Source organism: Bubalus kerabau, chromosome 14 (genome assembly GCF_029407905.1).
Source record: "Bubalus kerabau isolate K-KA32 ecotype Philippines breed swamp buffalo chromosome 14, PCC_UOA_SB_1v2, whole genome shotgun sequence".
Classification (NCBI taxonomy): Eukaryota; Metazoa; Chordata; class Mammalia; order Artiodactyla; family Bovidae; genus Bubalus; species Bubalus kerabau.
This window is the reverse complement of record NC_073637.1, coordinates 57857591-57929679: the sequence shown is the minus strand read 5'-3', so window position 1 is coordinate 57929679 and position 72089 is coordinate 57857591. Positions and strand designations below refer to the sequence as shown.

At 39.2% G+C, this 72089-nt stretch overlaps 1 protein-coding gene across 3 annotated transcripts; it reads right to left on the bottom strand.

The window, feature by feature from the left end:
• Positions 1 to 35007: 35007 nt before the first annotated feature.
• On the bottom strand, positions 35008 to 39159 carry TMEM74 (transmembrane protein 74). 3 transcript variants are annotated; one of them, XM_055546882.1, is made up of 2 exons: positions 38935 to 39021; positions 35008 to 36694 (listed from the first exon to the last, which is right to left on the bottom strand). In XM_055546882.1, the coding sequence occupies exon 2, from the start codon at positions 36653 to 36655 to the stop codon at positions 35738 to 35740; it is 918 nt and encodes a 305-aa protein (XP_055402857.1). In that variant the 5' UTR covers positions 36656 to 36694; positions 38935 to 39021; the 3' UTR covers positions 35008 to 35737. The 3 variants fall into 3 exon arrangements, 2 of the variants coding, with proteins under 2 accessions (XP_055402857.1, XP_055402856.1); XM_055546881.1 differs by lacking the exon at positions 38935 to 39021 and adding an exon at positions 39035 to 39159 and having other exon boundaries at positions 35011 to 36694; XR_008702522.1 differs by lacking the exons at positions 35008 to 36694; positions 38935 to 39021 and adding exons at positions 37949 to 38141; positions 39035 to 39137.
• Positions 39160 to 72089: the final 32930 nt, after the last annotated feature.

Here is a 72089-nt window from a genome sequence, read left to right as displayed (position 1 = left end):
AATTCAGACTACTGCAGGGTATGGGTTACCTTTTGCCACTATATCATCAGACCACTCTACAAACAAAGATGGAAGAGTTGTTTTAATTATCTATTGCTGTGGAATAAACTACTCCAATACCAAATGGTTCAAAACAGTAATTAATACTGCTGTGGTTCTTATGGGATGACTGGGCTCAGCTAGGCGATTTTCCTTAAGGGTCTTGCATGTAATTTCACGTCAGATAGTAAATGGGACTGGAGATACCTGACTGATGTACTGAGATACCTGATGTACCGACTGATCTGGACATCCAAGAAGGCTTTTCTCCTTACATGTCTGATGCTTTAGCTAGGTAACTGGGGACTGTGGATCTCTCTCTCCATGCAGCTTCTTCTCACAGCTAAATTGGACTTCCTCACAGCATGACTATCTCATGATTGTGCTTCTTACAGAGTTGTTGGCTATCCCCAGACTGAGTGTATGAGAGACCTAGCTCAAAGTTACTAGACTTCTTATAATCTACCCTTGGAAAGAATATAGCTTTGCTTCTGTCACACTCTACAGTCACTGTGAATTATAGGGCCAACCCTGATCCAAAAAGCGGGGACTACACAAGTTTGTGAATCCCAGGAAGCATGCTTCATAAGAGTTGGGGTTCTTTCTTTGGAGAATAAAAACCTGCTGAGAGAGTTGCTTTAGGCCTGTGTCCTAAAATCTAAATTGCATGCTGAATTTTGATACTGGAAGGTTGTTTTAAAAATTGTCCTTACATTCTAAACAAATTCCATGGCAGTGGCAACCTTGGCAAGAGCAAAGACTGACCCAAGCAACTTTTCTTGAGTCCTCTATCAAACACAGGTTTTGACTTTGAAGGAAAAGATGGGATTAATACTGTTGTCATCTAGAAAGAGGCTGTTTTAAATGTAAATTGCATAATCATGAAGACTCACCATATGTGCTGGTATGGAATGATGTCTAACATAGACTCACAAGTCAGGTAGTGATGTCCTGGTTTGCGTGGACAGTCATGGTTCATACCTGGGGTCCTAGTATAATTACTAATTATATCATTTTCACCCTTAAATTGGCCAATTGAAATGATAAATTATGTTTATCTTATTGTTAAATTACAAAACATAAGATACAGAATAGTGTTTATGTCAGTATGTATAATACGACCTATTCAAAACCACATAAATTTAAATTTAAAGAAAAGTTATGGCTAACATTTTAGCGAAAGGGAGAACTTGTGGAAACATAATACTTGTGGAATAGGATAGTTTATACATGATAACAGTGGATGCCTGTGGAGCAGGATCTGGAAACTTCCAGTCCTGTGGCTGGAAGACAAGGGTCAGAGACTTACTTTTCTCTGTAAACCCATGTGCCCTACTAGAATTCTGTGCCTTATCCATGTATTGCCTATTTGGAAGAGCAATTTAAAACAACAAAATTCATTTTCAATACAATGTGAGTCATGCCATGAGAGCTATTACCATATTAGCTTCCATTTATTGGGTTCTTATTCTGCCAAGCACAGGTCTAACCACTGTACAGACATTAGATTAATTAATTTTCACATCAAACCTAAGAGGTAAGTAGCACTACTATTAGCTGTGTGATTAAGAAAAGTTGCCTGATTTCTTCTATAAAACTCTTTATTTTATCCTATTTATACTGTTCTTATTCCTGCTGATTCCGTGATACTGCATGATAATGCTGAATGTTTGCTAAGTTAGTGGCTATAGTAGGAAGTGTTCTTTCTATATTTGAAGTCCTGAGCCCTTTCTCTTGGGTTTCCCAGGTGGCTCAGTGTAAAGAATCCTCCTGCCAATGCAGGAGATGCAGGAAATGAGGGTTTGATCCCTGGTTCAGGAAGATCCCCTAGATGAGGTAATGGCAACCCATTCCAGTATTCTTGCCTGGAAAATTCCATGGACAGAGGAGCCTGACAGGCTGCAGTCCACAGGGGTGCAAAAGAGTTGGACATAACCGCCCTTTTTCTTGCTCAGCTACTTACTACCTATGCAAACCTCAGTGAACCACTTTCTGAGAAAGGCTGGGTTTTCACCATAGAATGAAAACAAGGTGCCTTCTCATTTTAATGGCTTACTGTGAGGATCAAATAAAGGCATTCATATCAAAGTAGGTTAAGAACCAGAATGTAGCATAGGAATTTGAGTTACTATTATTATTAATGACCTAGTGTGACACTTCTGTCAGAAAGCCATAAATCAATAGAGATGTAACTGAAAACAATTTGAAGGCCATTTTCATTTTCAGCACAAGTGGCATTTCCTCATTGCTTGTTGCTTTATATAGTCAATAGTTTTATGCATAGCAACAGCCTTGGATCAGCAAGTACATAATGAACATACTTTAAGCAGGAAATGTTAAATGATCCATGTCTGTTGTTATGAGCTAAGCCTCGATTAATTCAGGAGGTGGTTTTCTCAGTTGAAAAGAAAGCAAATGACCTCATGTCATTTACTGTGCATAAATAAATGCAACATTTGATGATACAATGGTAAGATAAGTTAAATTTGTGGCGTTTTCTCTTAAGAAAGCCTTGGAAATATTGTACAGTATTTATTTAGCTTCACTCCCTTTTCTTTTGCCTAATTTGGGAGCAGACTTTATATTCTTCCTTCTCTTCCACCTCCCTCTCCTCCTCCTCCTTCTTGGTCTTCTTCTTTTCAGGAACAAAACAAGTATGTAAAATACTGCAAAATAATGACAAAAAGTCTTACTAGAAATCAAACAGAAAAAAAGTAAAATAATTTGATTTAATAAATAACATCTTTGAAAATATATGCAGAGTTTTCTAGAGGGTTTATCAAATTAAAAATCTTTCAAACTGTCATATATAAAAATGGAATTGTTAGAGAAATGAAAGGAAAGGTAAAATATATAGCTTAGTTGTTTTTGCAGCTTTGGAAAGTTACCTGGCAGACTCGCCTATGGTTTGGTTTATTTTAGCTTTTCTTGGCTCTTATAAATAGTCGAAATCCATAAAAATCTCATAGAGACCTTTATCTCATTGGTGATTTAAAAATTCATAACACCAGTAGGCCCCAACAGCTTAGTTTATTTTTGCATTGTAGTTTTATTTTTCTTTCAACAGCGTCCTGTGTCCCCCTCCCCCCACCTCCCTGATGGAACCCCTCATCCCTCTGCAGTGGCCCTCTGGTAAGCAGCTTTCTAAGGGGAGAAGGGATGTTTGAAATGTGGGGGAAGATGTGAACTACAACCCACAGGATAATCTTTATTTAGATAATTTTTATCTGGAGATTTTAAAAAATGCCGACCAAGGTACTCAGTCCTGTTTTCTTAACAGAAGAATAAAGCAAGAAGGTGGAAAATGCTTGGTGCACCTGCACCCTGGTTGGAATTCAACATTTCCTCTTATTTAGGGATTTATTATTTAACTATTATCTTCTATCCAGAACTCACAGAATCAGTAGGCAAAAGCTTTCTGGGAGGCAATTTCTGAGTGTGGGTTTGGAGTCAACCTGACCTCACTTCAGATGTCTTGAGTATTTTTAGGCCAGAGAGTTTAGCCACCTCAGCAGAAGGAACCAGAATTTTTACCCTATCCAAAAGAAACAAAACTAAGACAAAATTTCAGACAAAAATAGTAACAACAACTGAAGCAAAATGGCCAGAATGTATGTTTACTGTAATGGAAAGAGATTGCATGTGAGGTCAGGAATCTGCCTGTAATTGCCTTGAGTAAGTACTCACAGGAGATGTGATCTTAGACTCCTTGGCCTCTTTCTTCATTTGTTCAATTGTAGTGACTACTTTTCTTGGCTGGAGAATTCCATGGACAGAGGAGCCTGGTGGGTCCATGGGGTCACAAAGAGTCAGACATGACTGAACGACTAACACACACACACACAGTGACTACTTGCCTAACTTCTTGTACAGATTGAACAATGGTATATCTCGGAGATAAGCAAGATTTTTGGTAAAGAACCAGAGGGTAATTATTTTAGGTTTGTGGGGCATTATTGTCTATACTGCAACTGCTCAACTGAACTGTTACAGGGTAAAAGTAACCAGAGACAATACATTAAGGGATGTGTCTGTGTTCCCCAATATATATATATGAACACTAAAACTTGTATTTTGTAGAAGTTTGCTCTGATCTGCAGACACATGTAGACCGTGACTGGTCTCCAGATGCTATTAAGGGAGAAAGTGGTCACAATATTGTGGAACTGGTGCTGGATTAGTAACTGTATGTTTATGGAGAAAACAATGGCACCCTACTCCAGTACTCTTGCCTGGAAAATCCCATGGGCGGAAGAGCCTGGTAGGTTCCAGTCCATGGGGTCGCTAAGAGTCAGGCACAACTGAGCGACTTCACTTTCACTTTTCACTTTCATGCATTGGAGAAGGAAATGGCAACCCACTCCATTGTTCTTGCCTGGAGAATCCCAGGGACTGGGGAGCCTAGTGAGCTGCCGTCTATGGGGTTGCACAGAGTCGGACACAACTGAAGCGACTTAGCAGCAGCAGCAGCACTCTCTACCCTTGAAAGACTGAGTTCTGAAGTGAGAATTAGGCAAAATTTTGAAAAGCAGGCAAAGTTTATCTTGCCTTAAAAGGGAAGGCAGGGGGCTTCCCTGGTGGCTCAGTGATAAAGAATCCACCTGCCAATGCACGATACATGGGTTTGATTCCTGGTCCGGGAATATCCCACATGCCTCGGAGCAACTAAGCCCATGAGCCACAGCTACTGAGCTCTAGAGCCTGTGAGCCCAACTCCTGAGCCCACACACCTAGAGTTCACGCTCTGAAACAAGAGAAGCCACTGCAATGAGAAGCCCACGCGCTGCAACTAGAGAGCAGCCTCTGCTCACCGCAACTAGAGAAAGCCAAAGAGTGACAAAGCCCCAGCACAGCCAAAAAAAAAAAAAAAAAAAAAAAAAGACCCAGGGGGATAATTGTTTAGGGTTGAAACATTTTAGGCTTCACAATGGGCAGCACAGAGGAGAAGATATTTTTAGGGAGGGGCCCAGGATCAATGTTTCCTAGACCACACCATGCACATGCAAGCGAGTCCATATACTCTCAAATACAATTTGCAGCACTGTAGAAATGGCATAGAACTTGCAATCAGGAGATATAAATTTGAATCCTGGCTCTGTCACACATTCTTTCTGTCCTGAAGCAAAACAATGGCATGATTATATATTTAGAAAACAAAAAAGTATACTCAAAACTACTAGAAACTAGAGGAGAATTCAGCAGGTCATTGGTTACAAAATTTATATGTAGAAATCAATATTTACTATATACTGACAGTAAGTGGTTAGAAAATTTAGTGGGGAAAAAGTTTTTCTTTATTACAGCAGCAAAAAACAATAAATACAACACAAAATGTTCAGAACCAAAATTTAAAAATGAAAAATAAAACAAAAATCTTTCTATGAGGTATAGTAAAACAACAACAAAAACAACTAAATTGAATGAAATTTACTGGGGAATAAACACGGTAAATATGTTTATTTTCCCTAAATTCATGTCTACACATGATATACTGTGAATCACAGTCCTAACAGGATTTTGGAGAACATAACAAAGTGATTCTAAAATTAATTAGAATGAAGAAACATGTGAAAACAGCCAGAAAATTTTTGAAAACGAAGAGGAAAGAGGAAAATCTTTCCTTATCAGCTACTATTAGAAACCTTCACATGTTAGGCGAGAAAGGAGAAGCTCCATGGCTGCAGGCTTTTGTTTGTTGTGTTCACATCCACACCCAAAACACAGAACAGTGCCTGAGCAGTCAATGCTGTTGTTGGCTGAATGGATGAAAGAATGACTAAGCTTCTTTAGGTGCAAATGTAGATAACCCTTCATTTTCCAGTGATACAGAGGAAGGGACAATACAAAACAAAGTATCAGTGCTGAAGAAGCACTGATTCTGAAGTTGAACTTTCTGGGTTTGAATCCTAATTCCATTACTTGCCAGCTGAAAAGCCTTGCTTAAATTCCTTAACTTCTTGGTGCCTCAGTTTATCTCTAAACTAGGGATGACAGCTGTACTTACCTCCTGCTGCTGCTGCTGCTAAGTCGCTTCAGTCGTGCCTGACTCTGTGCGACCCCAGAGACGGCAGCCCACCAGGCTCCCTTGTCCCTGGGATTCTCCAGGCAAGATCACTGGAGTGGGTTGCCATTTCCTTCTCCAGTGCATGAAAGTGAAAAGTGAAAGTGAAGTCGCTCAGTCATGTCCGACTCTTAGCAACCCCATAGATTGCAGCCTAACAGTCTCCTCCATCCATGGGATTTTCCAAGCAAGAGTACTGGAGTGGGGTGCCATTGCCTTCTCTAACTTACCTCATACAGTTGAGAGTAATTCTATTATCCAATAAAGCCTGTGGAGGACACCTAGCACAGAATAGTTCTCAGGCAATTGTTAGGATAAAGAAATGAAGGATGAAAATTTTGGGTTTCCCAGGTGGCACTAGTTGTAAAGAACCCGCCTGCCAGTGCAGGAGATGTAAGAGATGTGGGTTTGATCCCTGGGTCGGGAAGATCCCCTGGAGGAGGGCATGGCAACCCACTCCAGTATTCTTGCCTAGAGAATCCCATGGACAGAGCAGCCTGACGGGCTAGAGTCCACTGGGTCTCAAAGAGTCAGACATGACTGAAGCAACTTAGCACACTCACACAGCTTTCTCAAAGGTCAGTGAAACAGCATCTTAAATCTAAACATCTGCTTTCATGTGAATGACCTAATATACTAGTCTCAGAGTTCTTTTACTGCCTTTTATTCCCCGGTGGCTCAGATGGTAAAGCGTCTGCCTGCAATACGGGAGACCCAGGTTTGATCCCTGGGTTGGGAAGAGCTTCTGGAGAAGGAAATGGCAACCTACTCCAGTATTCCTGCCTGGAGAATCCCAGGGATGGAGGAGCCTGGTAGGCTACAGTCCATGGGGTCGCAAAGAGTCGGACACGACTGAGCAACTTCACTTCACTTCACTTCATGCACCCATAAACCACTTTACCAACCTACTTACATGGTCTCAACCAAAACCTATTGTCACTTCAATTTAATTCTCTCTGGAACCTTATATAACAATCTCTGTCCACTCAGATGTATTAATTTCTGCCCATAACCTTATAGTCTTTCACCATGTTCACTCTTTTATACCCACTCCAACTGTTCCTTCACTTTTCCAAGCACCTTAAACCTCTCTCTTTCTTTCAGCCCCTCACTACCTCATGGATTTGCTTCTTCCTTATTGGACTTAGATACAACATCTTGTCAGTGTGGGTGTTTGTGCTCAGTCGCTCAGTCTGACTCTGCAACCCCATGGATTGCAGCAAACCAGGCTCCTCTGTCCATGGGATTTCCCAGGCAAGAAAACTGGAGTGAGTTGCCATTTCCCCCTCCAAAAGATCTTCCTGACCCAGGGATCAAACCCTCATCTCCTGGGTTTCCTGCTTTGGCAGGCGGATTCTTTATCACTGAGACTTTCCCACCTGGGAAAGTCTCCTGTCAGTGCAAAAATTTTATTTTCCTCTGTATTTCTCTTGCACTTGTCATGAAAATCCTATAACTGGACAGCTGAAGGGCAGAATTCCTAATGTCAGCACAGATTTATTGGGTCTCCAACCTCAATTTGCCTTTTGGTAGCACACGGTCATACCTTTAACACATCCTTCTCCAATCCCTGGCATGTTGCAGTTTGTGTTAAGTTTTCAGTTTGTGTTAAGTATTTTAAGCTTCTTCGTTTCTCAAATTTTCTTAGACATTTTGATTCATTTCTTAATTTGCTAGAGTTTGTTGTCAAGTATTTTCTTTAAGAAGGACTTAATGGCATTATATTTTCTGAATTATTTCATATTTGAGAATGTCTTCTTCTGCTTGAAAAGTATCTTGACTGTATATAATATTCTTAGGTTCTTGCCTTCAGAACTTAATGAATATAGCTTCATTGATTCTAGCATTGAATATTTGTTTACAGAAATTGATGCCAGCCTAATTTTTCTCCCTTGGACATTTTTGTTATTTGTGTGGATGCCTAAACTTACATAACTTCATGATATGCCTTGATGCTGAAAATCTGCCTTCAACTTCTCCTGCTATCCTTAGTGCTACATGTTTGGAATCAAAATTTCCTAGAACCAATGTGCCCTGTGAATGGCAATTTCAGGTGTTGCTTCATTTGGGGGGATTTTCTTGTATTTTTTTCTTTCATTTGTAGTGTTCCATTTTCAGGGGCACCAGTTGTGCTTACTGGAAACATTGCTTATCACAGCTCTCAGCTTTACTCTGACTGTCTAATCGCTTTGTCTTTTTCATCTATATTTTCAGAAGTGAGGTTACTCCAAAAGCTTTATTTATATCAGCACTTAAATTTTCAGACATATGTATTCTGTTTTATATTTCTTTTATGTATGAGTTTTTCATCATGGAATGTGTTCCCTCTGTTCTTTGTTCCTCCCTTTCTCTTTTACTGCATTCGTTCATGCTTATCAAGCATATTTTGGTATTCTACCTTATCTCCTCTACTGAGCTGTGTTTGTGGCTATACCTCATTGCATTATTTGTGTGTGTGTGTGTGTGTGTGTATTCTCTAACTTTAGAATCATGAAATTTGTCTGGAGAGCTTATTAAAACACATATTTCTGGTAGAAATTTCAGGGTTTTTTATTTAAAAAGTAGGAGATAAGAGCTGAGAATTTATATTTTCAACAAGTTCCAGGATAATATATCAAGAACCAGTTTTCTAGAGAGTATATTATGAGTCTTTAACTTATCACAATTTACTATCAAATGATCGACCTCATGAGCACTATAAAAAAACTGAAAAGTGCAAAATCCATTTTATCCTTTACTCCTCTTTTGCTGTTGTTGACATGTGTTTTACGTCTACGAATGCTAAAATTCCATTATATAGTGATTATTTTTGTTTTAAACTGTGAGCAGTTTTTAAAATTAATTTTAAAATATAGTACAGATAATAACAACATCTTTTATATTTACCAATGTGATAGACAGGCCCTGGGGTGCCCACCACCATGATTCCTGTATTTGGGTCTACATGCCCTTGAATAATCTGCTTTACATTAGAGTGGGCAGAAAGTCTGATCTGCTTCTAGCCAATAGAATATGGCAAATATGACAGGATGTCACACCCATGATTACATTGTATGAGACTCTGTCTTGTTAGCAGTCTTATTCTAGAGACTCCTTTGGTGGTTATGAAGTTACTGGCCATGTAGCAATTAACTGCAAGCTGCCTCTAAAAACTTCTGGTAGCCTCTCAGAACTGTGACCAATAGCCAGCAGGAAACCAGGGCTCTCAGTCTTACAACCTCAAGGAAATGAATTCTGCTAGCAACCTGAGTGATCCTGGAAGCATATTCCTCCCCAGTCAAATTTGTTGTTGTTCATTTGCTCAGTCATGTCAGACTCTTTGCAACCTCATGGACTGCAGCACTCCAGACTTCCCTGCCCTTCACTATCTCCTGGAGTTTGCTCAAACTCATGACCATTGAGTTGATGATGCCATCCAACCATCTCATCCTCTTTCCACTTCTCCTTCTGCTTTTCATCTTTTTTAGCATCAGGATCTTTTCCAACGGTTGACTCTTCCCATCGGGTGGCCAAACTATTGCAGCTTCAGCTTAAACATTAGTTCTCCCAATGAATATTCAGGGTTGATTTCCCTTAGGATTGACTGGTTTGATCTCCTTGGTTTCCAAGGGACTCTCAAGAGTTTTCTTCAGCACCACAGTTTGAAAGCATCAATTCTTCGGTTCTCAGCCTTCTTTATGGTCCAACTCTCACATCTGTACATGACTACTGGAAAAACTATAGCTTTGACTATATGGACCTTTGTCAGCAAAGTGATGTCTTTGCTTTTTAATACACTGTCTACATTAGCCATAGCTCTTCTACGTTACCAAAAGAGAAAGCAGCTTGGCTGACACCTTGATTTCTGCCTTGTGATACCCTGAGCAGACAATGCAGTTAAACTGTACCTGGATCCCTAACTCACAGAAACTGTGAAATAACAAATGTGTACTGTTTTGAGCTGCAAACATCTGTGATGTTACATAGAATAGAAAACTAATACAACCTATATACTTATCCTTTATTATGCTTTTCTTTTCTGATCAGGCTTCCTCTGATATCATTTTCCTTCTGCCAGAACTTCCTTCAACATTTTTTGTAGGGCAGGATGGTTGGAGATTAAAACTTCTATTTTTGTCTGTTTGAAAATGTTTTTATTGAGTTTTATTTCTGGAGCATATTTCCATTGGCTATAGACTTACAGGTTAACAATATATTTTTCCTTCAGCATTTTAAAGCTATTCATTGCCTTTTGGGAGCCATTGTTTCTAATGAGAAGTCAGCTATCAGTCAAAGAGTAGGCATACTGTAAAATATAATATATACTACTATAGATAAAATAGATAACTAACACAGTCCAACTGTAGTATAGTACAGGGAACTCTACTCAATACTCTGCAGTGGCCTATACAGGAAAAGAATCTAAAAAAGAATGGATATATGTGTATGTATATATATATACACATACATAACTGAAACTAACACAACATTGTAAACCGACTGTACTTTGATAAGAATTATTAAAAATAATAATTTTTAAAATATAGCTGAAGAAAATAAGGTTGTAAATCCCACTTAAAAATATGTCTTTCAAAATTAATTCTAAAGAGGACATTTTATACTATAATAAAATAGTTAGCTGGCATCACTGATTTTATTTCTCAAGGGTCCAAGCCTAACTAAGATTTCTGTATTAAACTTCAATTTAAAAAAAATCTCACTTTTGCATTCTATACCCTCACAGTTTGCTTTTTAACAGAAGTTTAAGAAATCATTTTGAATTATGTTACTGATCTGCTTCATTAGCAAATAAACAACAAATACATTTATTTAAGACAGAAGATACACACAAAAAAATAGGTACTATATTTTTATAAAACTCATACATGAATTAAGGTCAGAGTGGAAGTTATTGATTGAATATCAATAGCAACATAAATTTATTATCAAATTAAAGTGAACTTAAGGTTTAGAGAAGAGTATGAACAGATAAAAAGAGAAAAAAAGACAGGAAAATGTATATTATTAGGAACTGAAGAATATAGGAATGAGAGGGAATAAAAAGTTGTTGTTTTTTTTTTTTTTTGGTGTTTGTCAGTCAGTCAGTACTTAAAAGGGATCCTAGGACCATATTCTATTCACTTGAAATCAACAACAGAATACTGTGTGATAAGAAAGTAAGGTATAATTGAAAGAGTTTGAATTTGTTTCTGAACTTTTAAAGTTATTTGCTTTATTATTTTATTAAAATTTCAAAACACTTGGATTTATCCACCTTCAACAAAATGAAAGACAACATTCCAGAACTTGGGAACATAAATCTACCAGATGATATAGAAATTAAATTTTACCATGTTCAGAAATTGGGGAGCTCTTTTAATATGTGATATAAAGTGTTTGCATTTACAGAATTCTTGGGTCGTCCTCACCTGTATGTTTTAGTAAATAGCACATGGGAAATCCCTTCATCTCTTTGTTTCCCTTTCTGACTTTAAAATAGATGGGAGTGACTGAATCTGTTACGGTATATTCTTGAGATATTTAACATCAGTGTTTTTGTTTGAACAAGGCCCTGAACCTTATCAAATCAACATGTTCATTCCTTACAATCTAAGATACATATCTGCAAATTTAGAGGAACAGAGTGAGACCACTGCATGAAATAAAATCAATTTTTATTCATAAGGCTACACCTAACATCTCCTTGTAATTATGTTCAAAATGACTGGGTTGGGACACATTGCAGGAGCTCTGAAAATGATACTAAATTGGGGAAATGTTTCTTTTACCTGGTAAAGCAGAAGTTCCAAGCTTATAGCACCAACACTGCTCATTATTCCCAGCAGACCTCTGCTTTGACCACAGACCTCAGTAATTCCATAAATCATTTTTGTTTCCTTAAGAGTTGGTGATTATACCCAAAGGAGCATTACTAGAAGAGGATAAGATTATAGGCTGTTCTTTCATTTCCTAATTGAAGTCTACAAACTCAGCATTTAAGAAGCCAGGTAGTTCTTACTGCTGGCAGTAAGAGACAGTGATGCCTGATTAGGATTACTCAGGGTAAATGGTGAGGATCATCCTTGATGTGGATAATTTAAAGATAAGAAATATGTAGCCTTAATTTAGTGAAATCCCTTTGAAAGAAGTATATAATATTCTTTGTATTACTATATAGTGTTGCACAGATTGTATACATCAATATTTACCTCAACACACAAAAAATAATATGGTGATTGATTTTCAAATATTATAATATTCTGAAGATGTGTTATTTTGCTGTCTTTTTAAGGGTATTCATACGCTTACATATGGGGTGAATTAATTAATTACTTTTATCAGAGAAAAGACCTTAACAAGTTGATTTAAGTGCTTGCTGCTATAAATTGCTTCTCTATTTTTTTTAAAACCAATTAATTGCTTTTATTGCCTTCAAGAAGCAGCCATGTATGTACTTTTAAATTTTATGTGGTTGTTACAGAGAAAATGAGCCTAATAGTGCCAGAATTAACAGTACATTAATGTGCTCAATTTTCCTATGACTTCCTTGGTCAGGTCTTTTATTTTTCCCTTATCAAATCAGGAGCAATTTCACCTTAGTAAATGCTTTGCAATTTACTCTGGAGTCTACACTATTACTGGCTTAGTACTGAATCAGTTATGTATTGAATTCTGGGTATTTCACTTTTCTATTGAATTGTGCTTTTTTCTCATGTTATCAAGAAAGAAAGTGAAAGTATTAGTCACTCAGTCACGTCCAGCTCTTTGTGAACCCATGGACTATAGCCCACCAGGCTCCTCCGTCCATGGGATTTTCCAGCCAAGAATACTAGAGTGGGTTGCCATTTCCTTCTCTAGGAGGTCTTCCTGACCCAGGGATCTAACCTGAGTCTCCTTCATTGCAGGCAGATTCTTTAATGTCTGAGCCACCAGAAGCTAAATTCTTTTTTTTTCCCTCTGAGCATTTTAAAATGACATTTTTAAAAGCAGAATATCTTTCAAACAGTTATACAGCTACAAACTTAGAGATATCAGTAGCTAGAATATATCATTTGGTGAATTCTATAAGAATTTTCTAATAACCCAAAAGTAAATTTAACAGACAATTTCCAGTTCCAGGAATAGTTAGGAAATTACCATAATAATCCCTTTATTAAAAGAAAAAACACCACAAAGTAAAAACAGAGCAGGTATACTTTTAAATGCATAGCAGAAACAAAAGTGATGCTGAAAACCAGTAAGCGAACAAGCAGACTGAGCTCTTTGCCTACATGCAGGATCCATCGTATTCACATCCTCCATGAAGGTGAGTATTACGAAAACTCCACCCACCAGGCATAACTCTCTTGACTTGCATCAGGGGAAGGACTGACACATGTAAAGACAGTTCACAAAACAGGAAATGCAAATGGCCAATATGCTTATGAAAAGATATGTAATCACCTTGGTAATGGAGGAAAACCAAATTAAGAGAGCAAGAAACACAAATACCCTTTTCCCATCTTACATTTACTTTGAGCTATGCACTCAGAGGATGGAATTGTGAACAGAGTCATGGATACTATTCCAAACATATACATATTGGTGCTAGTGGTAAAGAACCCACCTGCCAATGCAGGAGACACAAGAGACGAGGGTTTGATCCTGGGTCGGGAAGATCCCCTGGAGCAGCGTGTGGCAACCCACTCCAGTATTCTTGCTTAGAGAATCGCGTGGACAGAGGAGCCTCACAGGCTACAGTCCATGGGGTCACAAAAAGTCAGACACAACTGAAGTGACTTAGCACACACACACACGTATGGTCAAAAAAATGTGGTATAATAAATACATTAAATTGAACCATTATATATGTTTGACTTATAACAAGAGTGATTTGATATGACTTGATCATCCAATACACCTGATGCAAAGCATTGCTTAGAAGAGCACACTGACATTCAGACCCCATAATAGATCTGTTGATGCCAAGTGGTACCCCCAAGAAGCTTAGATAAAGCAGAACAAGGCTCAAGCTAGTGTCTTGGGATTGGCAATGTGGGATAAAAAGCCCAGTGCACCAGAGAAGCAATGCTGGGTCTCATGGGCCTTGCTGGTCACAGATCCTATCTTAGGAGATGAGTTGCCAGTAGCAGAGCTAGATGATTATTAGCAAGTCCATTCAGAGTGTGGTTTCGACAGAATGCACTCGTTGGCAGGAGTGTGAGAGGCAGCAAATGCTTGTGGCTTGCTTCTGCTCTGCTGCAACATTAACTTGTCTTAACCTTTACTTGGATGAGTGCCTGAAGCTCTCCTTAGAAGAGATGCAATTATCCTCTTGCCCTTTTTCAGAGTCTCTCCCTGTCACTTTGTAGTCTGGCTGCAGCAATGTCATACCTGATGACTGGTGTCTAACACGATCTCTGGCCAGGGCTGTCATTAACTGGAGAGGGTACAGTGACGTAATTCTATATGATGATCTATAGTGAACTATCCTGTGTTGCTACAACCCCCAAAGCTTTTACTGGTTCAACACTCAAGCCAAGCTGCTGTGAATAAGGCAAAGTATCTGGCCAGAGCTGGCTGGACGATGTCAGCTAAAAGATCCTCCTCTGATTGCAGGTCAGATACACCAGGTCCTGAATTCCTGAATTAAGTGAAAAACCAGGGCTCTGTCTCACTGATTCTGTCTGTCTGTCTGACTGTATCTTTTTCTCTCCCTCCCTCTGAATACTATGAGACCCTTCTTTGAGAAGAAATCCAGCTACCCAGCACCTTTCCTAGAAGCTTTTTAGCAACTCTTTACTTGTGTAGGGTCCTTTGTGAGTCATTTTGCTCTGTGTGTTTAAATTTTCACCAAAGCTGGAGTCTTTATTAACTTTTTTCCTTTGCAAGAGAATCTCACTGAATTCATTTACCTAATTTTTGTTTCTATTCATTAATGAATCCATTCCTCCATTAATCCAATAAACATCTTTAGTATAACTGATACAATGTTAGATTCTGCATGCTATCATGGTTAAAAACATGGTTTCTGGAGTAAGAAACCTGAGCTTCAGTCCAGGATCATCTACTTACCTTATCTTTTTAAATAAGAGCCATAGGAATAGTTCTACAGCTATGCCATGCCTGAAGCAAAGAGGCCTTTTTCATATTATTGGAGGATATTTTAGCAGCATCTAAATTGACCCTCTCACTCTTCTCCAGGAAAATCACCTTGACCAAAAAACTGACAGTCTCAGATCCAATAGAGGCCTCTGTTCACAGAGTGAGTGAAAATCACTCAGTTGTGTTCGACTCTTTGCAACCCCATGGACTATACATGTCCATGGAATTCTCCAGGCCAGAATACTGGAGTGGGGAGCCTTTCCCTTCTCCAGGGGATCTTCCCAATCCAGAGATCAAACCCAGGTCTTCCGCACTGCAGGCAGATTCTTTACCAACTGAGCTACAAGGGAATCCCATTCCCATTCTTCTGTTCACAGAAGACATAGGAAAAAGAAATGTTACTCTTATCCCATCTCCCTATCTATTCAAATCCAGTCTCCTCTGTCCATGGAATTCTCCAGGCAAGAATACTGGAGTGGGTTGCCATTCCCTTCCCCAGGGGATCTTCCCAACTCAGGGATTGAAACAGGTCTCCCACATGGCAGGCAGACTTTTTAACGTCTAAGCCACCAGGGAAGCTCATTCAAATTATACGCAGTCCAAAATCTCTTCCTGGTGAAGTAACTAAGTTTTTTTTTTTTCTACTTAGTCCTTTCAGGTTGATATTTATAACATCAACCGAACTTTCCAAAGGTTAGGCAATTCCTTTATTAAAAATATTTATTTCAAGGGTTCATTCTAAAAAAATATAAAAATAACTCACTTCCAAATAAATTAATTAGCCCCTGTTTCTATCAAATCACAACACAGAACAGGCCTAGCCAAATGGCTTGGTGCCTTTCTGCATAGCTTTTGGGAAGAAAGTCCAATAAAGATTATAAAACAACTTTTTGGAAGGTAAAAAAAAAAGAATCCTTTTTGACCTAAAGTAATGTTTCCTACGCTTCTTAACTAATTACAATTAAATGCAGTAATGTTTGAAAATGATTCAGCAGTGTTTCATTGTTTTTGCTATTAACACCAAAGATGAAAGTTGATAGAATGGGCATCATTTTAAACAGGATTTATTTGCACACAAATAAAGCTGGCATAGACAATAATCTCCATCATCTCTCCAAGCACACGTGACTAAATTTTCAGAGATTCAAAGAATAAAAGCACATAATACACCCTGACATGAGGGACTTCAGCCTCCATCATGCTGGATTACCTCCAACATGAACGAAAATATCCTCCATTATTTTATATATTTTCCAAAGACAAATAGCTGATTTTCATGAACAGGCTGAAAACCCTTCAAAGCAAACTTAGTAATACACAAGGTCAGGGCTTATTGTAAGCTCCACATTTTCTTTTAATTTCTTAATCTGTTCTTCCTTTCACTTTCTCATGAGAATTTAGAAATTTTTCAGTCCAACCATGTGGGTAGAACCTACCTTGATGACACTTTCAGTGACCGGAACAACAGCGTTTATCTTCCCACCATCATCAACTTTCAGGTCTCAGTCCAAGCGTCACTTCCTTCGCCACATTATGGTTTCATCTCTCCCCATGCTTTTCCCTTTGTTTTATTTATCATCAATTTAATTGTTTTCATATGTGGTTTATTCACACCTGTCTTCTCCACTAGATTAAAATTTCTGAGGATAGATAGCTTCTGGGTTGGTTTTTCTTTTCTTTATGTTCTATTTGCCTCTCAAAACTCCTAGAACACTAGTCAATCAGTAAGAAACTATTGAATGAACGAAAGAATGAATTTCCTCCAAATTTTTTTCTTTTATTTTGCCTTACTACAGTCTTCCAGATATTTCCTAGTTCATATTTCTCATGGAATGAAACTATCTCATGTAACTGGCTGAATTGTTATTAAACCCTTCCTCTCTTTCCATTGATAAATATAAGAAACCAACCTTTTCCCCATTGTAACACTCCCATATGTTATGTCTCAAATAAGCACAGATAAAGTAGGTGTTATGAGTCCGCCACAATAAACACAAACCCCAAGCAGTTAAAGGCAAAGAGCTGCATTTTAGACAAATTCTGAAAAATTCTAACTTTGCTTCTAAAGTGCTAAAAATTTTGTCCTGGGATTTAGATAAATAAACACAAATCTAGGCATGGCAAAGTTTGCATAGTATTAGAATATTTTTAAAAAATCAATTCTAATATTTAGAATTTAATTACCAGTACAGATTTTATAAATAATATAAAAGAAACAATAGATCATTGAGATTTGAATTTGTGATTTAGATTAGTAGGGATGACTATGAAGGTCACCAGAATGTATTCACTTATAACTTGGGTAAGAATGTCTACCCTTAATGGTGGTTTTTTAAGTATAACTTTATTTACTTATTTATTGTTGGCTGTGCTGAGTCTCGGTTGCTGTGTGGACTTGCTCTAGTTGCAGCGAGAGGGGGCTGCTCTCTAGCTGTGGTACATGCTTCTCTTTGCAGCAGCTTCTCTTACTGCAGAGCACGGGCTCTGGGCTGCATGGGCTTCAGTACTTGCGGCTCCCGGCTCTAGCGCACAAGCTCAATATTTGTGGGGCATGGGCTTAGTTGCTCTGCAGCATGTGGGATTTCCTCAGATCAAGGATCAATCCTGTGTCTCATGCATTGGCAGGTGGATTCTTTACCACTGAGCCACCAGGGAAGCTTCTTGACGGTGCTTTGAGAAATAAATATATACAAACACCTAGCATTCAAAGCAGGTATTCCAGGTACTTCTCTAGTGAAATGTCTAATTCTCTGATCAGTATCTTTATTTCAGTTAATGAAATCTGTATCTGATTTCTTGAAACTATGATGATCTTCAGTTATTCCACAGCCAGGTATAGGTCTACTATTTGCATAGTCTTAGAATTAAACACGGAGAAGGCAATGACACCCCACTCCAGTACTCTTGCCTGGAAATTCCCATGGACGGAGGAGCCTGGTAGGCTCCAGTCCATGGGGTCACTAAGAGTCGGGCCCTACTGAGCGACTTCACTTTCACTTTTCATTTTCATGCATTGGAGAAGGAAATGGCAACCCACTCCAGTATTCTTGCCTGGAGAATCCCAGGGACAGAGGAGCCTAGTGAGCTGCCGTCTATGGGGTCGCACAGAGTCGGACACGACTGAAGCAACTTAGCAGCAGCAGCAGCAGCAGAATTAAACAGCAATTCTTCCATCTAGTAACCTTACATGTTTCTGATTATTTAAATAGTCTTTCATGAGCACAGTTTAACATGACAGTATTTAGGAAAAAAGGAACAACCATTCCTCTGAACTACTGGTGCCTCCTCTATGTGGGCATCAACAGAGGGGTAATGCCAAGGGGCCTGCCCTTTTCTTCTATGTCCTATCCTTAAATTCCCCATGGCTCCACTAATATGAGGCTGTTGTCTATGGCTGACTTCTATGAAAGGCTTGAAAACATTGAAAGATAACATATGCAATAATTAGGAACAGGGACCAGCTTAATATTAAATACATAACATCTCTGATCTTCAGAACCCTTCACCCATCTTTGCAACTGGGAATTTGAATAAATAGGCTTTTCCTTCTGCGTCCTCCAACCTCTTTCCTGGGCCCTCTCCCTCTGCCCTTTTCTCCCTCTGTCTTCTTTTCTCCCTAGATGCCTACACCCAACTCTCAAGTTCCTCATATTTATCATATAGAATAGTTTTACTTTCCACTCACTCTCCCTGAGAAAGAAGAGTTTCAGTCTGTGAGTAACAAGCTATGAAGTGAGCCATTCTGTTTTAAAACCAATATGGCTTAGCACAGTAAGAAAATAAGTTAGTAATTTTTTATACTAATCTGAGTTCCAAAGAATAGCAAAGAGAGATAAGAAAGCCTTCCTCAGTGATCAGTGCAAAGAAATAGAGGAAAACAATAGAATGGGAAAGACTAGAGATCTCTTCAAGAAAATTAGAGATACCAGGGGAACATTTCATGCAAAGATGGGCTCAATAAGGGACAGAAATGGTATGGACCTAACAGAAGCAGAAGATATTAAGAAGAGGTAGCAAGAATACACAGAAAAACTGTACAAAAAAGATCTTCATGACCCAGATAATCACATTGGTGTGATCACTCACCTAGAGCCAGGCATCCTGGAATGTGAAGTCAAGTGGGCCTTTGGAAGCATCACTATGAACAAAGCTAGTGGAGATGATGGAATTCCAGTTGAATTAGTTCAGATCCTTAAAGATGATGCTGGAAAGTGCTGCACTCAATATGCCAGCAAATTTGGAAAACTCAGCAATAGCCACAGCACTGGAAAAGGTCGGTTTTCATTCCAATCCCAAAGAAAGGCAATGCCAAAGAATGTTCAAAGTACTGCACAATTGCACTCATCTCATACACTAGTAAAGTAATGCTCAAAATTCTCCAAGCCAGGCTTCAGCAATACGTGAACTGTAAACTTCCAGATGTTCAAGCTGGATTTAGAAAAGGCAGGGGAACCAAAGATCAAATTGACAACATCTGCTGGATCATCAAAAAAGCAAGAGAGTTCCAGAAAAACATCTATTTCTGCTTTATTGACTATGCCAAAGCCTTTGACTGTGTGGATCACAATAAATTGTGGAAAATTCTGAAAGAGATGGGAATACCATACCACCTGACCTGCCTCTTGGGAAACCTATATGCAGGTCAGGAAGCAACAGTTAGAACTGGACATGGAACTACAGACTGATTCCAAATAGGAAAAGGAGTAGGTCAAGGCTGTATATTGTCACCCTGCTTATTTAACTTCTATGCAGAGTACATCATGAGAAACGCTGGGCTGGATGAAACACAAGCTAGAATTGAGATTGCCGGGAGAAATATCAATAACCTCAGATATGCAGATGACATTACCCTTATGGCAGAAAGTGAAGAAGAACTAAAGATCTTCTTGATGAAAGTGAAAGAGGATAGTGAAAAAGTTGGCTTAAAGCTCAACATGCAGGAAACAAAGATCATGGCATCCAGTCCCATCACTTCATGGCAAACAGATGGGGAAACAGTGGAAACAGTGTCAGACTTTATTTTGGGGGGCTCCAAAATCACTGCAGATGGTGACTGCAGCCATGAAATTAAAAGATGCTTACTCCTTGAAAGGAAAGTTATGACCAGCCTAGACAGCATATTAAAAAGAAGAGACATACTTTGCCAACAAAGGTCTGTCTAGTCAAGGCTATGATTTTTCCATTAGTCATGTATGGATGTGAGAGTTGAACTATAATGAAAGCTGAGTACCAAAGAATTGGTGCTCTTGAACTGTGGTGCTGGAGAAGACTCTTGAGAGTCCCTTGGACTCCAGGGAGATCCAACCAGTCCATCCCTAAAGGAGATCAGTCCTGAGTGTTCATTGGAAGGACTGATGTTGAAGCTGAAACTCCATTACTTTGGCCACCTGTTGCAAAGAGCTGACTCATTTGAAAAGACCCTGATGCTGGGAAAGATTGAAGCCAGAAGGAGAAGGTGACAACAGAGGATGAAATGGTTGGATGGCATCACCAACTCAATGGAGATGAGTAAACTCCAGCATTTGGTGATGGACCGGGAGGCCTGGAGTGCTGTGGTCCACGGGATCACGAAGAGTCAGGCACAACTGAGTGACTGAACTGAACTGAACTGTTTTCCTATTGTAATTGGATAGAAATTAACAACAATAATATCAATTTCCAGAGTAACTACAGGCCTCTTGGCAAATAATATTTTTGATTGTTAAACAGGTATTTCTTTTTCCTTGACGTATATTCTGACACAAAACCTAAACTTGTAAAAGCCCTAAAAGAGGAAGGAAAATTGATAAAGTACAGTTCAGCCCAAATATAATGCCATCTAGCTGCCAAATAAATTATTCATCGTAGCTATTTATATGGTGTAATTCTTATACTTACCTGACAATGTGCTGACGAGTTCTTTCTACTATATTTTCCTCAGTCAACTTATTCAAATTCAAGTCTGAGAAAAAAGTGAGGGAACAGTGGATTCTCTCTTCTTAGAAAGTATTTTGATTATGTTTGTTATTCTAGGTTGTAGATCAAAATATCAAATTATTATAATAACAGGAAGGAGAGTCTCATCTATGTGGCTCCTTTAAAGGTTGAGTATAAATGTAATCAGGGGACAAACTGGGTCATGCAAACCTGCTTTATTATTTCATGAATCACTGACTCATGGGCCTGGCAGGGACCTTAAGAGTCACACCACCAATCTCAGCAAGACGACATTACGTATAACAGACCATCAATCCCATTTTTATTGCCCCATCTCACTGAGAACTTGCCACATTTTGCCTTTTAACTCATGCTAGTCTAATAATCCTGACTGTCAGAATAGCCTTTCCTAATGAATAGCTGAAATGTTCTTGTTGCTTTCTTACCTTCTTATATGAGCCCAGAGAAGTCTGGATAATTAGCTCTTAATTTTCTCCAATTAAAAATTATTTTATTTTACTTTCTTGTTTTAAAAACCTTTCACAATGGTAGTATAGTTAAGTACATGGGCTCAAATCCTGATTCCACAACTTACTATCTGTGTGACCTTGGGGAAATTTTTAAACCCCTCTGCTTTCATCATCAATAACACTGAGGTAACAACAGTACCTACCTATTAGGGTTCTTCAGTCTATCAGTCAGTTCAGTCGCTCAGTCGTGTCTGACTCTTTGTGACCCCATGAATCGCAGCACGCCAGGCCTCCCTGTCCATCACCAACTCCAGGAGTTCACTCAAACTCATATACATCGAGTCAGTGATGCCATCCAGCCATCTCATCCTCTGTCATCCCCTTTTCCTCCTGTCCCCAATCCCTCCCAACATTAGGGTCATTTCCAATGAGTTAACTCTTTGCATGAGGTGGCCAAAGAATTGGAGTTTCAGCTTCAACATCAGTCCTTCCAATGAACACCCAGGACTGATCTCCTTTAGGATGGACTGGTTGGACCTCCTTGTAGTCCAAGGGACTCTCAAGAGTCCTCTCCAACACCACAGTTCAAAAGCATCAATTCTTTGGTGCTCAGCTTTCTTCACAGTCCAACTCTCACATCCATACATGACCATTGGAAAAACCATAGCCTTGACTAGACAGACCTTTGTTGCAAAGTAATATCTCTGCTTTTTATATTAGGGTTCTTATGAGGGTGAAATTAAATGAGTTAATATCTGTAAATCCTTCGGATAAATTTTGTATGTGTGTGTGTGCTTCATCATTCAGTCGTGTCCAACTCTTTGCAACCCCATGGATTGTAGCCCCTCTGTCCATAGGATTCTCCAGGCAAGCATACAAGAGTCGGTAGCCATTCCCTTCTCTAGGGGATCTTCCCAACCCAGGAACTGAACGCTAGGTCTCCTGCATTGGCAGGCATATTCTTTACAATCTGAGACATCAGGGAAATCCAAATACTGTATTATAAAAATGTTTGTTAAAAAATTAAAAGCACATTTAAAAATAAAATCTATAAAATACAACAACAAAAAAAGAAATCACCAATAATCCCACTCTAGAGATAACTACATTTTGATGTTTCCTTCTGTCTTATGTATATATAAATAACATAGATAGCACATAATTGGGATGATGCTATATTTGAAAAAAGGTTCTACATAAAGAACTTCTTTACTTAATGTTATTTTATGGGCATTTCTTCATATCCTTAAAAGTCTCTGAAAATCATGTTTAGGGGCTTTACAGTGACCCATTTTATGGGCTTACCCTATCTTAGAAATCCCCCTATTATAGAGCTATGAGATTGTTTTCAATATTTCATTGTTTTAGTTAATGCACTGATAAATATCTTTATAAATAATTTTATCTATCTCTTTGACTATTTCTACTCAACTTGTCTTGAAATGATATTCTGAAGACTCCATTTCTATTGGAAGTAAATGATTCTGAATATCATCTATTAAAAATTAGTGAAGTTTTATTAAGTTATGCCTTAGCCTTTGGCTCTGCAAGTGGAAGTCATTGTTCTTTACAATCCCTTGTGTTATGGTTTCCAACTTTAATCCACTTTGTAGCACTCCTCTAGGGTGTTTTTCTGTTGTTGGGTTCTTTTCTTATCCTGGTTTTCAGGATAAGAGGCAACTTTATTATAGGGCCAGATTATTTTTTTGCAAGAATTTATAAATCAGGAGAATTTATCATGTTCCTATGTATGCAAATCATGAATAATCATCAAGTGACTGGTATAGTATTAAAGTTAATCTAGCGACTATGGTGGAGAAGAAAATGGCAACCCACTCCAGTACTCTTGCCTGGAAAATCCCATGGATGGAGGAGCCTGGTAGGCTGAAGTCTATGGGGTCGCTGAGAGTCAGACACAACTGAGCAACTTCACTTTCAATTTTCACTTTCGTGCATTGGAGAAGGAAATGGCAACCCATTCCAGTGTTCTTGCCTGGAGAATCCCAGGGACGGGAGAGCCTGGTAGGCTGCCGTCTATGGGGTTGCAGAGTCGGACACGACTGAAGTGACTTAGAAGCAGCAGCAGCAGAAGCAGGGACTATGGAGGTAAAAGAGGTTCTTGTCCTCCCAGAATTTAATGTCTAACTGGAGAGAAATGCCTAATCCATGAAACAGTGATCAATACAAGCCAGCTTGGGTCTCCCTGGTGTTCAGATGGTAAAGAATCTGCCTACAATGCAGGAGACACAGGTTCGATCCTTGGGTCAGGAAGATTCCCTGGAGAAAATAATGGAAACCCACTCCAGTATTCTTGCCATTTCCTACTCCAGGGAATCCCATGGACAGAGGAGCCTGGCAGGCTACAGTCCACTGGGTCACAAACAGTCACACAACTAAGTGACTAACGCTTTCACAAGGCAGCCTGCACGGGTGAATTTTTGAATAGAGATACAGGTAGTAAGCGCTATGGTTATTTAAAGAAAGGAGAAATCAATGGTGATGTGAGTAATCATCAATGAGGTTGGCCTTGGCAGTGAGAAGGGTGGGCATCAGGTGAAAATAACTACAAAAGTGAATGGCAGCTTAGTATAAAGAGCATGAATTTTTGTGTCAGACTTGGATGGGAAATCTCAACTCCACCATTTACTTTAGCAAGTATATTAACCAGTCAAACTCTGGATTTGAATCCCAGCTCTGCCACTTATAAACTGTGTGACATAGCTAATAATTTGGGCAAGCTAATAATTTCTTGATAATGCTAAATCTACCTTTGTTCATGGATAACCTCAGAATAATCAGAGAACCTACCTCATAGGATCATTGTGGGGATTAAATGAGCAAATATGAAAACTGGGGCATGGAACACTTTAAGTACTCAATAGTGTTAGTTTTCATCATCAACCTATTTAAGCATCAATTTAGTCAATCATTTGTTTGTATGATGTAATAATGATTGTCAACCATAATAGATGGGGCTTCCCAGGCGGCACAGTGTTAAAGAATCCGCCTGCCAGTGCAGGAGACACAAGAGATGTAGGTTCAATCCTGGGAGGGGAAGATTACCTAGAGTAGGAAATGGCAACCCACTTCAGTATTCTTGCTTGCAAAATCCATGGACAGAGGAGCCTGGTGGGCTACTGCCCATGGGATCACAAAAGTCAGACACAAATGAGCAACTGAATATGCACACACAGTAGATAAATATGGGTGTTTTGAGAATTGGTCAGATTTGTCATTGCAAAGGTGAAAAAGAAACTGGATCCAGAGATTTTCCCCCAAATCATGGTGCAAATTTTATATTTTGAAGTAGAATGCTTGCCTCTTCTTTTAAGGTCAGTTTATTGTTAATTATAGCCCATATTCACAGACCTAGGTCTCTATCCATTCAGGCTTGAGAGCCTAAATTTTCTCTGCCAGACCCAAAGTCAGCTGACTTTTTAAAGATCAAATTCAACACTCTTATTAATACATCCAAATAAAAGATGTAATTAATATTCCTAAAAATGGGAATGTTAATTAAAAAAGTAACTAAAAAAAGGAGTTAATTAAAGTACCAATTAGCTAAAGAAGTATATTAGCAACACTAAAGTGGATGAAAGGATTTAGAAAAATAAAAACTCTGAGTGTGGAGGTTTTAAAATATAGATATCTATTTTGACACTCTCTCCTTCATAAGGTGGAGCCTAGTTCCCCTTTCCTTGAATGTGGACTGGACTTACCTAGAATGTGGTGGAAGGGACAGTGTTTGACTTCTGAAACTTGGCCATAGGAAACTTTGCAGCATTCTCTTTCTATTTAGTATCATTCTCTTTTGGGGACTCAAGCAGTAACCTTAAGAAGCCCTATGGAGAGGCCCATGTGTTAAGAAACCAAGGTCTCCCACCAACAGTTAGCACATACTTGCCAGCCTCGTGAGTGAGCTGTCTTGGAATTGACTCCTCCAGTCCCAGTCAGGCCTTGAAGTGCTACAGCCCCAGCCAATATCTTGATTGCAACTTTAGGGGAGGCCCTGAGCCAAAACCACATAGCTAAGCTGGTCTCAAATAATAAAAGTTTATTTTTAAGTCATTAAGTTTGGGGATAATAATTGAACATAATATAAAATGAGATACTTAACGTAACTCACTTGAGGAAAAAAACAAGTCAGATACTCATAGTTAATTAGAGGAGGGTTTTGGTAAGCAAAAATGAAAAAAAATAATTAGAAAAAGTAAATATCAATCAGGAAATTGACGGGAACCAGGTCACACATTTTGGCAGGGATTATCTAGCCGTCCATCAAAGCCATTTCCTCTTTTTCCTGGATATACTGCTGGACAACACTTCTCAGACTCTTTTGCAGTTAGACGTGGCAATCAGGTTGAGTGCTAACCAACTGAAATGAAAGTCTGCATGCTGTCTTTTTCCATCTGCTGGCGAAATACTGACAACCAGGGTGATCTGGGAAGTCGTATGTTGAAGATGATAGAGTCCTTATCAGCACAGTTTCCTGAATAACTGTGGAGCAGACGGCCCCCCCCACCCCCTCCCCCATGTTTGCCCCAAACCTTGCTAATGGAGGGTTTGACATCTTCATTGTAGCTTCAAAGTTCTTCTTGGGCAGTGTATTAGTCGGTGTTTTCCACAGAAACAGAACCAATAGAAGATAGATAAATAAATTGATACAGATGTAGATATTCACAAACAGACTTATTATGAGGGATAAGCACATGTACTTACTAAGAGGCTAAGAAGTCCCACAATCTTCTGACTGTAAACTGGAGGCCCAAAAAGCTGATAATGTAGTTCCAGTCTATACCCAAAGGCCTGAGAACCAGGGGTGCCAATGTTGGGGGACAGGAGAAAATGGATGTCCCGGCATAAGTAGAGAACAAATATACCTCTCCCCTACCTTTTTTATCCAGGCCCTCAAAGGATTGGATGATGCCCATCCACATTGATGAGGGCAATCTTTACTCAGTCTCCCCATTCAAAAGCTAATCTTTTCTAGAAACATCTGTATAGACACATACAGAAATAATGCTTTACTTACTATCTGGGCATCATTTAGTCCAGTCAAGTTGACACATAAAATTAACCACCAGCTTCATTCAGCCACCAGATTGGGGAGTGTGCAGCAATAAAAGTGTGCAGGTTCCTTAACTACTTCATCCAGCAAGTGACACACATCACTTTGCTCACATTTCAATGGTGAAAATGAGTCATTCAGCCTCACCTAAATGAAAAATACGCTGGGAAGTGTAGTCCCCATTGGTCTACTGCTCTCTGGCAACAACTCTACCCAAAGGAAATAGGGTATGATCTTTGGTTGGGCTGCTCTGATCTGTCTCTCCTGCTTACACACAGAGCATACACAGCTCCCAAGAGGGATGACTGAAAGATCCATCTAGACACTGTTTCCAGCTCCAAGTCCAAGCCCTCCAGGGTGTGCACAGACTTCCTCATAAGGCCTGGATGTCTCTTCTTGGAATCAGGAAAAGTATAAGCCCAGAAGACAAGTTATCACTCATATATAATATACAATGATGGTAGCAGGGACATGGTAACCACATGATAATCATATTATGGGTCCACAGAAATGCTGAAACTCTGTCAGGCATTATATAGTCCTTTTGTCCTTAGTGAAGTCGCTCAGTCGTGTCCGACTCTTTGGGACCCCATGGACTGTAGACCACCAGGCTCCTCTGTCCATGGGATTTTCCAGGCAAGAATACAGGAGTGGGTTGCCATTTCCTTCTCCAGGAGATCTTCCCGACCCAGGGGTTGAACCCGGGTCTCCCGCATTGTAGGCAGACGCTTTACCGTCTGAGCCACCAGGGAAGATGGGGATGGTAAATTCTTTGATTAGGCTCTGTTCTGATTTCTGGAAGAAATTCACTTATCTACCATTCCCGAAAGCCCCTGTTCAAGCCTCCAGGAGTTTGTTTCTTCCTTGCCATCTCTGGCCACGTCTAAAATGGATATTCAGGAGTATGCCCTCCTTAGGGCCTGTACAAATTTTCAGGCCTGCTTCCTGCTAGTACAAGTATCGGGGCCCAAGTGTTGTTATAAAGGCTCATGTATTTAAGGGCTTCTTTGGCAATAAAATTCCTTCAGCAACTTAGGCTTCTGTACTACTTGTTTCCATCAGTTTCATCTACCATTAACTAAACTCAAAATTTTCCTGCTTCCAGCCTGAATCATTTGCTGGGTTCTCAATCCCAGCTTCTCTTTCTTGGCTTAATGATGGCTCTTGAGATTAGCCAAAACAGCTATGTCCTTAATATAATCTCTGACATAAGGCTGTGTTGTTAATGAAACTTTTTCTCTCGAAGTCTCTCTCAGCCTCATCTATTACTGTTTAAAATCTAGCATCTGTCTCTCCCAATCCCCTTTTATTCTGCTTGTAATCAAATCCTGGCTTTGCCCCCTTCCTTCTCTGGTGTCCCTGATTTCTCTGTTATGGATCACTTAGCAGCAGGGGGCATAGCTGACTCTGCCATTTAAATATCAAGGGAAAATAAAGTTTAATTTTTGGCAATTGTTCTTAACATTCTTAATTGCTCTTAATATCATCTGTATTCCAGAGCAGTTAATTTTCCTAATTTGGCAGTTTGTGAGTAATTCAAATAAAATTCAAAGATAAATTCAATATAAGCACACATACACTCAGCTCTGGATGAATGGCAGTGAGGAACAGCCTTTTGCCAGAGTGCTCACTGAATAGAATCGTTTAAGTTTTAACATTATGAATGTAAAATATATATATTTTTCAACCAAATAAAAGGATTTTGTTGGACTTTCCTATGGCAAAACTCTTCTATTCAAAGAGATATCTGAGTTTTCTGCCACATAGCATGTGATGGTTATAACTATTCACAATTAAGCTAAAGACAGTTCTCCAGACTGATTTTCTGTCTCGTGAAGGGAAATATGGTTTGCTTTCTCAGACATATCTATGATGGTGAAATGTTAAAAGACCTGCAAATGAATGGTTTCCACATAGTTGATGATTATGGTAAAGGAAGAAACAGGAGACAAAAATAAGAGGAGGGGGCTAAGAAGAGGAAAAAGAGGAGAAGGGAAAAAGGAAAAGGAGAAGAAAGAAGAGGAGGAGATTATTTATGATCCTGATGATGACCCAATACAGTAGTTTGTCAGCCGCTCATGATCATGATTCCCAAGTACTTCCAAAAACCCAGGTTCTGCTGTTACAAAGCAGCGCACATAAGATACTGTGGATCCAATGAGAGAATACCTAACAGGATTCTCTCTCAGACTTTGTCTGATTTACCTTGTTTCATTCAGTTCAGTTCAGTTCAGTCGCTCAGTCGTGTCCGACTCCTTGCGACCCCATGAATCACAGCACGCCAGGCCTCCATGTCCATCACCAACTCCCGGAGTTCACCCAAACTCATATCCATCCAGTCGGTGATGCCATCCAGCCATCTCATCCTCTGTCATCCCCTTCTCCTCCTGCCCCCAATCCCTCCCAGCATCAGGGTCTTTTCCAATGAGTCAACTCTTCGCATGAGGTGGCCACAATGTGAAGGTGGCCTCTTAGCATGCTGAAGTTTCAGCTTCAGCATCAGTCCTTCCAATGAACACCCAGGACTGAGCTCCTATAGGATGGACTGGTTGGATCTCCTTGCAGTCCAAGGGACTCTCAAGAGTCATCTCCAACACCACAGTTCAAAAGCATCAATTCTTCGGTGCTCAGCTTTCTTCACAGTCCAACTCTCACATCCATACATGACCACTGGAAAAACCATAGCCTTGACTAGATGGACCTTTGTTGGCAAAGTAATATCTTTGCTTCTAGGTTTATTTGATATCTCTAAGTTTCATTAGAGCCCTGCAAAGCAAACAGTTTATACTTATTTTACAGATGAAAATGGCTCAGATGTGTGCCATTTCAGAGCACATACTAGAAATGCATTTCCTACCATAAGTGGGACTATGTAGCTAGTCCTGGCTAACAAGTTGTGAGGAGATACAATGTCTGTTTGAGACCTTTCTGACTCTCTTTTTCCCTCTGAGTGCACAATCAGCAACATTTGAAAGGTATCAGATTGGGTCCCTGGGAGGCTCCCTGCTGACCTCTGAGGGTCAGGCATCAAGAGACCATGAATTATATAGCACCATTGTGCAGCTCATTCTGAATGACCAGAGGTGGTTAACCAAAAAAAAGGTCTTCTAGCAAAAAATATGTATGAAAAAGCACTAGATTTTCTTCTTTTATAAGTATATAAGAATCTGGATCCATTTGGTTTCAAACGAGTGGAGCAATAAATGGGGCCTCACTTCAAATTGTCCCTTTAGGATTCTCAACCTTGACAGCGTTTACATATAGTAAGGATAAAATTCCACTTCATTACATATATTACTATCTATCTCTCAAATGAAAATGGAGATCAAAATTACATTAAAAATGATTAAGAGCAGGGGCATGAGCTAATCCAATATTTGTTTCTCACCTCAAAGCTTTCTATATTTCTCGATGAGTATATTTAAAATATTTAGTCCTGTATTTTTTCCACATTGTGCAATTCATACTCTAAGTTCAATACTGAATAATTTGGAGAAACCCAAATAGCTATTCATAGACTATTTCACATAAAGTAGAAAAAAATAAGGCATAGTTTACATTGTTCAATGATACGGTACCAAAAAGAATGTTCTACTTGAATCAAGGATAAATATTACTTTTAATTTTTTTACTGATAATTTCAAATGTAATTTGAAAAGACAAAATCAACATTACATATTCAGATTTAAATAAAAGTTAACACACACAATAAAACATCTTAATAGTTTTATTTTAAAATGATAATGACATACTTACTATTAGCATATACAGCATCAAATGCTCTAATAAAAAGTCTAGAACCTGAATAACTTCCCTTTTTATAATATGAAAAACACATAATCAACATTAAATTATTTTTCTTGTTTGGCAAGAAAGTAAAATGAAAAGCACGATGAGAACCATAAACTCTCAGTACGCTGTATAGTAATAACTGTCTTTGCTTTCTGGTACGACATTTATTCGGAGTCTGGCAAGGAAGCGTGAAGATGGCAGTGGGAAAATAAGGCTGGCTCTTCCTGAAACACAGGAAAACTGCTAAAATGAAGCAAAGGAAAATACTGTCTGCTACCCACATTTCCTTAAAATAAAATAATAATCGTGGTAAAATAATTTCTAAATATGCCATGCTTTTGTAAGGCTAAAATTGAGAGGGTAAAAAAAGTCAATTAAACATCTGCAGGAAGCTGAATAACCAAAAAATCAAATAAGCAAGAATCCATATAATTATGGCATCTCATTCTGAGGTTGATTCCAACTTCTTCATTCATGATGTGTGAAAGACTTCTCTTGTCCTTAAAGTTAACATTAGGCATGCCAAGTTTCCCATAAGAAAATTATTCTAATAATAGCTTTAAATATTACAGTTTTATAATTATAAATATTCTCCTAATAAATACATAGACTTGAGTGTACATAAACTTGCATACTAAAAACAGAAAAAATGGAGAGGTATGCTCTTAAGGGTAACCCATGGATTTTTGAAATCAATTTTTCATATTTGAAATAGGATCTTACTTTTTACAGTGCTCCTGCACGAGTCAGGCAAATTACTTCCCAAGACTTATGCCCGTACAAGTTGGAAGGAAATACTACAGAAAACTATAGACCATAAAATTGTATAGCTGAAAATCAGCTAAAAGATGAAGTGTTAATTCTCTTTATAAAGCATTTTATACTGAGAAAAGCCAGTTAGACTTCCTTATAATTCTTTTTTATTATAGTCATTCTTTATGCCCCATTCTGGAAAAGGTTAAACCCCAATACAGAGAACTGTAAGGCTCTTATTACTTTGTCACAGTGGAATCTAGTTGGTGGTATTAAATCTTGCTAAACAGGTGAACCATTGATGAAGGCTGTGAGTCTCTTTAGTCAGACCACATTTTTGTGGTAGCAGTTATTGCTGCAATGCAATACAACCTTCAGACTGAAAAACCTTCCCCTAACAGATCTATAGAACATTTTTCTTTAACTTTATATGAATAATAAAGGTTTTGCATGTGCCTATCATTGCACATGTGAAAGATGAAGGATAAAATGTTCAAAGGGTCCTGCCTAGAATTTTGTTACAAAGAAGTAACAAAAAGTAGAACCACTTGGATTCAGACCTTTAATTCCTGATATTCAACTGACATAATTCTCACTCACTCACTTCTCCTTATACCCGGCAGCAAACAGAAGGCACAAATGAACTTGGCAGGGCAGTCTCTGTCTAAACTGGCACATTGAAGGATATGTGCCTGTACTGGGCACATGTAAGTGTGGGAGGAATGGACTCGGGTGTTTTTAGGCAGAGAGTAAAGCATGTGATATTGATATCAATGCAAGTAGCTATGCAGTAGAGCATCAAGAAGCATGGCAATTTGGTGGGTAAAAGTACCCACAGCCACCAAGAATTTCATGGTTCCACGTAGTCCTGTAATCCTCTAAACTATGAACTGGCCATGAAATGGGAGCCTGGAGAAAAAGACATTCTTCTTATGAAAGATCCAGTACATCATATGGCATGGAGCTCCAGATGGCTGAAAAGGACACACAAGACTGCAAAGAAATCACTTCAGCTCTGCCAAAACAGTTTAAGGTGCGCTGAAAAGGAACAGTTTTTATTAAAGTCATTAAGACAGTTAAACTGGCCATTAGCAGCCTGTAGATCCCAGCAGTAATGGAGAAAAGCAGCTCTCTTTCTGGTACTCACCCCTTCAGGCCTCCATGCTGAACAATGAGTTGCCTTCTTTTTAGATTAGGAAGGTGAATCTAGTTTTCTAAAACGTGGTAAAAAGTCAAAGATCTAAACTATGGACCTCTGAAAAAGTAGTTTTGCTTCTCTAGGTCTAGCAATAAAAGCTCTCAGAGGTACAACCGGCACCATGTTAGAGAGACAGGCGTAGGGTCACAAATCTCCATGAAGAATCCAAGACCCACACCATAGCTATGTTCTGTTCACTATATGTAACAGTATAACCTGATCTTGCCAAAGTACTTCTAAATAAATATATTTAGAGCCCCAAACCCTCTTTATCAGATTGGAAACAACAATGTCTAAAGTTCAGGGTCTTTTGTAACCTGTGTTACCATTTCTTAAAATTCAATTAATCTTCGTCTTGAATTTAGACACTGACAGTATAAACTACAGCTACACAGCTGAACACCTGGAGAAATCATAACTGATGAAGGCGGTTATCTGAGTCATGTTAACGCAGCCCTAGAGACACCCAGATGATGTTCTGAATTGCTTCCTTCTGGTGTAATGGTCTGCCCTCATATAAGGAGAAGGTAAAAGAGATATGCCCCATATACGAGCAGATTTAAATAGTGGTAAAATAAGTTACCATATATGTGCACGTGTTCATGCTGTCACCTCAATCATGTCTGACTCTTTGCAACTTTTTGCAACTCTATGGACTGCAGTCTACCATATACTTGCTATATTTCAATTTTAAAATTTTAAGGAAGAAAAGGAAGAAACATACTCTGATTTAAGTCTTTTTTCCCTGAATATTTTTTCCTAATTGGGATATAAACATGTAGGGCTTCCCTAGTGACTCAGATGGTAAAGAATCTGCCTGCAATGCAGGCGATCTGGGTTCAATCCCTGGGTCAGGAAGATCCCTTGGGGAAGGAAATGGCTATTCACTCCAGCATCCTTGCCTGGAAAATTCCATGGACAGAGGAGCCTGGCAGGCTAAAGTCCACAGGGTTGCAAAGAGTCAGACACAAATGAGCAACTAAGCATGTGTGTGTGTGTGTGTGTGTGTAGGAATACATATCTTGTAGATCACACTGGAACTATATACGATTTGGTAGCACTACAAGAATCATAAAATACTTCCAAATGAAAAGCTTTGTCTTTTTTCCTTTATCACAAGCTTTACAGAACTGAAAACATTTTCTCACGTTTGAATCTCAAATCTGTCTTCCTTCACAATCTGAAATTCAGGCTGCTCATTGTTTAAGTCTGCAAATTGACTAATTTGACTAATCTTGATTCATCAATAAATAAAAACAAAGCTCAGAGGATGCCAATTAGTGTCTATGAATAAACATGTATTTTGTACAGTATATTTTTTAAAAAATAACACACAGCTCAGACCTACTAACTCAGCCAAAGAGATCATTCCCTTGTTGCCTCAACATCATGCGTTGTAGATCCTCAAGCAGGCTAGAATCTGACAATTTATATTATATATAAACCTTGAGGATAAGAAATTTATACTGCTGGGAAAAGCTGGCCTCAACACATAATAGTCACAATAAAACAAGTTTCTTCAAAAAGCACAGAGAACCAGCTATAGAAAACAGAAATCATGTCTGTATTATCCCAATTATTTCCAAATCAGTAATGGTCTCTTATAAAGGATAAGGTAATCCAGTTACATCTAGCTTCTTCTGAGATCCATATAATTTACCATTTTAACCTAATAATTCTTTCACACATCTGTCCTCACTATTTTTATTATTCTCTGATCTTCTCTTCTGCATTTCCCTTTAACCCTTACCAACACAGTGTACCCAATTCATCAAATCAACCTGACACCCACAAGAGCTCATTCACATAAATATCCTGACTCACACACTCTGCCAGCCAGAGTCACCCACATACTCCACAGTCTTCAATAACAACAAAAACTTAAGACATTAGAATCAGGCTTTAGAATCTGCTCTCCACCCTGATTCCCAGCTCTAGTCCTCTTTAAGAATGACTCAAACAACCCTGGTAACACAGTAACTGAAACTACTCTTGAAGTGGGAGGTTGAAAACACCTCGAAGAAGAGCTGTAAAATGCAAGATATTTCTGAGGCTGCATTCTCCATCGCCTTTTTGAACTATAACCCACAGAGACACTGAGTTAGCAGGGATTCTGGGTGTGTGTTTTGCAAAGTGGTTACTGTTTCGCTTATGGTGCTTCTAATAAAGTAAGTCTGAATTTATGAGACAAGAGCTCAAAGGTATGAGAGCCTGGGTATAAGGTGCTCAGAATGACGCCTTAGACGATTGTTAGCAGGAAGTAAGTTCAGGTGAGAAGTACAATCCCCATGGATTCAGTGTGTTCAGTCTCTCTTGTCTCATTTTAGCTTTTTATTTTTTGGCTGTGAGCTTAAGGACTGCTGCCATCCTGGGGCAACGACTTGTTGCTTGACCTGGAACAAGTGATACCAGTTTCTAGGCACAGTTCCCACGAGTCTAGCTGCACGTGTATTGGAGGTTTTCTCCAAACAACCACGACCTGGGAGTGTGCCTGAGCCGGTTATGACTCAACCTGCCTAGATGTGTAGGTATCTGGAAATAGGATAAAAACCTCTTATGCTTACCTCTCTGGGGTGAGCACCAGGAAAGACTTCAGCATGTGTAACATATATGATGGCTAAATCACAAACAGAAAATGAGGTTTATATTAGCAATTAATTTTACTTATCTAGAAAACGGGCATGTGACGCTGGCTAATATCTGGAACTACCATTCTGGGTTAAATTCAGATTGGCTGATTTATATAATTTTATTAGAAAGTTTATTCTAATGACTTAATTACCACTTTTGAGTACAGGAATACTTTTGAAAATAACATATGTATTTTTGCATGTTTTAATAATCAGTATCTTCAAGCTTCAAAATATTCAAAGTCAAAACCGCATATTTTAATGTTTAGCCAAATTACAGAAAGAATAAGTTGAGTAAGAAAATGGATAAGCACCTTTGAGAATTAACTGTAAGCCTTATATGATTAGTGCTTACATTCTTTTTCACAAAACAGGTTACGAATTGGTTCTATACCTTCTAGTGTCTAAAGAAAAACATCCCATATCATGTAAAAGAAATCATTTGAACACTGAATTGTTAGAAATATTTTGCTATAGAAGTATTAATAGAAGCAGGTGGCCATTACAGATTAGTCTCAGCTCTTTAGAAGGACCAGTGGAGCTGGCTGTGGGTTCTTAATGCGTCTTACATGGCTTTTCTTCTAAATAAAAAATACAAGAGCAAAAACTCTCACTGGCTGTTGGTTTGGGAAACAAACTTTTCTTGCCAGGCAAATAAACTGCACTAGTAATTTTAAGAAATGTGTTTTGCTTTGTTTTGTTCATATAAAATACCAAGGCAGACTCTCAAGAAGTTCACAACCAGAATTAACTCTGTACAGCGAGAGCATCTTCCTCCACCAGCGACAGTTCCAGGGTGTTTTCGTTAGTGCTTGTTTTCATCCTGAAGTTGAAGGAACCGTAGAGTTTCGCAGACTCTTTAGAGGAGGCAAACCTGTCACGACGGTATAGCTCCCCCTTCCACATGGACATCATCAGCAAGCAGGACAGAACGACCCCCCCAAGCGTGAGCAGGCAGAGTCCGGCAATCACACAGCGGTCCAGGTGAGCCCCCAGCCTCGCGCTCTCCTTCTCCAGGCGTTCCATCTCCCGGGCGGCCACAGTGTTGGGATCCACAGTCACATCCCGTGGGACAATGTACGAGATGATCACCAGCAAGATACCAGTGACCAAGAACAAGATGGCGCTTATGAAACCATAGTCTACTGACTTCCCTGAAGAGGTGGCTTCCGAGCTGGCATCATCTTCATCTTCGGAAATCAGGGATATGGCAGACTCGTGGGACCACTCATTTGGATTTCCCCAGCCGAGGTCTCCCAGGTGATCACTCCCTTTTGCTGAAGGGGAGCGCCTGTTCCTTTGCTCCAGGTTGACATTCTCGTCCACGTAGGTAAAAGAGGTTTCTAATTCCTGGCTGCAGCAGTTGCAGACTTTCTGTTCTGCTGTTATCTGGTTGTTCCCTGAGTTGAGAGGTCCTGGTGGCAGCGAGTCTGTGTGACTAGCCCTGTCTTGCAGGGAGGGGGAAGGGGATGCTGGGGAAGGGCTAAGTTTAGATGCTCCCATCTCCAACGCTCTTGGCTTCGAGGTACAACGTCTCTGGCAGCAGAGAGCAGCTCTGGTGGCTGCTGCATCTGCCTGGTCCCCGGGAGGCCCTCTTGAACTCCAGTCAGCAGCATCACACGGGGCTGCCTGGCTGCTTTTCTTAACAAGGTAGTGGAGCTCCATTCGAGCTAGTCAGACATCCCCCAGCAGCTTCCAGAGAGTCTGCCAATAGCAACACAGTTAGATAAGAACCCACCAGGAGCTAAGACCGGACCACCAGGAGTACTGCTCCTGAGACCCTCTTCTCCTTTGTAGCTACAGGTTTTGACACTTCAGCCCCAATTCCCCCTAAAATAGGTAAGAGAAAGGAGAAGCTACCTAGTGGCGGGAAAGTGTGAAAAGGGCAAAACTTAAGTCAGGGTAAAAAGGAACATGGAGGAAGTGGCAGTGTCTGGGAAGAAAGCATTGCCGTCACCAAGCCAAATTTATCCAAGGATCACACATTTCGGTGACAGGATCCCTCAAACAAGAAGGCAGGTTTCCTGCACAGAGATACAAATGAGAAAAGCAGGACCTTTTTCAGCAGAGCTGCTGATTTTCTGAAGAATTGGGGAAGCACAGACTTCTCAATAATTCAGTTAAATTATAAGTGTTTACACTCTCTGTAGTTCAGAACAGATGCTAATACAGATTAGCATCGTTAGAGCATCACCATGGGTGAACCAATCAATGTATCACCAGCAGTTGGGCTCTACTGGAGCTCGGTATTTTGACTGGGTGGCTCTAAAGTGGGTGAAAGATGGCTGGCTTGATTAAGCTACCCTCCTAACGGTATACTTTGTACACCCAGAGACCCTAATCACACAGCCTTGTTCATTGTGATTCCATTCTCAGCTTACTGCTACACAATGGCAGCATGTTCTAGACCCAAAAATACGCAGACACACACCTCATAGGGTGATCTCTGAAAAATACAATGAGCTAGCCCACTCCTACACACACACACACACACACACACACACACACACGGTTGCCTGCTTCAGGTAAAGGTCCGCTACCCATGCACTCCAGGTCTGAGTGAGTATGAGTTCCTCTCCCTCTGCACGCTTTGCTAGCAAATGTGTACAGGACATCAACCGTCTAGGAAGTTTTCACAAACCCCAGTCTAGAAATAAACTGACAATAAAATTCAAATCATAAACCCACAGAGTCACAGTTCTGTTGAGGCCAATAGGGGAGAAACTATTTCCAGGGTTACCTCTGGAACTTTGCCCTACCTCACCACAGCAAGGCACCTTCATGGGCGAAAATTTTGCGTTGAGTAGAAAACCATTTGCCTGTCCTTTTCTGCCTCTGCCATCTTTCTGAGGAATAAAAATTTACTTTCTACTATCAGAAAGTACAGAGGTTTCAAGTAAAGTCCCCTTTTATTTTGCTTCCTAGTCCAGGATAATAACAGATTTAACTCATGTCTTAGAGGTTTATTATGCTTCAAAATCCACAGCTCCAACGGCTGGTAACCTACACAGAAAGGCAGGTAAGGTGAAGCGGAAATCCACCTGGCAACTCATTTAAAATATGAGAGGGGAAATCCACATGTTTTATGCTCTACATTAGAGTTTGTTTAAAACACACACACACTTCTCCTATTATCGGAGTTTCTTTGCAGCTAAAACAGAAAAACAAAAAATCAGATGCAGGAAAACCACAACTGAACCAAAGCTTTCCTTTAGTAAGTGCATAGACCCCCCCCCCCCTTCACTGAGGGATCCCTCAGTGAAGAAAGCAATGGTAACGGGTTTGATCGATTACTGAAATGAGAAATCTCGCAGTTCCCTCAAACATTAGGTGCGCTGATTAACCTCTGGCACAATTAGCCCATCAAATTGGATTACTTTAGATAAAAATCGGCAGAGCCCCTTATGGGACTTCCAATTTATAACAAAGAGAGGGAGAGAGAAATCTCCACTTAATTCCCTTCTTCTGCCTCTATCTCTTAAAAGAGAGACTCCGCTTGTTCCATCGGAACAAGCTGCACAGTCGATTTCCTTTGCAGCTCGGTAATCCGGGGCTTCCATTCTCAGGGGAGAATGGATAATCCCAGGGGACCAGCCAAAGGCTCTTTCCTTCAGCCTCCTCCCTCTCTCCTCTCTGGTTTAAGAGCGCAGTTAATAAAACTGCACCCGCAGAACGCGGAGACAGCACTTTCCCTCGTCCGTCCGCCAGCAATTAAGAGCATTAATATCTGCATGGGAACTAACTGACACGGGCGAGGCTGGTCTAGCGGAGGCGACCTCGGGATCCGTCCTGCGCGCGCTGTGCTGTAAGGGCGCGCCGCAAGCACCGGGCAGCGATCGATGTTCCCCACGGACTCAATCAACCCATTCCGGGTGAGCTCCGCGTCCGCCGTGGTGCCCTGAGTTGGGATGCGTTCGCCAAATACCCAAAGGCTAGGCAGGCACCTTAGGCAGGGACGAGGGACGCGCTCCCCAGCTCCGCCAGGCTCTCGGGGTCTCTCGCGCGCTCCAGCGCCTCCTCCCCGTTCCACTCGCCGCCACTCACCTCCTGCCTTGGCCACCCAGCGAGCCTCGAGCACCGCGCGCTAGTCCCTGAGCCGCTCCTCGGGAAAGTACCCTGCTCACCAGCCGCAGCACTTGTAGCCTCTGCGCGCCGCCCGCTTCGTGGGGTGGGCAGCGCCTGCGGAGCCCGCGGGGCGGGGCTGGGCGGGGCTCTCCCTCTTGCTGAGCATCCCGGGAGATGTAGTCTGGGTCGGCCGCCCGGCCTCCCTCCTCTCTCTCTCCTCTCTCTCGATCTCTCTCTCTCTCTCTCTCTCTCTTTCTCTCTCTCTCTCTCTCTCTCTCTCTCTCTCTCTCTCTCTCTCTCTCTCTCTCTCTCGCTGAAATCACTGGCTCCTAAACGCAAACCAATGGCTCCTAAACTCAGAGTAAGGTCCTCTATTCTCCGTGTTATGAGGGAATATTTGAGTATTCTGGGTGTATATTTAGTTACAACTGTGTGCCAGGCAGTATGCATATTTAGTTTTGTTTAAGTGAAAGTGAATTCGCTCAGTCGTGTCTGACTCTTTGCGACCCCGTGGACTGTAGCCTACCAGGTTCCTCAGTCCATGGGATTCTCCATGCAAGAATACTGGAGTGGGTTGCAATTTCCTTCTCCAGGGGATCTTCCCGACTCAGGAATCGAACCCGGGTCTCCCTTATTGGAGGCAGACGCTTTAACCTCAGAAGCCACCGTCATAACAAATCCTCCAAGATTTTATTCTCATTTTACAAATGAAAAAAGAGGCTCAGAGGAATTAATACCTCATCCAGGGTAAAAAAGACAATAAATGATCTCTAATATTGTGCTCAAAAATCTGTTTCCAAAGTCATTGCCTTGCCCACAAAATCTGGAGAAATGTGACCATTGAAAGCAAGGAATTGTCCTGTTGATTTCTGCTTCCCCTGTGCCTAGCAGAGTGTCTAAATAATCAGTTCTGTTCAGTCGCTCAGGCATGGACTGCGACCCCACAGACTGCCGCACACCAGGCTTCCCTGTCCATCACCAACTCCCGGAGTTTACTCAAACTCATGTCCATCCAGTTGGTGATGCCATCCAACCATCTCATCCTCTCTCGTCCCCTTCTCCTCCCGCCTTCATTCTTTCCCAGCATCGGGGTCTTTTCTAGTGAGTCAGTTCTTCTCATCAGGTAGCCAAAGTATTGGAGTTTCAGCTTCAGCAGCAGTCCTTCCAATGAATAATCAGGACTGATTTCCTTTAGAATAGACTGGTTGGATCTCCTTGCTGTCCAAGGGACTCTCAAGAGTATTCTCCAACACCACAGTTCAAAAGCATCAATTCTTCGGCGCTCAGCTTTCTTTCTTTTTTTTTTTTAATATAAATTTATTTGTTTTAATTGGAGGCTAATTACTTTACAGTCCAACTCTCACATCCATACATGACTACTGGAAAAACCAGAGCTTTGACTTGATGGACTTTTGTTGGCAAAGTAATGTCTCTGCCTTTTAATATTCTGTCTAGGTTAGTCATAGCTTTCCTTCTGAGGAGCAAGGGTCTTTTAATTTCATGGCTGTAGTCACCATCTGCAGTGATTGTGAAGCCCCCCAAAATAAAGTCTGTCACTGTTTCCACTGTTTCCCCATCTATTTGCCATGAAGTGATGGGACCAGATGCCATGATCTTAATTTTCTGAATGTTGAGTTTTAAGCCAACTTTTTCACTCTCCTCTTTCACTTTCATCAGATCAGATCAGATCAGATCAGTCACTCAGTCGTGTCCAACTCTTTGCGACTCCATGAATCGCAGCATGCCAGGCCTCCCTGTCCATCGCCAACTCCCGGAGTTCACTCAGACTCACGTCCATTGAATCAGTGATGCCATCCAGCCATCTCATCCTCTGTTGTCCCCTTCTCCTCCTGCCCCCAATCCCTCCCAGCATCAGAGTCTTTTCCAATGAGTCAACTCTTTGCAAGAGGTGGTCAAAGTACTGGAGTTTCAGCTTTAGCATCATTCCTTCCAAAGAAATCCCAGGGCTGATCTCCTTCAGAATGGACTGGTTGGATCTCCTTGCAGTCCAAGGGACTCTCAAGAGTCTTCTCCAACACCACAGCTCAAAAGCATCAATTCTTCGGCGCTCAGCCTTCTTCACAGTCCAATTCTCACATCCATACATGACCACAGGAAAAACCATAGTCTTGACTAGACGAACCTTTGTTGGCAAAGTAATGTCTTTGCTTTTGAATATGCTATCTAGGTTGGTCATAACTTTCCTTCCAAGGAGTGAGCGTCTTTTAATTTCATAGCTGCAGTCACCATCTGCAGTGATTTTGGAGCCCAGAAAAATAAAGTCTGACACTGTTTCCAGTGTTTCCCCATCTATTTCCCATGAAGTGATGGGACCGGATGCCATGATCTTCGTTTTCTGAATGTTGAGCTTTAAGCCAACTTTTTCACTCTCCACTTTCACTTTCATCAAGAGGCTCTTTAGTTTTTCTTCACTTTCTGCCATAAGGGTGGTGTCATCTGCATATCTGAGGTTAATGATATTTCTCCCAGCAATCTTGATTCCAGCTTGTGCTTCATCCAGCCGAGAATTTCTCATGTACTGTGCATATAAGTTAAATAAGCAAAATGACAATATGCAGCCTTGGCATACTCCTTTCATAGTTTGGAACCAGTCCATTGTTCCATGTCCCATTCTAACTGTTGCTTCTTGACCTGCATACAGATTTCTCAGGAGGCAGGTCAGATGGTCTGGTATTCCCACCTCTTTAAGAATTTTCCAGTTTGTTGTATCCACACAGTCAAAGGCTTTGGCGCAGTCAATAAAGCAAAAGTAAATGTTTTTCTGGAACTCTCTTGCTTTTTTGATGATCCAATGGATGTTGGCAATTTGATCTCTGGTTCCTCTGCCCTTTCTAAATCCAGCTTGTACTTCTGGAAGCTCACGATTCACATACTGTTGAAGCCTGGCTTGGAGAATTTTGAACATTACTTTGCTAGCATGTGAGATGAGTGCAATGGTGCAGTAGTTTGAACATTCTTTTGCATTGCCTTTCTTTGGGATTGGAATGAAAACTGAATTTTTCCACTCAATAATAATGACCCAAAATAACAATAATTAACATACAAAGCACTTACTATTGTCAGGCTATCTTCTAAACATTGCTGATATAACTCAGTTAATGGTCACAGTTAATCTTTAAAGTTCTGCAAAAATCCTCTTTTGCAAGAGTGGATTTTTACAAAAGACAAAACTAAATTACAAGAAGTTAAATAATTTGCCCAAAGTCATACTGCTAATCCTTAAGAAGATGGCACAACTCCAAAAGAGCCTAAGCATTATGCAAATTGAATGAATGGGAAAAGACAAACAAATAAACAAACAGAAGCCTGGAAGACAAAGGATTAGGAACAAAGGAAATCCAGAGATTAAAGCTACTGAGATATTGTTCCCAAGACAGAACAAAGTAACTTCTTTGAGTCACCGACCTCTTTCTTACCAGAGCTGACTGCAGTAGCCAATAGCCAAATAGAATAACTGTTTTTTTTTGGATTGTCTTAAGTTTTCAGCATCTCCTTTGGGGTGACTCTAGGGTATTGATTGTTTAATCTAAGCGAGTAAGAGAAGGGTTATATTATAATATAACATTTTGCTGCTTGTGAGTAGCTCACATGAATTTTATGGTTGCTTTCAAGTAATAGATCAGTCTTCTAAAATAATGACTTAGTTGGTTTTCCTTTAGTGTAGTATAGCGTGTGTGCTCCGTCATGTCCAACTCTATGAACTGTAGCCCATCAGGCTCCTCTGTCCATGAAATTTTCCAGGCAAGAATACTGGAATGGGTTATGATTTCCTGCCCTACGGGATCGTCCCAATCCAAGGATCAAACCTGCATCTTTTATGTCTCCTGTATTGGCAGGCAGATTCTTTACCATTGAGCCACCTGAGAATGGCTTTGGTTTTCCTTTATATTGGTAGAATTCATAGTTCCATAGTTCCAGGGATGTCATAACACAGCTGCTTTTAAATCTTTTCTCACTATGACTCTCTTTTAGGTAGTTAAGCCCATTTATTGTTAAACATGATGTATCTATTATGGCTCCTTCTCCTTTGCTCACTAATTACACTGTTCTCCAATGAGAATATCCTTTTTTCATTCCCCTATTTCCTCCACCTTTCAAAGATTAGCTCATCAAGCCACATTTCCTAGGGTACATTCTTAGTATTAATACTGTATATTTGAAAGGGAGCCCAAAGACACCATATGTTGTCCAGAAGCGAGCAACTGAGAAGCTGAAGAAACTTGAACTCATGTTGGATGAGACACCGAAGGAACTTGGGATATTTAGCCAGAAGGGGAGACTTAGAGGAAACAAAAACTAACTTTAAATAATTAGGTGTTTGTGAATAAGAGTTCTATATCATGGTTAAAAGGGGGGAAAGCAGAACCAATGACAATAAAAGCATGTATTAGTCCTAATGGGTTATCTTTAATTCTTACATCAACGCCGTAAGGGAGTCATTATTATCATACCCATTTACATGTAGAAATTGAGGACTGAAAATGTTTCTTTTCAAGGGTATTAGAAGTAATAAATAACTGGTAGAGCCTAGATTCTAACTTGAGTCTATCTGATTCCAGAACTTGGATCTCTTCACCACTATGCTATACTGAGCAGTACTTCACAGTCATCGTCACAGCAGAGCATGAGTAAGGTGACAATATTTATTGTCCTGGGTAAACACAGGAGGTTTCTCATGGCCATCATTCTGGTGTTGGGGCTACTTGACCCCTGCATTTCAGCTTGGGCTGCCAAGAGAAGAGAGAAACCAGCACACCTGTAGTGCACTGGGGCACCTGAGAATGATGGGCACAGGGCCTGGGGAGCCCTGGGTAGCACTATCAGACTTAACAAGGAGGTTGATTTGGGGTTGAGCATAAAGAAGAACACTATCTTTAAGTTCTTGAAACAGGGTGTCTCATGAAAGTGAATTTTATTATTACTATAGAGGATAAAAAAAGAAGAACCATTTATTAGTGATGTGGTAGAAGGGATTCATCTAGTTGGATTAGAGGAACTCTACGGTTTCCCTCCTGAAATGATTCTAGTTACATCTCACTCATGAAGCCATTTTTCTCCAGGCCAGCTCCCAGAGATTCTGCCTCCTATGAACTATTCTAGGACTTGTCAGCATTAATGATTTTTATATTTATCAGCCACTACCCTGTGACATTTCTAGTATGTCTAGGTAACTACTGTGTATCGTTTAACTTGTCACTTAGGTGCCCAAACCTCTAATATCAATTGTAAGTTCCTAAGGTCAGTAACCATATATTAAATGCCTTATTATCTCCTACAGAAAGTAAAATATTTCTGTTGAATAGAGTGATGGAAAAATGCCAAGACTGAACTGAGACTGGAGATGATTATCTCTTCACATTATTCTCTCTCATTTCCTATTTCTGAATATAGTACACTTGACTGTCTACATATTCTTGAGCATTAAAATAAAATCAACTCTATGCCAACACGTTACAAAATCTCCTACAAAATTCTTCAGAAAAAGAGTAAATGTGGATTTAGCTCCTGGAAATAAAAGCTCTGCAAAAAATACCACTTGCAGGAATAACTTCAACACTCTTTCCTATAATTCCATGTCTATACTTACCAAAATCTCACCCCAGACCCTTTCTCAAGTTTCTTTCTTGCTCATAACCCCCCAATTCTTATTGCTGTTCTAATTGGCATTCTGGTATAATATACACAGTGGTATAATATACTTCCTTTTATCCTGTCATCTTACATATATAGAAGTATTTCATGTATATTTTATACAGCTTTCTATGTGTCTCTCTTCCCAGATAAAATTTAAGCCCTTTGAGAACCAATATTTTCTTCCTATAAATTTGAAGCTATACATGGACATGAAACAACAAAAATACATAGTCAACAATGGTTCTTCACTAGATGCTAGATGTGTACACAATGATTCGCCCTGATAAAAAGATGATAATAAAGTCTAAGTGCAATTTTGATCCTACATAATTTTTAATGTAGTTCTTATTTTCCTGTTTACTTATACTCCATGAGGTATAGGAGGTGTAATCATGATTATATCAAATAGAAAAATAATTTCTGAGAAGTAAATTTACCATGTGAGTCAAGGGTAGTGCAGGGACTTTTAACAAAAGCATCTCTTGTAATGATAACTGAGGATACTTTTCAGTTTTCTGTCTTCGGCAATAATAATAAGGACTGATTGTAAACAAATATTCTTAGTGGATTTAGAGTTATCAGTAGAGGCTAGGCTGTTGGGAGGTAAGAAAGACATTGGCTGGATAGAGGCTCAGTCATTTAATGGAACTACTACAAGGAATATTATTTACTTCATATCTACTTCTAAATGATGAAGAAAAGAATGAAAATGGTCAAATTTTAAAGTAGTGAAGATCTCATTTACTAAAAACTTCTAGGAACAACATAAAAGTAGTATTAAATTTTAAAGTTTTCTTTAAATAAAAATGCTCTAGTGGCCAAGATGCCTTGTTATTTAAATAAATAAAGTGGATGGATACAGACACCAGGGGTGAGGGAAGACTGTAGCCAAATTGAGAGCAAGTGCTTTTCCTAAGGGTACAGCATCCCCTGTTTATCTTTACCTGAGGTTTGTCTTGAGTGGATTCAGACATGAATATAAGTCAGATATCCCACTTTTTATTTAAAAATTCAGTCTTTAAAATTTAAATGGAAACATTTTAAAATCTGTATAGGTCAAAGAAAATGTAACTATAGGAAACATTTCTTTCTGATAATAGCAGATAAGGTGATTGAGACCCACCCACTGCTGGGGATAATTAGAGAATGGGGACAAAATGTACAAAAAATCACTTGCTTGAAGACAAGTAAAAATAACAAGATAGAGAAAAATTACTGGGCTAGAGTCCAGAAACAGAGAAGGCGATGGCACCCCACTCCAGTACTCTTGCCTGGAAAATCCCATGGATGGAGGAGCCTGGTGGGCTGCAGTCCATGGGGTCGCAAGAGTCGGACACGACTGAGCGACTTCACTTTCACTTTTCACTTTCCTGCACTGGAGAAGGAAATGGCAACCCACTCCAGTGTTCTTGCCTGGAGAATCCCAGGGATGGGGAGCCTGGTGGGCTGCCGTCTATGGGGTCGCACAGAGTCGGACACGACTGAAGTGACTTAGCAGCAGCAGCAGCAGAGTCCAGAAAATAAGAGAGGCTCATGAAAGCAAGTCAGGCACTTGGAGTTTTGTTTTACTTGAGGACGTTAAGTGATTCCAGGAGAAAAAGTTGAGAGGCTAAGAAGCTGAGAGTGGAGACTGGGTTCCTGAGCCTACCAAGGGAAGGATCATAGTGAATCCGCTCTACTCCTTAAACTTTGGGTTAAAATCCTATAAAGTTCTACCCTAGCAGTGTGAAGCCATTAGATAGTCCTTTACAGGGAATGCCTCTCACTTTGTTAAGATTTCAGTCTTTAAACTTTAACCAAGGTGGTTCCAGAGTGCTAGAATACCAGGTACTTGGCATCAGAAGCAATCTTTGAAAAGGGGGTGGGGGGGTGGGAATACAGCATCACCTCAAACCAGTTTTATAATTTTGCAAATGTATTAACTCACAATTAAAAAGTAATGAAAAAAGCCAATTTCTAAAGATCACATCCTGTATAATTCTCTCCGCAACACCCCCCCGCCACCATATATAGAGAGATGGAAAACAGATTGGTGGTTTCCATGGGTAGAGAGTACACGGGTTATAGGGGTGCATGGAACCATAACTTTAAGGAAAAGCATGGGGGAGATCTTTGTGGGGATGGAATAGTTCTGTATCTTGATAGGGATAGTGGCTACATGAATCTATGGTTTACTAGTTTACCAACCCGATTTTCTGGGTTGATATTACATACAGTTACACAAAATGTAACCAGTGGGGGGAACTGAGTGCAGGGTACACACGACTTTTCCAAAATATTTTTGCAGTGTTCCAAGAATCTATAATTATTTTAGAATATAAAATATAAAGTTTTTTTTTATATTTTTTATATTTCATACATTAAAATATAAAAATAAATCAAACAAAAAGCCCAAGTACATCCGAAGATTAGATCACAAGTATGAAAACAAATAGAAACATAAAGCAATAGAAAAAGATGGATGGGAGACTTCAGAGATTAGAAAATTTTAAGTAACTCTCTTTACTCTGGGCTTCCCTAGTGGTTCAATGGTAAAGAATCCTCCTGCAATGCAGGAGATGCAGGTTCAATCCCTGGATGGGAAAGATCCCACAGAGAAGGAAATGGCAACCCATGCCAGTATTCTTGCCTGGGAAATCCTATGGACAGAGGAGCCTGGCGGGTTACAGTCCCTGGGGTCACAAAAGAGATGACTTAGCAACTCAACAATGTATTGACTGTGCTTATGAAATGAGACAAAATTTAGAATTTTATCAGGTAACTAGGAACAAAAATGAAAATTATCATGATCAAAATTAAGAACTCAGGGAAAGATTAAGAGATTGGATTCAGTGAAGAAAGAATTAGTAAACTGGAGATAGATCAGAATAAAACATCTCAAGAATAAGGCACAAAGAGACAAAGGATGAAAAAGACAAAAATGAGTATAAGAAGACATAGAGAATAAACGGTCAAGTTTCAGTCAGAGATTCATGTGCCCAAAGAGTGAAGCTTTTCTTTTTCCTTTTGGGAAGGGAGGAAAAGGAAGCTTTTTCTAGCTTCTATGTATAAGCAGACAATTTTTTTCCCCCCTCGTTTCTCATCTCTGAGACAGACTCTGAAGTTTGTATGCAAAAGACATTTGACTTGGCTTTCACTGTGTTGTCCAGGGGTAAAAAGTGGGGTGTTGGGAACCAAATGATCATTATTTTTGCTTTGTAAATGAATCATAGTAATATGCCTCTGATCCTAATATCATGCACACATTCTGGATAAGTGAATATTTTAAAAATCCAAAAGTTAGAATGAAGAAAATAAGCTAGCCACTAAAAAATGCTAATGTGTAACTGTGCAAGTCCATTTCTATTGTTAGCTAAAGAGGCAAAATTATACCAGAGTATTTTGCGATACTGGTGAAATAATGTGAAAAGCAAGGATGTGATTACCATAAATTTCAAGATAGAGGCTACATATTCAAGGGAAGGAGGAAACAGTGATTTGGAGGAAGCAAAAGGACAGGCTTTGGGACACCACACTTTTCTATTTCTCGACCTAGATATGCTTATATGAGCATTCTTCTTGAGTTAAATATTGAAGGTGACTCTATCTCATGCACAGTTCTGTATGTAGTATTTCATAATAAAAGATCAGTATACTTTTGGAGAGAATTCAACTTTCAAGTACCTGATTTGAATCTCTAAGAGTTTATATTATAATCTAAGAATTTTATTCTGTCATCTTAGGAAGAACTAGAAAGGGTTTTCTCTGGCTTGGAATCACCCAACATCTTGCTGTGCATGGAGGGTGGGAGAGTATACAGTCGTACGGTCCCTCAAACACCAAGTGACCACGCTCTCCTTTGTCATTTTTTCAAGAAATGTTCAACTGACTTCAACTTTCTCCCTGTCCTTTCGCTTCTCTTTTTCAAGATATGATCCAGCTAATGGGTCTATTACTGCACCAAAGTTTCTTGCTGAAGTCATTAATAATATTCAATAATTCAGCCACTCACTCAACAAGTATTAATTAAACGTCAAAGGATTCTATGGTAAGTGCCAGATGTACAACTGTGAACTGAATGGATACATCCTAACTTTTGGAGAATTTACAATCTGATGGGGGATGTGCCAATTTAATAGGCAAGTATAATGCCAATTCATCAGTGCTGTGATAAAGGAATAGATGGTATGGTGGGACCATAAAGGAAGAGGACTTAATTCAGAATTTACAGGTCAAAGTAGACTTTTCAATGATAGAATTTCCAAGTGAGATAAATATAGAAAGAAGTTAGTCCTTTGAAGAATGAGGTAGCATGATGAACAGTGGGAGGCAATTCAGAAGTTAAATTACTGGAGTTGAAAACGCTCAGTATGTCTATAGTATGAAATGTGAGGGAAAGTATGTCAGTAATGATATTGCAAGTGTCCTAGAGGACAGATCATCTTTGGACTTATAATTAAGGATAAGGTGTGTGGACTTAATTTTAAAAACAACAAAATGTCAGTGATGGTTTTTGAGTAGGATAATAAGATCATACTTGAATTTTTAAAAGACCATGCTGGGGAACAGATTGAAAAGGAACTAGTTTAGTGTAATCAAATAGAGTATAAAAACCATCTTCAAGCTAGAGATAATGACAGTGAAATTTAGATATAATGATACAGATAAGTTCCAAGAAAAAAAATATGTATCATGCAGACATTAATCAGAAGGAAGCTGAAGTGGCCATATTAAAGTGGGCTTCAGGATGACAAATATTACCAGGGATGAAGGGAAATAAAAATGATAAAAAGGTCATTCATCAGGAAGATACACCAATCAAAGCTATGAATGTGCCCCTCAACATCTCTGTGGGGCCATATTTCTGGCTCTGGTAAATAGAATGTGTATGGAAATGATGTGTGTTAACTTCCAGTATAAGATAGTTAAGGATCTAATGTTTCTATTTCATGCCATGTGCTATCTGGATGATGCTAAAATGACCTTGAAGCCACAATATGAAAGCAGCCTGGGATGCTGAATCACAACTTAGAAGAGTCTGATCCATATCAGACTCAGATGTGAGCATAAAACAAGCTTCTATTGTGGTGGTGAGGTTTTGAACTTGTTTAGCACAGCAGTTAACTTTCTTTGCTTAATTGCAGCCCCTCCTGAGCCAAAAAGGAGCTCAAATGGGAGACAGAAGGATTCTGGTTATCTACCAATGGATAGTGGTTTAAGCAATTATTGTATTTTGCTTTCCTTTAACATTAAATAGAGTAAAGACTTTAGATTTATTATTACAGCTAATCTTTTGAGTAATATTATTAATACTTACACTGTTATGTTCTATTTGAATTTTCCTCATTTATCCTCACAGCCTCCTTTTCTATAAAATATTTGAAAGGCATAATAACACTTTACAGCTATATCTCACACTTTGAATATACAGCATATGAATAATAAAAGTTGGATTCCTATAAATGCATTAATATATGCCTCTAAAATTGTATGCATGCATGCAAGCTAAGTTGCTTCAGTCTTGTCCGACTCTTTGCCACCCTATGGACTGTAGCCCACCAGGCTTCTCTGTCGATGGGATTTTCCAGGCAAGAATACTGGAGTGGGTTGCCGTGCCCTCCTCCAGGGGATCTTACTGACCCAGGGATTGAACCTGCGTCTCCTGTGGCTCCTGCATTGTGGGCAACTTCTTTACCACTGAGCCACTGGGGAAGCCCATATATTTCCATATATATGTATAAAAAAAAATGGAGAAGGCAATGGCAACCCACTCCAGTACTCTTGCCTGGAAAATCCCATGGACGGAGGAGCCTTGTAGGCTGCAGTCCATGGGGTTGCTAGGAGTCAGACATGACTGAGCGACTTCACTTTCACTTTTCACTTTCATGCATTGGAGAAGGAAACGGCAACCCACTCCAGTATTCTTGCCTGGAGAATCCCAGGGACCGAGGAGCTTGGTGGGCTGCCATCTATGGGGTTGCACAGAGTCGGGCACGACTGAAGCGACTTAGCTTCAGTTTATATATATATATTTATATATAAATATATATATATAGCTTCAATTTATATATATATATAAAAATTAGTGTCATGGGATATAACTAAATATTTCTGAAGAATATTCCATTCTAAAAATTCAGCATATTTCAGTATTATAATACTTCTGAGACTCTTTAATTTGCTAAGGTATAATTTGAGGCTCTAAGGGTAAACCCTGTTTTTAAAGTTTTCCCAACCTTGTAAGATTATGAATCTTTAATTTTCCACAAATCATCTTATAGAACTAGTGTTATATAATAAACTTTGGGATATACTGCTATAAAGAAATTACTATTTTATTTTCAACACTTATATCGGATAAGAATATTTCATATTCTGATTTGTGTTTTTCATGACACTTTGTGATTCAATTCTTCTATGCTACTGTTGGAGACCCTAGATTAACAAGTGTTTTAGGTGGTGGCTGTACTTCATTAACTTTTTTTTAATGTCCTTAAACTTTTATAGTATAAGATGTGACATTTTGATACCCCACCATTATTATTAGCATCAGTTTTCTGACTCTGTGCTTGGTTGTTCTTCCTTATCTCTCCTTCCTCAGTGTAGACTCATGGTCTCTTGTCTAGACTACTGCAACTATTTGGTAGTGCCTTGCCTATAATCTTGAGCCTGTAATTCATGCTTAACGCTGCCTGTGAATTGATCCTTATGAAAGAAAAAAGTGATTATGGCAATCCTTTTCTTAAATCCTAAACTTTATCTCCATTGTCTAAATTGTCTTGTTTAGCACTTAATCACTTCTCTCAAATGAAAAAGCTTACCTTTTTTTAATTCTAAGAAATTTTAACTCTCATACATTTAAACATTGCTTTCTTTTCATCGGGGTTCCCTGATAGCTCACACTAAGCTCTTAGAGGCTGTAGCTTCTAGATCTGTTCTCCTTGTTCTTAACCTTTATTTCTTTTTACCCATCTTTTTATCTTCTTGTATTGCATTCCAAAGTGATTCTTAGATTCAGTCTTCTGTACGCTCTACAGTGGTTAGTATGTGTTCTCTGGGGTTGGTGTGGTTTTAAGTGAGTTTTATAAAAGTCCTGCAGTTTAACTTTTTATTTAAAATAAAGATCATAATAGTATTGCTTATTTGACTGTTGTGAGGAAGAAGTAAATAAAATGTATACACAGCACTTAGAAGTGCTTGACATTTAAGTGATCCAGTAAGCGTCAGTATGTTATTTTTTTTTTAACTTTTAATTAGCTTTTCAGCTGCTTCCATTATGCTGTGCAGTTCATCTATTAATTGTTTAATTTCAACAATTATATTTTTCACTTCCTGGCCGTTTTGTTTCTTTCTTATTTGTAATTGTCTATGCTATTTCTTATTTTCTATATGTAATATCCTCCCTTAACTTTCCATGGATATTAACTATAGAATATATTCAAATTTATAACTATATCAATTTTGATTATTCTTTGAACTATTTATTGGGTATAACGTCTTTGATTTTGTCTCTCTTTCTCAGAATATCTGTCCTAAGATCTTTGGTCTTTTTTTTTTTTTCATTAGGCCCTTCTTCATGGTGGAGATTTCGTGCTGGATTTATTCCTCCTCGTGGCGGAGATTTTGTGCTGGATTTATTCCTCCATCTGTTTTGATAGCTTCTGTTTAGCGGTCTTATATTTCTTCCATTACACCCTATCTGCTTTTCATATTTTTGAAGTTTCTCTTGACTTCTGCTCCATTGACAGTCTTATACATATTTGAAATCTTATTTCAGAGAAAGTTTTCTTATGACTTGGCCTTTGTCTAACTCCTCTTCCTCATCTCCCACCATATGCTCCAGCTTCATAAACTATATGTAGTTCCCTGATATTCCCAGTTGAACCCACAGTGCTCCTTTTCAAAAGCTGCCTCCCCTACTTAGATCAGCTGGTTCTTAATTTCATTCCCCACATGTCACTATAGGTCAACTCTTCCAGAACATGGTTTCTCTATAAACTTCTTTAATAACACTTCACCACCCTGGACTGAATTGATCACTACTTTCTTTGTATCTCAGCCTAACTGATCTTTTACACTCCTATTGGAGCATCAGTAATATATCATTATCTATATTTGTTTATAAGTGTGAAAGGGTAGAACATTAGTCATCATTTTTAGCTCATGATCTCCAATCTCCCTTCAAAAGAAAGCAAATGTCAAGGAATATCTTTCGACTCGCTGAGCTGTGTGATACACGAAGGTGCAAACTGGGGAGCTGAGAAAGATAGAAGTAGTACTATTTAAGGAAAGAGGTGGTGGAGGAAAATCCCAGAGTGGGAGGGAGGCTGAAGTCAGACATTGAGAGGCTGCAAGAGAGGGATTTTGAAGGAGGAGGGAGAAGGGATATTAAAAAAAAAAAAAAAAAAAACAGTGTAAGAAGATTAGGGAAGATTCTTTGTGAGTAGGATGGCAAGAGGGAAAAAAAATGGGGGTGACATTCTGTGCAAAATAATTTTTGGGTCCCCAAATTCTTGAGTCTGATTTTTTCAAAAGTTAAGTGATCTGGGTTTTTTTGTTTGTTTCTGGTTTGATTTGGGTTTTTCTTTTCTTTTTTTTTTTTAATTTTATTTTATTTTTAAACTTTACATAATTGTATTAGTTTTGCCAAATATCAAAATGATTTGGGTTTTTCTTTATATAATTTAAAAACCTAAAACTTTGCACATATATATGTATACAATTTTATATGTATATGTATACAAGTATATATATGTATATAAGTGTGTGTATATATATATATACACACACATATATATATATTATATATATTTTGGCTGTATTGGGTCTTCATTGCTGCACACGGGCTTTCTCCAGCTGCAGCAACCAAGGGCTGCTTATTCTTAGTGGTGCCCAGGCTTCTCACTGAGGTGGCTCTCTTGTTGTGGAGCATGTACTCTAGGCACGCGGGCTCAGTAATTGCAGTTCGCAGGCTCTAGAACTCAGACTCAGTTTTGGCACACGGTCTTGGTTGCTCCACGGCATGTGGAATCTTCCCAGACCAGGAATCAAACCCATGTCCCCTGCACTGGCAGGCAGATTGCTATCTACCGTATCACTAGGGAAGTTCATATATAGTATGTTTTGTAAAATCCCCAGTAGGACCTGCAGCAGCAGCCTGTCATCAAGCATATTAATGTATTTTTCAGTAAAGTAGATATTCACTCTAGTTTGGATAAAGAAAGAGTGTAAGTAGCCTTTCAATAAATTTAGATTTGTTTTTGCTGCCAAATGGATTTACTGAAAATTAATAAAAATGCTTTTGTTTTTAAGAGTTTATTGGATTTCAGAATCATGACTAAACAACTGTGGCCCTACATAAATCCTTGCTGTGCCCTCCCCACCAGATCCTTCTGGTCCAGACTAGGCTCACTCATGTGTCTGTGGTCAATGCTTGGTCACTGATCTGTCTGGGATGGCCTGAGCTGGAACGACTGCTTGTCTCTGTGTGGACTTCCAGCCTTCAGCCAACCAGATTGGGCTAGTTCATAGGGTGGCAGCAGCAGGGTTCTAAGAGTGAGTGGAAGTACATTAAGCCTTTTGGGAAGCAAGCATAGAACAGGATCATTTCCACGGTGTTATTGTGTTGAATGAAATCATCAGCTTAGCACTGATTTATGAAATAGAAGAATAGACTGTCTCTTGCTGCAAGAACCTACAAAGTCATATTACTTGGCACGTAGAATTATTTGAACAATTTTGTAATCAGAATACCGTAATAATAAAATGCTGAGTCTGAACATGAAGCGGGAGTGGGTGGAAAACTGATGCCGTCCAGATCATCACTGGCTGCCTTACCAATGCCTATTTCCCATTTTACCGTTCTCTTTTGTTACCCTACTTGAACCTTCCTCTAAGTAACTGTCTTTCTCTTTTGCTTGGTAGCTTTGTGGTTTGGGGGACACCACCTCTACCCTCTGCTCAAGGGCACAAATTAATAAGACTTATCACATTCTCTCAGGGGATAGCAATTAGTTAAGAGAAAGGAAGCCGGAAACAGGGCTTCCTAGCCACACTTGACTCAGAAATATTCCAATCAAGGTAAAGTGTATAATTTTCATGATGGTTGAAAATGGAGGAAGCACAGAGTCCCTGCTTCTGTTTGGAACCACTAGATAAATTACCCTGAGTATAAATCAATATATGGGAGAAGGCGAGAGGCTAAAGCAGCCCAAAGAAACAGAACAAAAGTCAAGTTAGATTGTGCTGACTTTTCTCCTACCTTTGAGCTCCTTGATAGCAAGTCAACAAAATGCCAGCTTGAGTTGGATTTTCTAATACCTATGAAAGCATTTGAATATGACATTTTCATACATTTTTCTATCTCCTTAGACTCCTTGAAGTAGGTACCAGGTTTAATTAATTCCCAGCTCCCCAGGTGGAGCATAGTGTCTGTCTCATCAAAAGTCTGAAATAAGTGTTTGGTCAAGGACCCTAAATAATCTGAAGTCTGCTATAACCTAGTTCTCAGTTTTGGATAGAATAGAAACAGTATCTATAAATAAGAAAACAAAAGACAGTAAGTAGACTCCAACTTATAGGGCTCAATTCAAATTTATTAATGAATGTGTAAATAAATTGGTAAGTGAAGAATTTAAACCTGAAATCTATCATTTCATATAATTCTCCTCTTTTGCTACCATGATAGCTAAAATGAATAGGTACAAATAAATGCTTTTGGTTAAACAACAACATCTGAACATTGAAACATAGAAAATAAAAGCCTCTAATCAAAAAAGAAGGAAATGCTCCAAAAAAAAAAAAAGCCCAATCCAATCTTTTTTTTAATGGATAGTGGGTTTTAAATAAAAATAAGAAAAGGAAAAGGAAAATAAGCAACAGAAGAATTGAAGTATAAGTTCATAGTAAAATGTCAGGAACATAGCACTTCTACAAACAGCATCCTTATTTTGCAAAATGTATAAGCAAGATAAGCCTGGTTCACTAGTCCTTATTAGCATTTTGATTTTAGTGTTACAAGGAAAAGGGAATTTGGTAATCTGGCAATGGTTGTAGCAGAAATTAACTAAAATAGATGGTTTGCTAAAATGAGAACCAAATAGCAATGTGAAATGTTAGTTCTGTGAGACAGAGACAGAGCTCTTATTGGTAAGAATTCTTTCTTTGATCTTAATGGGAATTAGAATGTAATGCATGTCTCAGCCTTCAAGATAAAATCCATACTTTTAAAAATCAAGACAAAATAAAAAACTGTAACCCACCAGGCTCCTCTATCCATGGGATTTCCCAGGCAAGAATGCTGGAGTGGGTTGCCGTGCCCTCCTCCAGTGGATCTTCCCAACCCAGGCATTGAACCCCCATTTCTTGGATCTCCTGCTTTGGCAGGAAGACTCTACCACGAGCCACCTAGGAAGCCCCCCAAAATCAAGACAAAGTAAGTGTAAGTAGCAATAGAAACCAAGGCTAAATATTGGGGAAAAAATACCATAATGAACTGTAAAATATGTAATGAAAGAATCTGTCACTGCAAAATCAATGTCACTGTCACATCTGCTAAGTTACGACATGTGTCTATCAAAAATACTTTAGAAATAATTGAGTGGATCATTACTGTGTTACTCTATCTCCCCCTCACTGTGTAGGCAGACTAAGTATCTCATTACCAAATTCTCTTAACTCAGGAGAGTCTTCGTTTCTATTTTTGTACATTTATTAAAGTCTTATATACTCCTTATAGTCATGTCAGATGAGACTATGGCATGTATTTCTTCAAGATTTATTATTAGGATGGTAAAAACAGATGCTATCTTAGAATAATACCAAGGAAAATGAAATTGCACATTTCAAATACACAAGGCAACTTAATTTGTCCACCCCTTACCTAGCTATGGGCTTCCCTTGTGGCTCAGCTGATAAAGAATTTGCCTGCAATGTGGGGAGACCTGGGTTCAATCCCTGGGTTGGGAAGATCCCCTGGAGAAGGAAAAGGCTACCCACTCCAGTATTCTGGCCTAGAGAATTCCATGGACTGTGTAGTCCACTGGGTCGCAAAGAGTCAGACACAACTGAGTGACTTTCACTTTACCTAGCAATACTTGGTAATTATTTTTTTATTATGTTGCAGTCTGCACATCACATTTATTGCTTCACACATTTAGTGAAATTTTTTGAGCACACACTCTGGTCAGGCACTATGCTATATGCTGGGAGTTGGAGATGAGAGGCATATTATTAACATCTCTACTTGAAAATGCTTCCCAGTGCAATACATGCCAGCTTGTAGAAGGAACACTTCCCTATCTTATCAGTCTTTCTAAAAATGCCAGAGACGTCCCGGTGGTTTATTCTATAAGCAGTTGTTCCTGTGTATTAAATGTCTTACAGCCCATTTACCTCCTCCTATGATGTTTTAAACACTTCCCAACTTAACCATTTGCTCAACTGAATCACTTTAGATACCTGGCGTTCTACTGAGCAGAACGTGCTGATGATCTTTCATAAACTGAAGAGTTCCTTTTCCTTCTGCCTTCTCTCAACAACAGTAAAGATCAAAATTCTCTTGCAGGAAAGATGCAGAGAAACTACCTTAAAATTATCAGAAAATCAAGCATTCATTTGATCCTCAAGCTAAACCAAAAGGAAAATGGTTGGTACATTTTGTCATAGTAATTATACTGAAATAAAAGACTCCAAAGTATTCTCGTTCCATCTAGCTGTGAATTAATAGTAAAACAAACAAACAAACAAAAAACAACAACAACAAAAAAACAACTGCTAAAGGCCTTTTACCCTCATAAATATTTTAAATTTTATGACCAGATGTGCTATTTCTTTTTAAATTGAGCTCTGAGAATCCAATCACTGGAGTGGGTTAGCACTTCTGACAATCTTAAGGGATTTCCTGCTACGCCAAATAAGCTGACTTCAATGGTTTGATTATTGGAAGGAGACAGAAGTTGATTTCAAATTAATGCATATTTTCAGATGTTTGTATAAGTGTGGAAAATAGTATTTTTAAAAGAATATTATTTTTAGGAGATAAGATGATTTCTATTTTGAAACTCATGATCCAGAAATGTGTGGGTGTCATAATCATATATCTCAGACCTTGAATTTGTTCTTTCTGTCTTTGAATATGGATTTGCACTGACCCCTCTCAAGTAACTAAGATGTTGAGGCACTTCAGTCTCACTTCATTGCTCCCATAACCCTCTTCATATATCTCTGCAATCATATTTACCACACATCTGTCAGTTTCAGTTCCCATCTTTGCCACCAAAATGAAGATTCCTGTAGAGCAGGGAATATGGTTTATTTATTTCAGTATCCCCAGTGCCAAGCAGAGTTGGGAACCAGAAAGCCAAAGCATATTGGATAAGAAAGGAAGGAAGAGAGTATGGGGGTGAAAAGAAGGGAGGAATGAAAATAAGGAAATATGGAGGAGAAAAGTATGACAATCAACAAGTGGAAAAGTATTTAATAATCGGGTAGTAGGTGGTTAGAAACTCTCTGTTGTAACATATACTTGACAAAAGCATCATGTTTGTTAAAAGCTTAAGGTAGAACAGGTTGTCAAAAAGAAATAAATATTCAGGTAGAAAATGACTATGATGGGGCTAAACTCTTTAAAGCACAGGGACTCAAAATAACTATTTACTCTGAAGTCTCAAAAATGCCACAAATATAACAATATAAACTTGGCCTATAACAACTTGACCTCAACATTTACACTTCTTGTGGCTTTTAAGACAAATAGTCACAAGTTTTTTGACCTGACTTAGAATAATAACATTTTTTTTCTGATAAAAAAGCAAGTTTAAAGGAATTTTGTCTTAATATTTTTGAAGAAACTGAATCTAAATAGTTTGAATTAGTGAAGGAGAATAGCTTAATATGGGAGAATATTAGTCACATACATCATTTTTTAAAAATTGAAATAATTGGGTATTTGACAGAGTTTATTGATGTAGGAAGCAACTTGGATAATTTGGTTTGCCCTACTAACATATACATTCATCTCCTACTAACACATACATTCATCTTTAAATATCTGTAAGCCTCATAACATCAATAACCTCAGATATGCAGATGATGCCACTCTTAGGGCAGAAAGCGAAGAGGAATTAAAGAGCCTCTTGATGAAAGTGAAAGAGGACAGTGAAAAAGCTGGCTCGAAACTCGACATTCAGAAAACTAAGATCATGGCATCTGGTCCCATCACTTCATGGCAAATAGATGGGGAAACAATGGAAACAGTGACAGACTTTATTTTCTTGGCTCCAAAATTACTGCAGATGGTGACTGCAGTCATGAAATTAAAAGACACTTACTCCTTGGAAGAAAAGCTATGACCAACCTAGACAGCATATTAAAAAGCAGAGACATTACTTTGCCGACCAAGGTCCAACTAGTCAAAGCTATGGTTTTTCCAGTAGTCGTGTATGGATGCAAGAGTTGTACTATAAAGAAAGCCGAGCTCCAAAGGACTGATGCTTTTGAACTGTGGTGTTGGAGAAGACTGTTGAGTCCTTTGGGCTGCAAGGAGATCCAACCAGTCAACCCTAAAGGAAATCAGTCCTGAATATTCATTGGAAGCTGAAGCTGAAACTCCAATACTTTGGCCACCTGATGCGAAGAACTGACTCATTGGAAAAGACCCTGATGCTGGGAAAGATTGAAGGTAGGAGGAGAAGGGGACAACAGAGGATGAGATGGTTGGATGGCATCACCGACTTGATGAACGTGAGTTTGAACAAGCTCTGGTAGTTGGTGGCGGACAGCAAAGCCTGAGGTGCTGCAGTCCATGGTGTTACAAAGAGTCGGACATGACTGAGCGACTGAACTGAACGGACTGAACTGAAGCCTCAAAATAGCAGTTACAGTTGAAGTATGTGTGATAGACACATAAGGCAGAAAAGACAGAAAGACCCATAGAACAAAAAGCTAAGTAATATTTTAGCCAAACTGAATAAAAATTCTATTTCTTCTGTAAGCAAAGGATATATAAGTAATACAAACCTGAAGATAGTCATTAAAGCATAATTTAGGAATAAATATTTTAAAAGAAGTCACATATGGTCAGAAAGAAGGAAAATGGGAGAACCTAGTGAATTTTTTTAACCCCTACAAAGTCTTCAAATTATCTTATGAATACTGACACTTTTTTTTTCTGTTTTTTATTTTATAGCAGTTTAATGTGAAATTTTTCATAATCACCAGATATTGGAACAACCCCTGTTGACAATTCTGGATCTTAAATGTCCTTTGAAACTTGAAGTAGCTTAAAAAATGACAAATTCTAGACATGAAAGTAGCATGGATGGTTTATACAAAGTGTTTCTGCCACATCCTCTTAAGAAGCCCACCCAAGTAACCAAGCCCTTCACATCATCTGGAAACATTTCCAGGGCCATCATCCCAGTGTCATCGTCCTCTTGTCCAGGTTTCACTATGTGTCTTGTTTCTACTTGTTGTACTTTTTTAGGTGTTGTTGCCTAGATTTTCCTATGATTTCTATTTCCTTAAAAATTACAGAAAATATCAGTTGACGAAAGACCATTAATTTTAAATATTGATAATTCCCAACTTAATTTCTAAGTTGGATGGGTCCTAAGGGAGATACTCTTGATTGCTTGGTGGGTTGGTAGATGATGGTATAAATAAAGTTGGTAAGTGAATAAAATTTGCCTCTTTTGGCCACTTCCTTGTATATATAATTTATCCTCCAGAAGAAACATTTTATTGGGCTTTTCCAGCTTTGCAATTTTAAGGGTCTTATACACCCATAGTCTTAGGGGAATGATATTAGAAGATGTTTGTAGACTTGAGAAAGGATGTTCCTCTGAATACTAGCCCTCGCTATGTGGTTCTGGTTGCTGGGAAAAAGGTAAACAGGCTGCATAAAGACCAAGCACCCCTCTTTCAAAATTCAAGGACTGTTATGACGGATGGAGATGGTCTTACTAATGTTTTATGGATGGAAAGGAAATCAAGATCCTGAAAAAAATCTCAGGAATGGAGAAGTCTGGACTGGTGACTCTGGTTCAGTACCTAGACTCAAGTGATGGAGGCAAGGGCTGTGTTTAGTTCAGTGTTCCAGTGGTTGAATTGTCATTATGGAACCCAAATCATGGGCACTACTGTGACCTGTTCTGGGCTTCCCATGTGGCACTGGTGGTAAAGAACCCGCCTGCCAATGCAGGAGACACAAGAGATGTGGGTTCTATCCCTGGGTCAGGAAGATCCCCTGGAAGAGGGCATGGCAACCCACTTCAGTATTCTTGCCTGGAGAATGCCATGGATAGAGGAGCCTGGCGGCCTACAGTCCATGGGGTCACATAGCGTCGGACACAACTGAAGTGACTTAGCAGCAGCATGACCTGTTCAGATCTGGGGCCAATTAGGGACTCACTGAAGCATAGGATTGTGTAGGCCCAGTGTTAACTTCTTGTAGCAACAGAGCAACATAGGCAGAAAGCTGGGCTCCACTGGCAAATCAATCTGACATTTACATTTTCTGTGCTTAGTGTTTAAAAGCAGAATGGACATTTTGCAAAGATTAAAGCAAAAGTGTTCTTAAATAATTTAGGGGTAGAATGTGACCTCAAGAAGGGGATTGTTAGTTATCTGCTCATTTGGCTGTGTGGAGACTGGATTACTTAATTTAAAAATAAAATAAAGGTGACTATTATGGACTGAATGTTTTTGTGCCCCCAACATTCTATGTTGTTGCCCTTATTCCCAGTGTGACAATACTTGGACATGGAGTTTTTTTGGAGGTAATTAAAGTTAAATGGGAAGTCATAAGGATTAGGCCCAGTTCTGTTAGGATTAATGTCCTTTTGAGACACCAAGGTCACATCTGTGTCCACTGTGTGAGAAGACAGGGAAAAAGTGATCATCTGCAAGTTGGAAAGGAGCTCTCACCAAGAGGCAAGTTAACCAGAATCTTGATCTTGGCCTTCCAGGCTTCAGAAAATTAGATTCTGTTACTTAAGCCACTTGGTCGATGGTATTTTGTTATGCCAGCCCGGGCTGACTAGTAATGTCATCACCTTTGCACTCTGAGCTAATGAAATAGGTTATAACAGTCACATCAAAATAATGAAGCACTTGTTTTTCCTTGGTAAGAGGTATAGGGTCAAGTTTAATGGGAGTGATGTATATAATACCACAAGCATAAGACCAAGAAGTATTTCTAATGCTTCTAGACACTCACATGGATGCTGAACAGATAAATTTAAAGGAGAAATCTGAGTACTGGTGACCGTGTTACTCAAGCTCAGCTTAACATTGTATGCAGTTGGCCATCTCTTACCCGAAGCTAACTAATATGACATTTTAAAAGGCCAGCCAGAAAAAGGCACATTTTCCTTGTGGTCTGAATATTGCCCATTCAAAGTTCTGGAGTGTTTTTTTAAGAATCTCCATATCTCTGAGATATATTTATGCAAGCAATTTGTGTAAATGTCTTCTTTTTCCTTATTCTTAAAGGAAAGGAAAGTGGAATGAAAATTTATTGAGATCAATGGTTTGTAACTAAATTCTGGAATGATTAAATAATTAAAACACATTGCCTAGGGCTTCCCTGGTAGCTCAGCTGGTAAAGAATCCACCTGCAATGCAGGAGCCCTGGGTTCAATCCCTGGGTTGGGAAGATCCCCTGGAGGAGGGCGTGGCAACCCACTCCAGTATTCTTGCCTGGAGAATCCCTATGGACATTGGCGGACTGCAGTTCCTGGAGTCGCAAAGAATTGGCCACAACTGAGCAACTGAGCACACATGAGCATTTAAGATGATACAATACTTCTGCTGTGGGAAGTCACAGATAAAATCCCATTACACGACAATGCTTCTTTTTTTCTTTATAAACTAAGATGGACTCTGTTTTATTTGCTATTTTAAAAAAGCACTGTCAGTGATGAGGTAGCGATATAGAGAGATGGGGCAAATGCCCCTTCTGGGATCAGTGCAGTGGTTCACTAATGTCTGGCCAATATTCATGTATGACAGCCTGAAAGAATAGAAACATCATGAAAAGATTTACTGAGCTTGTTGTTGTTGTTCAGTCACTAAGTTGTGTCTGACTCTGTGACTCCATGGACTACAGCATATCAGGCTCTTCTATCTCCTCTGTCTTCCACTATCTCCCAAGTTTGCTCAAATTCATGTCCATTGAGTCAGTGATGCTATCCAACCATTTCATCCTCTGCTGCCCCCTTCTCCTTTTGACTGAAATCTTTCCCAGCATCAAGGTCTTTTCCAATGAGTCGGTTCTTCACATCAGGTGGCCAAAGGACTGGAGCTTCAGCTTCAGCAACAGCCATTCTAATGAATATTCAGGGTTGATTTCCTTTAGAATTGACTAGTTTGATCTCCTTGCAGTCCAAAGGACTCTCAAGAGTCTTCTCTAGCATCACAATTCAAGAACATCAATTCATTGGTGCTCAGCCTTCTTTATGGTCCAACTCTCACATCCATATAGAACTAGTGGAAAAAACCATAGCCTTGACTATACAGACCTTTGTCAGCAAAGTGATGCCTCTGGTTTTTAATACGCTGTCTATGTTTGTCATAGCTTAGGACACAGACAATTTTTCTTATTAATTTTCAGTTAGCATTGAAAGAACACAATTTTGATTCATGGTCGATTTCTTGGTCATTTGGAGATGTTAAGAACCATAATGTACCTTTTGAGGGAAATTTTAAAAATTAGGATTTTTAAAGAAAAAGAAAACACTAATTGATTCCTCTGGATAGGTGATAACCTACTCAGTTTTCTCTTCTGTGTCAAGGTCAATGTCTTAAGTCAGCTAGGTATGGATTTGATTCTGGGCCCCACCATAGCTATATATCCTAGAACATTCATTTTTTTATTATCTGTAAAGTATGGTAGGATGGTAGTGAATATGAAATGGCCATATACACAGGAAGAGTATAACACAGGACCTAGCCCATGACAGCCTTTCAGTAAATCATAGCTACTGTTGAGAAGAGCCTGCTGATGCTGCTGATGGTGAGAAGTGTGCTAAGGCAAGAGTAGTAAGAATGTTCATCCTCTATTTGTCATATTCACTCAACACTGTTTCTTCAAATATTCATGAAGCCATGGGTCTGACTCTGGGTTAGTCACCTGGTATAAAGATACACACAAAATAGGTATGACTACTGTGTTCATTGAGCTTATGGACGAGTCATGAGGCAGATGATAAACCGAGAGTCATACACATAAATATAGAAATGCAGATAAGTATAAATTTTATAAAGAAAAATTCACAGTAATATGGGAAAATATAAAAGGGCATAAACACAGATGGGTGTGAAGAAAGGCCTCTTTGAGGAAACATTGCTGAGACCTTAAGAAACAGAATGTGATAACAGGCAAATAGATTGGCGAGGTGAACTCCAGGCAGGGGGAAGAAACACACGCTCCTGAAGAACTGCAGGAGGACTGCTGGGCTGAAATTCAGCTGTGGGGTGGGGAGACCTGGTACCACATAAGGAAAGAGAAGCAGACAGGATCTTGACTGGGCTTATTAAAGCCTGGGTTTTCTTCCTAAATGCGATGAAAAGTCATTCTGAGTAGAAGAGTGGCATGATCTAGTTTACGTTCATGTTGAGGTTTGACAGAAAACAACAAAATTCTGTAAAGCAATTATCCTTCAATTAAAAAAAAGAAATTAAAAAAAGAAAGAAATGAAGAAAGTAGGGGAAAAAAGCACTTGGATAGCTTTGTGAATAATGGAGATGAACGATACAGGAGCAGAACAGAATGATGACCAGTTAAAAACTGTTGTATTATTCCAAGGAGAATATAACAGCTGAAGGAAGCATCATAGCAGAGAAGAAAGAGATGAATGAATATTTTATATATAAATTGCCTGGCATTTCATATTATTACAATGGTAATTATTATAAATTTTAAATGCAGCTGAAGATGTATGTATACATTTTCATATATGTGTATATATACATTTTCAGCTGTGCTTCATATTTACAGTAACTACTGATGATAATAATAGTATATTTGCCAAGCAATTTATTAAGCCCTTTCAAATGCATTATACCATTTAATCCTTAGAACCTCTTTAAAAGGCAGATACTGCTTTCTTAATTCTTTGTTAAACTAAAAGTCAGAAAAGTTAAAATAACTTGATCAAGGCCAAACAGATATAAAGCAACACTGCTGGGATCTGACTTTATTTCTGTCTTGAGTCTAAAACCCATATCCTTAAGCTTTATTCTGTGCTTACCATCTGATCTAGATGTACAGGTACCAGGGATTCCTTTCAACTTCCAAACTCTTAGTCTTTGGGGTGACTGGGGACAGAGCTGTGCTGGGAGCATCTGTATGAGGCAGCTGCAGTCAACTTCAAATCTGCCCGAACACCTGCGTCACCAGCAGCTCTAGGAGCTCCCCCCAGAGTGCTCTGGTGCTTCAGAAAAGGGGCCTTTAGAAAACGTGGTGAGAGGATTATTGAAGCTTTACCCTTGTGCATTAGGAAAAGTGGAGTGGTAGTTGCTTTTATTGTATGATTCTTCAGATAATCATACAGAGGGGTTAGGATAAGTGTTTTGAAAGGAATGTGGGAGATCACCAAACCAGAAGTGTTTTAATGAGGGTAACAGGATCCAAAATTTGAGTGACATCAAGTGGTGAATAGATAACTGAGAGGGTGTACTTTTCCGGGGGGCGGTTGAGAGGGAGAGAACAGACTGATGAATAAAGTATAAAGATCTTGACATTGCTGCAGAGAAGAAACATGGAAAAGTATGTCAGATATTAGACAGCGGAAAGTACAACAATAATTGATACCACTATTGAAAGGTTACTGTATGCTGTATGCAATTAATTGTGCCATCTCGTTTAATTTACTCTCAGAATAACATTATTTACTGAGGCTCAAAGATATCAATAAAATCGCCTTGTGTGAAGGAGCTAATAAGCTGGGGAGTCAGGAATGATGTCTGCTTGTCTTCAGTGTTGAACTCAAATACTACATTCTCCTGACACAAAAGAGGAGGAGAGAGGCATGGATTTTGAATGAATCCTGTCTGTGATTCTTGTCTCTAATCCTAAAGGGGCAGGGAGCTCAAAAAGGAGAGAACAAAAGAGCAAAGGAAAATACATCACCTGAATAGGGTTTAGAATGACCTCTCTTTAGAAGACAACCAGTCTGGCTGAGAGATTAAAGTGAAGGCTGCAAAGCTTGACAAACAATACAGGCAAATCCTAAAAGGCTGTATCTCTAGTGACAGAATGAGGTTTCTTGGGAGTTATTGCAGATCCCAGACAAACAGTAGTGCATTGGAATCATGCATCGGGAATAATAGGAGGGATGAGATTTCTGTTCTTGCTGTCTCCTTCTTTAGTTAGACATATTGTATGAGGGTGGGAGGGGATTTACATTAGAGCTTACAAATATTAAAGTGTGTGGGATACTACCAGTCAGAATTTAACTGGTTGCCATTTGGTCAAAGAAGCCTATTTCTAGTGAAAGAATACTTTATCAGAGAGATAAGAAACTTCTAGATCAAAGGCCAGTGCTGTTGAGGAGGAAGACAGTGAGCTCCTAAGGCCTGCGACCTGCAGTAGTCACATGGCTAGTTGTTGATTATAATGACAGCTGCTTTTCATCAAGCGCTTCCCAATCGAGGCACCGCTCTTAGAGCTCCCCATGCTTTTACTATAGTATCATTCAATTCTCAGGGCTTCTCTGGTGGCTCAGACGGTAAAGAATTCTCCTGAATGAGGGAGACCTGGGTTCGATCCCTGGGTTGGGAAGATCCCCTGGAGGAGGACATGGCAACCCACTCCAGTATTCTTACCTGGAGAATCCCCATGGATGTAGCCTGCCAGGCTCCTCTGTCCATGGGGTCACAAAGAGTCGGATATGACTGAGCAACTAAGCACAGCACACATTCAATTCTCATACAACTGCATACAATACAAGATGCTATAATTATAATAATTCACATTTTATAGATAAAACAGAAGCAGAGAAAAAAAAAGTTAAGAAATGTGTCTAAAGTTGTACTGCTAGTAGGTACTGCAGATGGGATCTGAGTCTAGGAGATTTAACTCTGCAGTCTGTACTATGCTCTCTTTACTGTAAATCCTACGTCTGCTTTTCTGTTTTCTGAGTGGCATTTGGATTTGGGGTATATATGTCTCACTTGGTTTAACATTCTAGCATTCCTAAAGTCAGTAATTCAGATTAGATCTTTTTTGAGCCCCTCCTCACTTTGCTTATATTAAAAATGATAAAAAGTCATTTTTCCAGTGAACAGTGAAGGGACTCAGCCACACATATACGTGTCTATCAGAACATTGTTAATCAGCTATACCCCAGTATAAAATTAAAAGTTAAAAAAAAATAGTAAAATAAAATAAATAATTAAAATTTAAAAAGTCATTTTTAAGAAGCATTGAAAATTAACTGACTCCAACAAACTTCTTTACTATGAAGCACTCTATAATAAGTCTTCTTTTTTATATGTAAAGATGGAACCCTGGGGATTGAAGAGTTTATTGCGTAGTTTAACACACAAAAACACATATTCAATGTTGTTTGAAGAGAATACATGAGAACTGCCATACTTAAATATGTCTACATTTATAAAGGTTTTTAGGGCTTTCCAGGTGGTGGTAGTGGTAAATTATCTGCGTGACTGGTTTCCATCCTTGGGTCCAGTAGATCCCCTGTAGTAGGATATGGCAACCCACTCCAGTATTCTTGCCTGGAAAATTCCATGGACAGAGGACCTGGTGGGCTACAGTCCATGGGGTTTCACAGAGTCAGATATGACTGAGTGACTGAACATGTGTGCATAAAGGTTTTTTACTTTTCCTTTAAAAAAAGGCAGACAACTTTCCCTCTCTGAGTAGGTATGTTGGGGGTTGGCTCCATTGGAAGTAGCTTAGTGGATCAAGACTTAAAAGAGAGTGTTTTCCCTTAAAGCTATTGCAAATGACATAAGAAGGTGAGACACAGTCAAAAGTTAAGAGCAAGATTCATTCCCCAAAACCAGGGAAGGGAAGCCAAATGGGCTACCAGCCTAGAGACCAAAATTAATATGGAAATCTAGAGTCCAGTGTCATCATGATTATCGAGAAACAGCAGTCAAAGTGAGCAGAAATTACCTGGACTAGTCAGTGTGGTCACCAATGCTTTTATGTAGCATCTGCTGCTTAGAGTTGCTTGGGAGAGCTAACTCCACAGAAGGGCAGCGATGGGTCAAGTTTTCTGTCTCAGACTCCGTTTTGAAAAGAGCAGGATGACAACATTCTCCTTTAGTAAACTGTGATAGTTTTTCCTTCAAAACTTCACTTTTATCATTGTACATGTTCTTGACTTCTCTCATTACAGCCACTCTCCATAGTGTCATCTGAGTTTTCTTCCCCTATACCACAAAGAGCAGAAATGAAATTTTTAGCTTTCTGCTCTCAACGACATCTCTACAGAATCCTGGGAGACATGAGCTTTTCTAATTTCAGCCTGAACTATATTCAATCGAGTGGGAGTCAAAAGAGGGTTAAGAGCAAAAGTTTTGGTATCACACAGTCTGGGCTCCAAATATATGTTCTCTCCTACTCTGACTGCACGGTTCTGGGAAAGGTTATCCGCTCTGTAAAATTTTACAACCATTCCAACTTCATAAAACTGGATAATTGAATTAGAGGATGCAAATGAGGTTTAAGCGTCAGATCAGATCAGATCAGTCACTCAGTCATGTCCGACTCTGCAACCCCATGAATCCCAGCATGCCAGACCTCCCTGTCCATCACCAACTCCTGGAGTTCACTGAGACTCACGTCTATCAAGTCAGTGATGCCATCCAGCCATCTCATCTGTCGTCCCCTTCTCCTCTTGCCCCTAATCCCTCCCAGCATCAGAGTCTTTTCCAATGAGTCAACTCTTCGCATGAGGTGGCCAAAGTACTGGAGTTTCAGCTTTAGCATCATTCCTTCCAAAGAAATCCCAGGGCTGATCTCCTTTATTTATATATTTATTTATTTTTGTTTCATACATGATATTTTACATGTTTCAATGCCATTCTCCCAAATCTTCCCACCCTCTCCCTCTCTCACAGAGTCCATAAGACTGTTCTATACATCAGTGTCTCTTTTGCTGTCTCGTACACAGGGTTATTGTTACCATCTTTCTAAATTCCATATATATGCGTTAGTATACTGTATTGGTGTTTTTCTTTCTGGCTTACTTCACTCTGTATAATAGGCTCCAGTTTCATCCACTTCATTAGAGCTGATTCAAATGTATTCTTTTTAATGGCTGAATAATACTCCATTGTGTATATGTACCACAGCTTTCTTATCCATTCATCTGCTGATGGACATCTAGGTTGCTTCCATGTCCTGGCTATTATAAACAGTGCTGCAATGAACATTGGGGTACACGTGTCTCTTTCCCTTCTGGTTTCCTCAGTGTGTATGCCCAGCAGTGGGATTGCTGGATCATAAGGCAGGTCTATTCCCAGTTTTTTAAGGAATCTCCACACTGTTCTCCATAGTGGCTGTACTAGTTTGCATTCCCACCAACAGTGTAAGAGGGTTCCCTTTTCTCCACACCCTCTCCAGCATTTATTACTTGTAGACTTTTGGATCGCAGCCATTCTGACTGGTGTGAAATGGTATCTCATAGTGGTTTTGATTTGCATTTCTCTGATAATGAGTGATGTTGAGCATCTTTTCATGTGTTTGTTAGCCATCTGTATGTCTTCTTTGGAGAAATGTCTATTTAGCTCTTTGGCCCATTTTTTGATTGGGTCATTTATTTTTCTGGAGTTGAGCTGCAGGAGTTGCTTGTATATTCTCGAGATTAGTTGTTTGTCAGTTGCTTCATTTGCTATTATCTTCTCCCATTCTGAAGGTCATAGAGGATCCTGCTGTGATGTATGTCAGAGAGTGTTTTGCCTATGTTCTCCTCTAGGAGTTTTATAGTTTCTGGTCTTACGTTGAGATCTTTAATCCATTTTGAGTTTATTTTTGTGTATGGTGTTAGAAAGTGTTCTAGTTTCATTCTTTTACAAGTGGTTGACCAGATTTCCCAGCACCACTTGTTAAAGAGATTGTCTTTAATCCATTGTAAATTCTTGCCTCCTTTGTCAAAGATAAGGTGTCCATATGTGCGTGGATTTATCTCTGGGCTTTCTATTTTGTTCCATTGATCTATATTTCTGTCTTTGTGCCAGTACCATACTGTCTTGATAACTGTGGCTTTGTAGTAGAGCCTGAAATCAGGTAGGTTGATTCCTCCAGTTCCATTCTTCTTTCTCAAGATCGCTTTGGCTATTCGAGGTTTCTGCACATCAAAGGAAACTATTAGCAAGGTGAAAAGACAGCCTTCAGAATGGGAGAAGATAATAGCAAATGATCTCCTTTAGAATGCACTGGTTGGATCTCCTTGCAGTCCAAGGGACTCTCAAGAGTCTTCTCCAACACCACAGTTCAAAAGCATCAATTCTTTGGTGCTCAGCCTTCTTCACAGTCCAACTCTCACATCCATACATGACCACTGGAAAAACCATAGCCTTGACTAGACGAACCTTTGTTGGCAAAGTAATGTCTCTGCTTTTGAATATGCTATCTAGGTTGGTCATAACTTTCCTTCCAAGGAGCAAGCGTCTTTTAATTTCATGGCTGCAGTCACCATCTGCAGTGATTTTGGAGCCCAGAAAAATAAAGTCTGACATTGTTTCCACTGTTTCCCCATCTATTTTCCATGAAGTGATGGGACCAGATGCCATGATCTTCGTTTTCTGAATGTTGAGCTTTAAGCCAACTTTTTCACTCTCCACTTTCACCTTCATCAAGACGCTTTTTAGTTCCTCTTCACTTTCTGCCATAAGGGTGGTGTCATTTGCATATCTGAGGTGATTGATATTTCTCCTGGCAATCTTGATTCCAGCTTGTGTTTCTTCCAGTCCAGCATTTCTCATGATGTACTCTGCATATAAGTTAAATAAACAGGGTGACAATATACAGACTTGACATACTCCTTTTCCTATTTGGAACCAGTCTGTTGTTCCATGTTCAGTTCTAACTATTGCTTCCTGACCTGCATACAGATTTCTCAAGAGGCAGATCAGGTGGTCTGGTATACCCATCTCTTTTAGAATTTTCCACAGTTTATTGTGATCCACACAGTCAAAGGCTTTGGCATAGTCAATAAAGCAGAAGTAGATGTTTTTCTGGAACTCTCTTGCTTTTTCCATGATCCAGTGGATATTGGCAATTTGATCTCTGGTTCCTCTGCCTTTTCTAAAACATCAGGAAGTTCACAGTTTAAGCATAGTAGATACCTAATAGATGGTTGCTATTAATGTATTGATATTATTGTTATCATTGAAAATGGTCAACCATTTTAGGGTTTACATGGTTGGAGGAGAAAGAGCTTATTTAAAGCATTGTCGGCCCCTCCTGGCACACAGCAAGCTATATTTCAAGCATAGAAAATGACTATCTCACCTTGACAAGGGCCATTTTCTAATTTAAAGTATTTGATGACTTACTGGAATAAAACAGAGGAAAAAACAGTGCAATGTTTAATTTAGGTTAATAATATTTCATTCTCTTTCTTTGGAATGCAAGGCCTGGGGACTGGATTCCTCCAGCCTCTATTAAGGAACACCTGGTTGATTTGAAATAAGCATTCTGACTTGACAATGGAAAACATAGGGCTCATCCATCTCGAGGCGCTTACAGAAATGAACTGATAAGCTTCAAGGTTAGAGTGGAGCAACGGGAATAAAAAGAAGAATAAATTTATATAGAATACTTAAATCCTAAAATTATTATAAAAATAATACCATGGCATTTATTAATGTAAGTTTGAAAAATTCCAAATAGAAGATTCAGCCAAATTTCCCATTTACTCATTCATATTTTCATTCAACAGAGATTTATTCAGTGCTCATTATGTCATGGATGCTTGAAATTTATACTACCTCCAACAATGGGTTATGGAATTAGCCTGACTCATAACAATAAAACAATACCAATAAAAACAAAAAGCTAATGGCAAAATAGAACCTTACAATAATCTTGGGTTATACTCCTTCAGTGATTTTATTTTTTAATTTCTCAAGTTTACTTCTTTTCACTTTGCACCCAATCCCCATCTACTTGCTGCATCCAACCTCAGCCCAAGATGATGGAGAGAGATTGGAGGGCAGGACTAGAGAGGGCAAAGAATTTCCATTCCCATCTTGCTTGCCTTCTTCATGACCCTTCGTTCTCTCATTTAGTTCCAGTAGCACTATTCCTTCTCCTTGCTTCTTCTAGATGAGAACTGGTAATGCCTTTCACTTTTTGGTATTGATAGTATGTGAATTCTTCTGCACCCTTTGATGGTTCCTTTATCTCTATCCACTCCTTTGT

Bases quoted from the DNA above. Each gene is read 5' to 3' on its own strand.
- TMEM74 (XM_055546881.1), bottom strand. From the start codon at position 36,655: ATGGAGCTCCACTACCTTGTTAAGAAAAGCAGCCAGGCAGCCCCGTGT.